Genomic DNA, 72,089 nt, shown 5'->3' on the forward strand with positions numbered 1-72,089 from the left:
ACGTCAGGTTCTGGCGCATCACATTCGCTTGTAGTCCCATGGAAAAAAGACTGTACTACTTTCCCTTCGTAAGGAAGAGTGTGTGTCGCCGGGCGTAAAGTGTTGCGATTGTATCATGGCTATTAAACGCATTTCTCCGACGCAGGGAGGGGACAAATCGAGCAAGGCACCTCATATTCGTCGGCTATCCAACCAAGGTGTCCAACGGAAATCCTTGACTGACGTGGATTACAGTAGGCTAAATCCTTTGTCTAGCTTCGACCTCGGCAGAAGGAAGTCTACCACCGACATCGACTTCCGCAATAGGAAATCCATTTCCGAGATCGACTTCAGTTTAAGGAAGTCCCTGACTGAAAATGATACATCCAGACCAATCCTCAGAAGTGTGAGTAAAATTTAATCATTTCTCAGTTGTCCTTCTAAAATATACATACCGTGTAGGTCGATGCTGCTTTAACGGGCGCAGACAAATGAATAATGACACGTTATTGTAAGATATTCATTTGCAGGCTATAATGCATTTGGGTTTTATGGCTGCATGCTCTTGCTCATAGCTAGGGTGCTTGCGTGCTCTTCCATTCACGGTGAGGAGGAGAGCAATCAGGCTCCCTAGGCGGCGCCTACATTTGCATAGCATGTGACACGTACTCCTCCAGTCGCCGACAACCTTGGCACTGGCGGAATACCGAAGACGCACTGCGAAGCGGCAAATCTTGTTACGTGAAGCCCCAGCGACATGGGCCAATCACTGACGACAAAAAACATACACTTTGCAATTACAGACTCTGTTGCGAGCGCTATGATCCCGTTTACGCAGAAGTTCAAGCGGTGGTTAAACGGAGCAAGGCACGTCGACCTCCGTGGTACCAAGGCAAAGACAAATTTAGAAGCAAGATTCTTTAGCAAAAAATCGCCAGATTTCCCTGGCCTTACGGAACTCCCTGCAAAGAACCACTCCCCGATGCTGACGGAGCATCGGGGACTTCCTGGCGGAGTTCCTACGGCACGGCTCCTTAAGAACTTTATACTATTTTGTTTGAAAACGGTTCTTTCTGAATATTACCTAACGTCTTTCTAGAAAGCCTGTACCCCACCGTACAAATATCGAAATGGTATGGCTTTCCGTTCAATTACGTCAGTGCAACGCTCTTATCGGCAGCCATTTATAGACTACCCAATGCTGACACCACAATCATATAATCCTCACAAGATGTTTTACACGACCGCAGCAAACAATGTACCCATATAATTATGTGTGGTAACTCTTGCACAAGATAAATTGTAATCTTCTATGCAGCGCGCAATCCTGTACGCAAGCCGAATAACATCTAGATATTACTTTCGCTTTTAATCTTACACAGATTGTACAGGGGCCAGCACGCATCCAGCCATGCTGAAGTGCACTTCTCGACCTTGTTTCTGTATCGTCCACTTGTCAGTGAGTCTGGCTGACGAATACGAACCTTATAATGCCAAAAGCGAGCGAATCGAATCGACTCAAATATGGAATACCTTTCGAATATTTTTCGAATAATGAGCAACTGGTTTCACCATTATAAGAAAACAATGTTCACATTCTAGTGTATTTGCAGCGTTAGCAAGCTTCTATCACTACATTTCAAAGTACATAGCATCGTTTATTAAAATCACGAATTGAGCATTACGAACAAACAATCGTTTATTTGCTTACTGGGAACACATTGTTGCACGCGCGTGATGGTGGTTTATCCGGTAAGGTCTTGCTCCCTGAGCAAGGTAGTGAACTCGCCTTGTCGTGCTCTATGTCGGCTATGGTCACTGAGAATAAATTTATCGCACATTTGCTCCAATTTTACGCTTGATAGCGCAGAGTTGGCGATTTCAAATACTAGAAAACGATTAACAAATACGGACTATTCCATTCTAAAACCGAATGAAATCGGGCAATATTCGATTCGTTATCTGAAAGTTTCGAATATTCGAACACTTCCAGTAATAAACACCTGATGCCAAACGTGTCATGCTATATCCTACGTGGTTTTGATACCTCAAAATTCTGATTTAGGCACGGTAAACTAAACTCACAGCCTGTAGTAGCGTTTTATTGCGGCAGCAATTATATGGACACTCCAAGCGCATTACTGCTGTCGCCGTCGCCGTGATGTTCCGTATGAAGTCCAAATACAATAACATCGTCGCCGCGCGCCGTACGCTGTATGTGCGAGTGAAAGCTTGCGAGGGCCACCGGACGATCGCGGCTGAATCTCACGCGCGCGAGGGAGGAATGCGGGGCGGAAGCGCGTCGTCTTCTCTTGCTCGCGAAGCACGGAGGGGTGAGGCGAGGGACAGGGGGGTTCTACTCTGGCGGCTGCTGATTAAGGCATGGCCGCGCGGGCACCGTATCTTGAAAGCGATCTGCGACGTGGACAAAGTGCGCGACCATGCAGGCCTCATCTTCAAAGCGATTTGCGATGTGGAAAAACTGCGCCGTGTGCCGGTGGCTCCGTATGTACTGTGCTTTCGGCGTTTAGTTCATGACGAAGCGAGGGACAGCACGAAGGTCAATTCGTTCGCTGCTGCCGCCGCGCTTCCTCACTCCAGCGTTTTAACAGCAAGCTTCCGCGGTCATCGAGTGAGATTGTGTTCACCTTTACATGTGTGCTCGTGACACTGTGCTTGTTTAGTTAGTAAGCGAATATTGACAAGTTTATACGGCCGATAAAACTACTATTCTTACTTCGTATGGATGTCTACTACTTTGCTATTGCAATCGACGCTGCGCCTTTCGGTCGAAACTGCGACTCAGGAGATCAAGCGACGGGCCGACGAGATACGCGCCACCGTGGAGCGTGAGCAATAGAAGAAGCAACCGGTCCAACGGGAGAAGCAACAGGAGAAGCAACTCGAATCTGCACCGCTTGGTCTCGGTGGCCTGTTCAGCGGACGTTCGCTTGGCGTGCCGCTGTTCTTCGGCCGTGCGTAGATTCTCTTGTTGCTCGCACTCCGAGGCCGTGCGTATTTCGTCGACCGGTCGCTTCGCCTCCTGCTTCGCCACTTCGGTACGCATCGCATACCTCTGTAGTATCTGCGTAGCATTTGCAGTATACCGCTCCTCTTCCACTTGCTACTTATGAGGGATCATTGTTGTATGTTCCAGTGGAGACCTGCGCGCAACACAGCGCAGCTAGCGCTTCAGAACGACGCCTATTTGTGGCGCGCACGCCCGTACCGGCGAGCTGATCGAGGAGAGGAGGCGTCATGCCAGTAGCTGTGTGCGAGTTTGTTCGTGGGAGAGCGTTCGCTCACTGTCCAAAAAGAGATTGAATGTAGTTTTCCAGCGTTGTTACGAAACGCCTAGTGTTGTCAGCAGTCTTAAGTTAAACTATTTCATCACTTTATATAAGCACAGAAAACGGAATAATAAGAAAGTGGGTGACCAAGCACCATGGTTTATTCGAAGAACTTCAAGCGCATAGCGAGTACGAGAAGCTGCAGATATGAAAGTACAATTGCTGAGGCAGTTGAGCAGGACCGCTGTCGTCAGCCTTGGTCTTGTCGTGCCCTCTAAGCTGTTTGTAGAAATATCGACCTCGTGGGGTATTTTTACCCAGACTTTGCCTGTTGTTGTGTCCTTATAGCAATCTATAGCTTTTAAATTTGCGGTCTTCGCCTCGCAGCGGTACAGCCAGGCAGTAACAAGACTGTTGGATTGTGGATAGTGAATAACGTTAGAAACGTCGTCTGCCATTGCAGTCCCTGGGGCAAGACGGTGCCAGCTCAAGGAAAGCGCCACCCATGCTCCAGCCAACGGACAACGAAAGGCCGACGCGGAAGAGAGACCAGCTCATCATGGCAGCCGCCGTGTTCGTGTCCGTGCTGCTGGCATGCGTCCTCGCTTTCCTGTTCTTCTTCACTGAACACGTGAAGACGGTCGGATACTGCGTCTCGGACGCATGTATCGATCACGCTAATAGACTTTCAGCCACGATAAACACCAGCCGCGATCCATGCGACGACTTCTACGCGTTCGTCTGCAGCGGCTGGCAAAAAGGGTTTCCCGCGCTTTCAGTTCAAGACAAACTCAACGAAGACGCCAGGAAGGACGAAATCAAAGAGCTTGACGCTGACATTTGGCGCGTTGGGAGAGCAACCAGGCTATACAACAAGTGTCTAGATCCACAACAAAGCGATATCTATTCCAACGTTTTATGGATCAACCACTTTATGAACATCGTCAACCTGGCTTGGCCCTCTAGAGAACCCAACCTTACTGAAGCACGTCCGTTAGAAGTCATGCTCAACATGTCCGCAAATTACGACTTGAACTTTCTGTTCAGGTTAGAGATCGCTACCAATAGATCCACGGGTAACGTGTTGGTCTTCTGCAGGCACTACAATGGCATAGTCTGGAATGATCGCCTTGAAAGACCCCTGAGCTTGGTGGACTACGCGAAGGTTACCGAACAACAACTCCTGGCACTGGAACGAGAAGTATACGTTTCCTACGAGCCATCTCTGCTGCAGCGGATAGAGAAGTCATTCATTGAATCAAACCAGTATGAAAGTCAGGGCGAGCAGTCGTGGTTTGCCATTAGTGAACTCGATACCAAAACAGTTAACATAGCGCCTAATAGGTGGTTAAAGGGCCTTAACAGTGCATACAGCAGCCTGAAGCTCTCTTGGGCTTTCGATAACATTGTAGTACTTGAACACGCCGACATCCTGAACAGGATCGACGCACTATTTCGCGACTACAATGAAGTTGAGCTATTGATCGGCATTGCCTGGATATTCATCCAGTCCCACCTTTGGGTGGCTGTCGGAAACCCAGGATTCATGTTACATGACAACAGTGAAGAAAAAAGGCAGCGTATTTGCTTGGAGTACGTGGATTCTCGATTCGGGATTCTCTCCTCCAGTGAGCATATAACGCGGCTCTACCCAACGCACGAGGCACGCCTTGGCGTCGCAAGCTTCCTAGAAAGCCTCAAAACCGAGTTCAATCAGGCTATGAAAAGGACCCCTTGGGTCGACCGCGAAATTCGGGAGACGGCGGTGCGCAAGGTCAACAAGATGGACCTGAACGTCCTGCCTGATGAACATTTTTTTGCGCCACTGCATCGCGCAACACTTTACGGGCACTTTCCTGCCATCAACGATACGGCATTTATAGAGAGCTGGTTGACCTCTTCGGAAGTGTATCAATCCCTACAACTTCACCAGAGCTTCAATGATGTTTTCAAGAAGAGGCGCACCTTTCGTCATCAAGCATATACGTACTCGTACCTACTGAATGCCGTCGACGCTGCCTTAGGGGCATTGGAACCACCGCTTTTCTACCCTAAGGGTACGTTCGCAATGAACTACGCCTCCGCGGGGACCCTGCTTGCGAGAGAGCTCGTCAAAAGCATTGACCCGGCAGGCACGACGGTTAACGACCGTGGCGAGAGCATCCATTGGTGGGGAAAGACCGAATCAGCCGAGTACAATCGCCGCCTCAACTGTGATCTCAGGCAGGAGGCAGGACAAAAAGCGATCACCGTTATCCCTGCGATACCGGCGCTTGAACTGTCTCACGCGGCCTTCAAAACGGCCGTCGAGCACGAGACTAGAACGCTCGGCGGCGTAGAGGACCTAAGACTTCGAGGCCTGGACAACTTTGTCGACGACCAGATATTCTTTATGAGTTACTGCTACGTGCTATGTGGTAAGACAGGTGACATGAGTGCACAACGAGAGTGCAACGTGCCTCTCAAGCACTCGTTTCACTTCACTGAAGCCTTCCGCTGCCCTGAAGGGTCGCCCATGAATGTGGCATCAAAGTGCTCATTCTTCGAGCATTGAGACGTTTTGCGATGTTTGGGCGTGAGTGCAGTGCTTTAAAAATTTAACCCCAAGGCTCATGTATATTTCGCATATGCTATGCCAAAAATGGTCGTCTTCACTTTTCTTTCTCTTTTTTTTTTCTAGTTGAATATTTATATACCAAGTGCCATTTTTCTGCCTTTGTGATGTCACATTTGCTAGCGTTACATACGTATGTCACAGTACGTGGACCTGTCGCTTATAGCGTTTATGCTGTCCTACGCTTGTGACATTGTGCGAAATTACAATATGACTGCAACGCTACATGTGCATGATCTCGTCCTTAAATCAGCCACAGCAAGCCCGACGCCTTCCGAGTCTGGGCTACTTTTGGGAAATCGTGACGCTACAAACCGGCCATATGCATTTTCCAGTAAATGAAGAATGTCCGACAACAAACCCAACTTCTTGGAAATCTCATAAATCGGGTGTAAATGCAAACAGCGAGGCCGTCTCTACAGATAAAAACAACTATGTTGTTAGCAACCACAGTTCATTTAAGCGGTTTCCCGGGCTTTCTTATTTTGCTGTGCGTATGTATTCAACTGTGCTCTGCAAACCTCTATTGAAATTGTTGACGTAAACATAAATGGTTAATCCCTACTGTCTCTCGCTAATAGAAAAACATTACTCTGCAGCCTTCTCTAGGAGGTTACTTACAAGATAGTTTGCTTCAGCTGCGCCAAAGGCTTTGAGTTGTGACTCAATTTTGATGCATGTTAGCTGGGACACCTGTATATTTTCCCAAGAGGAACAGGCAAGCGGAGAGTTCCGAGCGCACGGCTGTTTACTGTTTTAGCTTCTTCGTCCTCATCCTTCAGCTTTACTAACACGTGACATTATCCCTGCCTCCAAAAAAAAAAAAAGACATCGTCTCAATGCCACTACACAAAAAAGCGATGAACAATGGGCGTGAGGACAGTAGCCACACCACAAAGTTTGTGAATTGGAGTCAGCGCGAGTGGTAGGGCTTCATCCTGGAGACGTGAACAATGTCGGAGGAACGTGGCACACGAGATTGGTGCGATGTTTCTGCTAGGACAACTTCGTAGTTGACTTAGGCGATGCAAAACTATGTAGGGTCCAAAGTAACGGCGCAATAATGTTTCGGAGCGACCTCGTAGACGTATAGTGGTCCAAACCCAGACGAGATTTCCCGGGTTGTATGTTACGTCGTGGTGACGTAAGTTTTATTGACGAGCATCTTGATTTTGCCGAGACAGAATTCGTTGCAGTGCAAGCGGCCGTGCTTATTCGGCACGCTGCACGAATGCGTCTGTATCTGGGTGATGGTGGGTAAACGTGGAGGAAAAAACAACTACATCGTCGAAGTAGACTTTGCCGGTCCCGTTCGTCAACTTCCATATGCCAGTACCCGCTACCTAGATCCATTGAAAAAAGTAACGGGTAAACCGCAAGCGATCCAAAGAGCTGTCAATCCGAAGAAGAGGATAAACGTCTTTTTTTGTGTGATCATGTTCAGTTTGCTATAATTGACACAGAATCGTAGTGAACCGTCTTTCTTGTTAACTAGTACAACAGGTGATGCCCAAGGACTTGTCGATGGCTAAATGACATCATAATCCAGCATTTGTTTAACTTGACGACGAATAGCATCCTGTTCTCTCTGCTACAGGCGGTAAGCGTGTTGGCGAACAGGTTGGTTCAGTGATTATGTGCTTGGTTAGAGGAGTCTGCTTGACTTTGGATGTGGTGGCAAAACAGTCGCTCAATAATGATTGTAGACTGAGAAGCCTCTCTTGTTCGGTTTGTTTAAGCTGTGGATTAAAGTTTATGTGACTAGTCAAGTCCACATCGCTGTTTTCCTGCATCGAGATTGTCATTACCGAAGCACATGCGTTGGACACGACCAGTGTTTCAAGGTAGGCCATGGAGGTATCGCAAAGTGCTCGTATTTTCCACTGAAGTCAGTAACTAGGATCGTGGTTTGCCTATCTTGGAGCTCTACGAGATCTCGTGCGACGCCGACTTCTCGATCCAGCAAACTGGTGAGGCTATCTTTGGTGATGCCTATATCTAGGTGGTCTTGCGGACACTCAATGAGGACGAAGTTGCTACTTCGAGGCGGTATCGTTACGCAATCATCGACCACGCGTAAAGCCGCGCGATGATGTTCATCCTCCACATCCGAAGAAACATAGTTAGAAAAAGTCACGAACAATTCGTGCAAATGAATGATCGCCCCATATTCCAGAAGAAAATCTATGCCCAATATAACCAGCCGAGAACACTTGGGCAGAGCACAAGGAAAGACGCTGCGAAGGTCGACGTACAAATTGGAAGTCTGACCGTACATAGTCCAATGGGTGACACGAGGTGTCCCCATGCCAGATGTTGGCCGCCCCACGCTGCCTTGCGTAACCGAGTGGCAAGGGAGGCATTCGTAATCGAGTAATGAGCTCCCACATCGACAAGTGCAGTTACCGGATAACAGTCGACGGAAACATTAACAGCAGCAGAAGATCCTTTGGCGGTTTCGAAGGAAGGCGTAGGTGGTTCGTCGCGAGGGGGTGGCGTCGGCGGAGGATATTTGACGGTTCGCGTGACAGCGGCCTCACCCCCGGGGCTCTCAGTTTTCAGTTTCCCCGGCGCGGACTTCCGCCGATGACTGCAGTGGAATCAAAGGCGGGTCGAGGTGCGTGCTGATGAGGTGATGGCGACCGCGACTGTCTTGGCTCAGGGGCAGAAGTAAGACGGTTGCTTTCCAAGTATTCCTGGATTTCGTTCGGGCGTTCGCCATAGCGCGGGCAACGGGCTTCCGGGCAGCATCCCCGCAGACCAATCCGTCGGTACTGGCATGTCGCCATACAAGTGCCTAGCCTCCCCACAGTGGTAGTACAACGGAATGCTGTCCGGAGCGCGTCATATCGTTGTCTTCCGCGGAGCAGGACGAAAGCCTGCTTACAGAGTCGTAAGGTGGATTGGGCTTGGGAAGCATCGAGGAAGTCCTGCAGGTGGCTGCGAGAAACGGGCCGTCGACGGAGCAGAAACCCGAAGAGCATCCGCGTACGAGAGCGTTGGAGGTGTGGTTCGCGTTGGTGGCGATTGATTACTCACCTGCCTGATTTCCTCCTGAATGACGTCCTTAAGATCCACGGCACTCGAAAATGCCGATGCATAACACTTCTGGCGTTCTTCTCGAACAAGCTGCCGTATTAGTTCGGTAAGGTTGCTCGAGAAGTTGTCCTGTCATCATTTGCAGATAGAAGCGAGCATGCAACAGTCATGGTGGTCTGGCGTTCATACTGCGATAGCTGCTGCCGAAGCATGGGTTCCATGACTGTTGCCTCACGGACGAACTGAGGCACTGCTGTAGGAGGCTTGTGCACGAGGCCTGCGAAAAGCTGTTCTTTTACGCTTCGCATTAATAGACGCACCTTCTTGTCTTCTGGCATTAGTGAGTCGGCCCGACGGAATAATCGTGTCATGTCTTCCACGAACATGGTGACGGTTTCGTTCGGCATTTTGAACCTCGAAGATAGTGCCTGTTCTGCTCTTTCTTTCCTTTTGGGGGTGCTGAAGGCGTCCTGAAGCAGTCGGTAAAACTCCTGCCAGCTGGTAAATGAAGCTTCGTGGTTCTCGTACCACACACTTGCCGCGTCTAAAAGACAAAAGTAGATGTTCTTCAACTTGCGGCGACCGTCCCAATCAGTAAAGGTGGCGACCTGGTCAAGATGGTCTAACCAGTCTTCTACGTCCTCAAAGGCGTCACCGTGGAACGGGTTAGGCGTGCGAGGCGCGCCTAACCCCAATGCGTGGTACAGCAGCACTTATGATCTCCTCAGTTTGGCTTGCGGTTGTTCACATTTTCGTTGCAGAGCTTGCCAGGGGGCTTTACTGCGGTGCAAGACCTTGGAAGCGAGGGCTGCTTCGATGAATTTGTGCAGTCCCTGAGGTACTGGCGTCGGTAGCTTCTGGTTCAGGACCAGTAGGCATATAGGGCGTATGTGTACCCAGCGCCTCCACCAGATTGTCGCGAGAGGAAAAGGCAAGCAGTGAGTTCCGAGCGCACGGCTGTTTACTGTTTTAGCCGCAGCAGCCTCCAAAACAACTTATTTGTCCTAGCCCTTTGGCGTTACTAATGCGTGTAGGCAACAGTGACTCGCAGGCTAAAGTTGATTGTATACACATCTTTTTTCAAAGGTGGCCTCGGAAGGGGGGGGGGGGGGGGGGATTCTTTCGGCTGCACTTATGTCCTACACAATATATAACTCGCACGAAAGCCTGCCAATAACGCGCCTTTCTTGGAAATTGAGCACTACAAGTTCGAACACACGAAGCAAATTGGCAGTTTTTATAAGAACTGTTTATGGCCTTGACGCCTTCGTTACTAATACGCTTGCTAAAAATTCTTTGAAAGTGAAGAAATAAACTTTCATGGCTTGTGGCCTAATAGGAGAGCGAGGTTACTGGGGTGAAACGTTTGAAAGGTTTATCGAGGCCGCTTGTGAACTCGCTTGACTACGCACGCCATAGTCGCCAGCGAGAGTAGCATCCTACGGCTGACCGATTCGCGTTATCGGTCAAATCGCTCTCGCCCTTTTTCGGTTGGTAGAGCGACTGTCGCAGAAAGGCACCGGTAGCGGGTTTGATAATACAATGAGGTTTTTTTTTTCTTCGCCTGCGATGCTTTCAATTTAAAGCATTATTTGCGTTATAACAAGCACTTTGTGGTAGATAGGTAGATTCCTGTCTCGCATCGTTTAGGGCACCTCCAAATAAAAATCACCGTGTCCGATGGCAGGATAAAACCTCCGTCCCCCAGCGCAATAGCCCGATGTTATTATCATTACGGCGCAATGCCACTTTAGCAGAGCATAATGTTGAGCAAGTTGGGGTATATAGCTTTAACAAAAGGTTTGTGGCGCAAGCCAAGTGACAGCAAACACAACCATATCCTGTGTCTCTTGTTACCTGTCACTTCGCGCCAAAAACTTTTTTAAAGCAATCATACTTTCCTTATACATGAAAAACGAATCATTCAATCAGTCTGTGGGCTGTGGCCCAGTGAATAGAGCAGCAGGCTCAGCTGCGAGAAGCGTGTGGTTCAATCCCCCACCCGATGGCCACCGGTACACACTGACGGTTACAAGCAGCCCGCGGTCACATATACTGAAGTCTAGAGCGCACAGCGCCTTAGCAACCGCGGATTGAACGCGATTGGCTGAAATGGCACCGGCAACTCTCGACGCCCTTTGCAATCACTGTCGGCGTTTTGCCCGCGTTCGCACCGAACGCGCTCGGCGTTGGTGACTGTGGCCGGTGCCTCTGCGGCGCCTACCGTCGCGCCCCTAACCTAAGTTGCTTCGTATTATCGCGCGCGGAGCCGCAGGTGTTGACATTCGTTGCGCAACCCAGAGAGGAGAGGAGGAATGCCGAGAGGAGAGGAGATGAGACAAGGAGAGGAGGGGAGGAGGGAGGAGAGGAGATGAGACATGGAGAGGAGAGGAGGAGGAGGGTTCGCAAGCGCAGTAGGGGTGTGGACGCCGCACGGCGGATGGATGGATGGAGGGAGGGAGGGAGGGAGTGACATAGCCCCGACCATAAGATGCTTCGCATCTAATAGACACGGCGACATGCCGCAAGCGTCGACGGGAGTGCGACGATGGCGTTGACGACACGGCGCCCTGCAAGCAGCTTCCTCCACCTGCCGCTGAGGCCATGACCATCCAGACAGCTGTTGTCGCCGAGCCGCTGCAATGATGTGCCGAGGTCGCTCCATCAAGTTAGAAAGTAGTCGCTCGTGTCCCAGGTGATGGCGTTTCGCTAGGAACGTCAGCAGCGGCACGCCAACAGCGTCCCAGCTCTGCTGCAGCGTCTGCCTGCCTTGCTGACCATGGCGCCTGCCGATGTCTTCGCTGCTGTCCTGCGCGACGCTGTGACTGCTGCCCTGAAGTCCCACGACGCGGCTATGGTGAGCAAGCACGACTCTTCCGGCCCTGCATCGCTCCAGGAAGGCGGTTTCACCATGGTCACTCTACGTTCGCACCGTCGTCAACCGCGAGGCCCAACACGAGAAACCACCATTCCTCCCGTTACTGCCATGCTCCCAGAGGCGTCCAACAAGCGCCCACCACGAGTATTGTTGGCAATGCTCTCTTCTGTCCTGCCACAGCGGGCGCGTCCTTCTGCCGCACTTCCCGTCTCAAGATTGCCGCAGTGCTCTCTGCACTTCCCGGTGTGGTTGAGGTGCAAGTGAACAAGCGCCTGAACATCGTATCCGTGTATGCAGATTCCTACGGGCGCCTCCAAAACCTGCTGGCCACGACGAAGTTTGCAGGAATTGCAGTTGTGGCTTACCCCGCCCCCCCTTCGACCGATCCCAGTGCACGGGCTTCGTGCACGGGGTCGACAGGGACATTTCTGACCACGACCTACTGGCGGCAGTCTCCTCTTCCGTGGCTGTGGTGTCCGTCAAGCGTAGCGGGGACACAGTGACATTTAGTTTCGCCGCGACAAGCCCTCCTGAATACATTCACCTGTACCGGATGACATTTCCTGTGAAGTCGTTTTGACACCGTCCGGTTCAGTGCGTGCAGTGTGGGCGCTACGGTCACACTACTACGGCCTGCGTTCTTCCAAAGGTGCCTGCGGTGTGGCGGACAACAGTGCACGAGCTCCTGTGTAGCGAGAGCCACGTACGCACGAGGTTGGTTGGTCGCAAATCGAGAAGATGACAATCACTCAAATTTGAGAGAGAGACAGGAGAAAAGTTTAGTGGAAATTGAAGGCGTCTGTCCTGCTATATGCCGTGCTTGTACGTTAGATGAGGTATTTCATATGAGCTTAAGAGGTAAGGAACGCAGGAGGTGGAGCAGTCTAAAGCATGAAAAGGAAAATAAAGACAGTAGTAATTTCGGTTGGCTTATGCTCAGCAAGTTGGACGGGCCACCTAAATCCCCTGTAGTGGATACGCGCTCTGAGATTGCACAAGCTTCTGCTAGTGCTCGAACTGATTTTGATAATCATGATTATGATGATGATAACCATCATCATCATCATTGGCATTATTATCTGCGTTTACAGCTTGTACCATTTAAGAGGATAGGCCGATAATCGTGTGGCACGAGGAAGAAAAAGAAACAAAACGAAAGAACGAAATCAGTACGTGAATATTACGCGAGTACGCAGTAAGACTAACCAGCAACATCACTAAGGAGGTATTCATGAAGAAGGGAATAAAAAGCACCATTAAAATAAAGTTTGTTTATTAATTTCAGCAAAAACATTAGTGATAAGAGAAAATTGTAGATAAAAAAATGCGCGGTAACCGTTTTGTTTTACTTAAAACATCAAACAGCCCAACACACATCACTGCATCTGTAGCGTGGTGTAAAGGTCCCAAATTATATGTTTAGCTAAATATTTAAACTTAATTGAACCTTGCAAAGTGCAAAGTGGAGTAACCACTTTCTCTGACTAAAATATTGTCGGCAGGATAAAAAAGTCAGAGCCCTTCCACCCCAGAAAAAGGGGTGGGGAAATAGGGGAAATAGGGGACATAGGGCTCTGGTGGGATTTGCTATGTTGGGATTAAGCTACATTGGGGATTTGCTATGTTGAATTTGGCTGCAAAATGGTAAACCGACCACTTCACAACGCACTCGGGAAATAGACTTCGGCGCCGGCTCCGAGTAGCACAATGGGGAATTTTTAGGGGCGAAGCACCTTAGGGCTGAGCCTTGTCCCTCCCTCGTAGTCCGTAGCTCTGATTTGCATGGAGTCCGCTAGGGGCGCTGCGGTGCACAAGGGCTATATAAGCGCTCGTTCCCGACGTGTGCTCTCTTTCTCTCTTCAGCCATGGATGATAACGGTCGCTTCTGATAACGGCACGCCCGCTATGGATGAAAAGGCGAGAGTGGCGGCTCAACTGCAAGCGGAGTCGAGGGCTCGCAAAGCTGCTATAGCAATTATATGGACACTCCAAAGCGGATTTCTGCAGTCGCCGTGATGTTCCGTATGGCGTCAACGGCGACGAAATCGTCGCCGCGCTCCGGACGCTGTATGTGCGAGTGAAAGGGCGCGAGGGACGCGCGCTTTCACGGGGAGCGAATTAACGCACGTCAGAGAGCTAACGCGCGTTCTGCGCCATGCTCCCTGAAGGGCTGCAGAATTAAGCGTCTCTTTCCTCCTTTCCATATATAGAGAGCAAACGCGACATTTTCCGTCGCGCGAAACTACTATCCTTACTCCGAGCTCTCTACTAATTTGCTATCGCAATTGATGCTTCGCCTTTCGGGTGCAACTGCGACAATTTTTTTCGTACACCGCCAATGGTTGGCGCGCCTCACGCTCTCCCCCTCCAACGCGAATATTGGACGGCACGGCTTACGTCAACCCCCCCTCCCTGTTTTCCTTTTTCTCTGCACCCTCTCACAACATAAAATGCTCGAGCCAATGAAAGTTTTTTAAAAGCGAAGCATTTCTTGCCGGCGGCTCTGCCTGTTGTCCCGCGTGTCACACCCCCACAGCGTATGCGCGTCACCTCCCCTCTCTCTCTCCTCTCTTACGCTCCCCCTTTCTCTCATCTAGGAATCCGGAGCGGCGCGCTCGACAGGTGGTGCGACAGCTGCATACTCCGCTGGGGGCGCCACGGTAGTTCCGCGGTATGCAAATGACGGAGCGCGCGCGCCTCATTCTCTCTCCTGTGCAGCGCCCCGATGAGCGCTCGGGCCGCTGCCGCGAAACCATCTCCCGCTCAAGCTAACCATCTCCCTGCTGCTTCGCATCTACACATGGTTCCCTTTAGCGGGAGATGGCGTAATTTCTTTTTCTACACGCGGACAGACAATCCGAGACTGAGCCCTTGACAACTTCGCTGTAAAAAAAGGTGGCTTATTGATAAAATTACACGCATGGAATCAGACTAGCTCCATGTAAGCAAAAGTTCTAGATATTTGAAACTTCCAACTGCCGACGACACCACCGTTTATTCTAGAAAATACGGAGCAAGCGAAGACCACACCATCGTCGTTGTCTTCGGTGTTGTTACATGGCTCTTACCCACTATGGAGTGACTTGTTCAGGTCCGTCACAGTGGGAGCAGGAGCAGGACGAGCTGGAGAAGGGTTTCCATCCCCTCCGCCCCAAAAAATGTTTTCGACATCATTTTGCAGACATACTCAAGTTATCGCCTTGTGGCTAATCGTCGTGTGTATACGTGCCATTCTCCGGGGGCATTGCATCGACCGTGAAATATGCACTGTATTCGTTGTTAAAAAGCAATGGTACTATGCGAGTTTGACAATGGCCATCATCGTCATTTCGAAAGTGGGCGCGAGCCACAGAAGAAGAATTCTGGCACGGCACGGGACCGTCTCGTTCTACGCTCGTGCTCTGAGAGCCAGAGGACCGGACACCTTCTGTAAAGAACCCTCCCGTCTCCGAACACAGCCTTTCAGACAGGCGTTGATTTTAACTCCCTTGTTAACCAAGACGACGAAGGACCGACCGAGTGGCTCCAGGAACGCCTACTCACTGGCGTCGCTCAAGCTGCACCTTCAACGCACCCATCTGTAGCGCTGCCTGCAAGATTTATCTAGCTATAACGTTGCACCACGATATCTCTCCGAAAAGCGAGTACCGACAGCATGCGCAAGTCCAGCAACGAGTTTGCCAGGGGAGCCAAGCAAGTCTTGCAGCGTCCACCCACTGTCACCTTAACGGTGAGTTCAGCGATAGCTATCAACGCGCCGCACGCCCAATTGAACTCTGTCGCTAAGCGTGCGAGCAAACGGTCAGCGGATGCTAGCTGTCTTGCAGCAATTAAGGGCTCCTTCGTACAAACTTTAGGTGAGCCTATTCCGGTAGCTCGTTCATTAGAATCTCGACTGGCTTTTCCTTTCCCGCAAAAAAAGCTTATTTATTCATGGCAATGATAAACTCAGTTTTGGTTTTATTGCGCTAGCAATTATATGGACACTCCCTAGCGGATTTCTGCCGTCGGCGTCGGCGTCGCCGTTGCCGTCGCCGTGAGGTTCCGTATGACGTGAACGGCAATGAAATCGTCACCACGCTCCGGACGCTGCAAGTGCGAGTGAAAGGGCGCGAAGGACGCGCGCTTTCACGGGGAGCGAACGCACGTCGGAGAGCAAACGCGCGTTCGGCGCCGTGCTCCCTGAAGGGCTGCAGAATTAAGCGTCTCTTTCCTCCTTTACAATCACCATATATAGAGAGCAAACGCGACTTCTATCGCGCGAAAGGCCGTGGGGGGACGGGAGGAAGGGAGGGAGGGAGGGGAGGCAACATTTAGCTGCGGCACCAAATGCGTATTTATATAAAGGCGTTTTGCCCGCGTTAGCTCAAAATGCGTGCGGCGTTGGTGACTGTTGCTGGAGCCTCTGATATAAATAGCCACTTGGTGCCGCAGCTAAACGTCGGCTCCCTTCCCTCCCCCTCCCCCACGGACTCTCGCGCGTCTGAAGAAGGCGCGTTTGCTCTACATATATGGTCATTGTAAAGGAGAAAAGAGACGCCTACTTCTGCAGCCCTTAAGCGAGCACGGCGCAGAACGCGCGTTTGTTCTCCGCCGTGCGTTCACTCCCTGTGAAAGCGCGCGTCCCTCGCGCCCTTTCACTCGCACATACAGCGTTCGGCGGCGCGCGGCGACGATTTCATCTCCAAATGACGTCATACGGAACCTCACGGCGACGGCGACGGCGACGGCGACGCCGACGGCAGAAATCTGCTTTTGAGTGTCCATATAATTGCTATCGCAATAAAACGTTGCGGGGCGAGAAGGTGGTAAAGACTTCCAACGCTGCTCGACGAGTGTCCCGTTCAGATCTCGCCGAAAACCTCCGAGCCGCACCCAGAGGCACCGGCAACAGTCACCAACGCCGCGCGCGTTCGGTGCGAACGCGGGCGAAACACCGACGGCGTCGACAACAGTTCTGCGCGTTGCTGGTGCTTCTGCATGTCCAATTTTGCACAGCTGATAAAACCACTATCGTTACTCCGTATAGCTCTCTACTAATTTGCTATCGCAATTGATGCTTCGCCTTTCGGGCGAAACGGCGACATTTTTTTTAATTGTGCACCGGAACACAGAGGGTACTATACCAGACTGGTGTCAAGGCTTTCACGGTATTATCACAGTTCTGTGCACAGAGTCCTCCAATCTCTTTAGGCTGAATTTTTAGTTGCTTTTAAATACAATGCAATTTTCTCTATAAAATATTTACTACGTAGCACTGAGTAGATGCTCTAAAGATAAGTGATGTCACATAACATCGCGCTAGAAATCCCAAGGTGGCATCATTCATCCCCATCCGTTGATTGTGGATCATTTGTCTATGGCGTCTTGCTGCTTAACATGAAGTGCACTATTCTGACAAGGGCTTCATGCAAAAATGTCCATGTCCTGATTTGGTGCACTGTAAGAGCCCTGGGTGGTCAGTATTAATGCGCAGTATTTCTCTGTGGCGTCCGTCATAGCTCTTCTATTGTCCAGGAGTGCGAAGTTGGGTAGTCGGTTGAAAACAGCGCAGAAACAGGACCACTGAAAGAAGGAACACAGGCTCTGAAATTCGACCGAGGACGTGCGAAGCCAGAAATGCAGAAGGCCCATAAATTTGCTGATTCTTGTTCTGTATGCGTTCGGAAAGGTCAGTGCACCGTAAACATCTTGCACCTTTAATGCTTCGTCTTTCAATTTTCTATGCCGTCGTTTTCCTCGGCATGGGTCGCGACAACGCCCCGTAGAGTATCGCGCTCGAAGGTTTGTTTGACGACACTGAGCAAGAGAAGCACATAAGCGAGTAACTTACTTAGAGCTCCCGGTTATTCCTCGTATGCACATGAATTTGTAGGCAGTAGACAGTTTGCGCCGTAGGCGCTTTGACATTCACTTGAGCCGTCTTACTCGGCCTATGTGGGCGAAATTGAATACAATCTTCATAGCAATACACCACACTATTGCTGCACTGTTGGTCTCTGAATGTTGTGTTGATTCTAGACGCTAAAACACCGTTAACATAGCGTCGCCAAAGATTTTTGTTTTTGTTTCTGCGCGTTGTCGGTTAAGAAAGCTCGTAATTACCAAGGCAAATAAAGCTAGCGCAAGACAGGGGTAATTGGAGATCGCTTGGAGAGGCTTTTCTCCTGCAGTGGACATAAAAATAGGCTGATGATCATTCTGAAGATAATGCTGACCATGAAGTGAGTAATGATATTAGCTTTATCAGCTGTATAAATTTGGACATGCAGCAGCATCGGCAACACGCAGAACTGTTGTCGACGCCACCGGCGTTTTGCCCGCGTTCGCTCAAAATGCGTGCGGCGTTGGTGACTGTTGCCGGAGCCTTTGATATAAATAGGCACTTCGTGCCGCAGCTAAACGTCGCCTCCCCCACGGCCTCTCGCGCGTCGGAAGAAGGCGCGTTTGCTCTACATATATGGTGATTGTAAAGGAGAAAAGAGACGCCTACTTCTGCAGCCCTTAAGCGAGCACGGCGCAGAACGCGCGTTTGTTCTCCGCCGTGCGTTCACTCCCCGTGAAAGACGCGCCCCTCGCGCCCTTTCACTCGCACATACAGCGTTCGGCGCGCGGCGACGATTTCTTCTCCAAATGACGTCATACGGAACCTCACGGCGACGGCGACGGCGACGGCGACGCCGACGGCAGAAATCTGCTTTTGAGTGTCCATATAATTGCTATCGCAATAATAAGTTCACTGAACATAAGCAGGGGTGTCTTGATGTCGGTGTCCCCATAGAGAACCAGGACAGTTGAATTGAATCCAGATTTCTCCACTACGGCGCCCCCCAAAACCCACTGGGCAGTATTGGGACGTCAAACCCCACGGCTTTATTTAGCATCATTCTTGGTCAGTCCTTGGGAGGTAGACGGCCTGGTAACGCCAAGTTCTGGCGGTTGCCCCCTCTCAAAGTGAAACTTTTTAGGGGCCAAGCTTCGAGCCTTGTCCGCCGTCGCGTCGTCGTCGCGCCGTTGTAGCCACGCTAGTACTCGCCGCTCCCGCTAGAGGCGCAGCTGTGCTCTCTTTCTCATTCTCTCGCGTTCCCAACGCGCGCTCTCTCTCTCTCTCGTCCGTAGCTAGAGGCGCTGCGGTGCACAAGGGCGTTCGTTCCCGACGCGCACTCTCTCTCATGCGTAACTAGGGGCGCTGCGGTGCTTACGGGCATTCATTCCCGACGCGCGCTCTCTTTCCCTCTCGTTCCCGACGCACGCTCTACGCTGCCGTGCACAAGGGCGTTCGTTCCCGACGCGCGCTCTCTCTCTCTCATCCGTAGCTAGGGGCGCTGCGGTACTTAAGGGCATTCATTCCCGACGCGCGCTCTTTCTCTCTCGTTCGTAGCTCTGGTTTACCCGAATGATCCCCCGGTGCTTCGCCCACTCATCATCATTCACGTCGTGGATATGCATGTGTTTTTTTTTTTCTGCGCGTTCGGCATCGTTGTCGCGCAGTGTAAACTGAGCCGATCCCGGAAACGCTATAATCCAAGGTGGTGACTGTAACGCAGACCAATTCCAGTGAAATCAAAGGCATGGTTGGCTCGATTGTCATAATATACGAAATCACATTATATTCGTTTAGGCGTAGTGTGTGGACCTAGCTCCTTTGCCCCTTACTCTTGGCTTTCGGTTGCTGTCTCACTGAGCGAACGCAGTGGCGTCTCTCTGACACATCTGTCGTCAACGTTGAGTTGTCGCGGTACGGAAAGACGGACAGGTAACACTAGCGTTAAAGCGTGAACAGTGGCATGGAGAGGAAAAAAAACCCTCCGCCATGGCGCGTTTGCACGGTGAGCAGTTGTAACGTTAGCATGGAGGGGTTTGGAGAGGTAGCGCTCGCGTAGGGCGCTGGCTTACGCGCCACCTATGGTGTTTGCGTAGTTCAGTGCAACCCCACAGTGCAACCCACACGTCATTTGCCAACGTCTCGACTGGGAGGTGCAAACGATCATGTCCTTGCAAGGGGTGTAGACGCGCTAAACGTCACAGCGTTACGTTTCGTACTTCTCAGTACAACATGATATCTACATGGCATAGTTTCTAAACTAACATGTCTTCACGTAACGGTAACACATTTAACGAGAATCTTCGGGTATAGCGATTCCCCCAGTGCGTGCGACGTACATTTCTGTTTTCCTTGGAGCTGACAAGTGTCGGGCTCGAGTGAGGCAGAACTTTGCGATGCAAACGGATAGAATTGTCCCCCTCCCTCAATCCTACATTGAGCAGATGGTGCGGATAGAACTGCTGGCGATCCGCTTGCGTGTTACTACTAACAGATGCAACCTCGGCACCGTGCGTACTAAGAGTAAAAAATTTTGTAGCGTTAGCTACACTGGCCTAGCCAAGCCCGTTTCGCGCGGCACATCAAGAGCCGTGCTGCGCATGCGCAAGGATCAGTGATGTCACACGGCTTGCGCACCGGAGCCACCGGAGCCGGCACCTCTCGCGCACTCCGCCGCCGCCGCGCGCGACTCACCGCCGCCGGTCTGCGCATTCCAGAGGAGTGACGTCGTAGCCGTGGTAGACGCACTGGCGCCGGCGCGCGCTCGCTGTGCACTCGCCGTCTGACACTGCGCTGGAGCCGCTGCGCTTCTGACTGGCGTTTGCCAGTGTGGTAAAGCCATGGAGAAGGAGACCGCAAATGCTGCTCAACAGCGCAGCCGTCTTTGTGGCTATAGAGAAGCAACGTGACGTTGAGCAAAAATATTATATACATGTGCCACATAATACGCATACCGCGTGTGTGTCATTGGAGCAGCAGTAAGCATGACAATCAAGCTAATCCTTGACAATCTAGACAACCAGGAAAGCTAAGAATAATCAGCTGAACCTTTGCTAACGCTACGTATATCCTGGCATAGCCGAGCTAAGCCACTGCAACTTTTTGCAGAATTCATCGAACATGATCGGCAAATTAAGTGAATGGCTTATCCTGGTTGCAGTAATCAAATATTCGCAATGCCAGTGCCAATAATTTGGTAGACGGAATCATAGCGTTACGGTACGACGGTATGACTTATGACGGTATGACGTCAACGAAGTAGCGTTATCAGACAGCTTTAGAATTGCATTTGTCGGCTTACGTACGTTAAACATAAGCACGTTTGCGGGACGTTACGGTCCGCGTTCTTTCAAGACTTTTAGTTTACCGTACGGGAACGTAAACGTAAGGAAGAGGTTATAAATCGGGGCGCCGTCTGGTGCCTCGTGCCAAACGTATCCAAGCCAAGACAATCCATTAGCATCCATCCTGGTGTTGCTATGCGGCAACGTATGAGGACGCGTCGCGGTTAGGCCTACGGTCGCCTGAATCTCAGAAATTGGGCGCGCTATGCGCTCAAAGCTAACGTTTCAGGTGAGTTTAGAGAAAGCGAAAGCTCATTTCTATAGTTGCTAGTTATCTACGTCAGTGAGAGCGCAACCATCACGAGAATTCATGCTGAAGCGGGAGCCAGTGGTGCCGCCATGTTTGACAACGTTATTTCTTAGCGTCGGTAAACATTACGAACGTTAAACTCGCCAAATAACCTACGTTATCATAGCGCACGTGAACCGCAGAAACCGAATAACGTTCAGAGCCTGCGCAGTGATGACAACGTTATTTTCTTACGTACGTAATGCGTTTACGTTTGCTTGCAAACGCTAAACTAAAACTGTCTATTGTGACGGAGACGGCGGCGTGACAACGGTATGGCGAGAGCGTGGATACAATGACGTGACAACGGCTGCGTACCTGCACTTTCTTCTCCCTCTCGCTTGTTCACCGAGGCCATGACACTCCTCTGACCATTTCTTTTATTAATATCGCACGGAACCCACGCACTGCCGGAGTCGAAGCAACACCACCTAGAGCAAGTTGGTCGGAGCAAAGCTGTGGGATAGAGAAAATTATATTAAGGCAGAAGCCTTATATTTCTCACGGTGAGGTCGCCGTTTCAAGACTGTTTCAAAACCGCGTCGTCGACACAAAATGGTCCTCCTAGGATAAGAGGCGATAATGCGCACAAAATTGGAGGACCCTTAAGCTTCGCCTTTAAGAGTAGAACGCGATAGCGTTATCGGGACCCGTTTGCATCACAACGCACGGCTGTAGGTTTGGTAGAAATGCTGGAAAAGGGGTTTGTGTTTCAGTTTCCTCGTAGCAGAATTAGGTTTTCTCGTACATTCAAATTACTATCCGACGCCGATTGGTAAACAGTCCGACGGCGAATCCGACGCGGAATGGTAAAGTCGTACTTGACCATTCACTGTGAGAAATTCAATTTTTGTTCACCAAAACCTTGCACCACGTGGAGGGCCTGCGTGGTCGGCGTGGTTGGGGATATTCTCCGGCACCCGCATCGCACTCCGGTTGCCGACGCCGGATTTTCTGCGGCACGGGAAAACCGTGATTAAGGGTGAAAGAATGATTAAGCAAGTAAACTGAAGTGATAATGGGTATGCAGAGAGGTGAATGAGGTGAATTAAGAGGGAATTGATGGTGAATAAAAGGGGTTAAGTTGGGTGATAGGAGTTAAACGAAATGTAATAATGAGGAGTGAGCTAAGATAATGAAGAGTAAATGAGAGTGAATTAGGAGTGAATGAAGCTGAATCAAGTGGTGATAGAGTAAATCAAGAGCGAATAAAAGTGGAAATTTGGAGTAATAGAGCAAACAAAGTGTTATGGAAGTAAAACCGAGATGATAGAGTAAATGAAGGTGAACCAAGCAGTGATAGGGTGAATTAAGATTGAATCATGTATGAATTAAGAGTGAATCAAGAGGTTATGGAGTGGACCTGCAAAAATATGTGACATTTGAGGGTCCAAGTGAGAGTGACTCAGCAAAAAAAAAGTGCTGAGTCAAGGTTCTAAGTTCGTGAATCATACGAGGGGTGACTTGCAAAAAAAACATGATCACTTGCAAAAAGGACTGTAAATAGGGGTTTCAGAGTGATGATGACTCGGCAAAAGAAGTGCTGATTCATGGTCCGAGTTTGGTCAAATAAAAGGATGACTTGAAAAAAATGACTGCAAAATATCGGTTCGCAGTGAACATGGCTCGGCCAAAAAAGTGCTGAGTCATGGTCAGAGCTTGGGGAAATAAGGATGGCTTAGAAAAATGACTTTTCAAAATGTAGATTCGCAGTGATGATGCCTAGTGTAAAAAACGCCGCGCAATTCGGCCGCGCAAGGCTTCAAACAGCGAAGCTGGGCGATCGTAGGCCAGCATTTTCCGGAAGTGCGCGCGAACTTTCCATCTTATTACTCATGATGATGATAATTTCTTTTCGCGCGTCTCGGACTTTACGGCCGTCACTGCGCGTTGCACAGCGCCGCTTGCAACACCGACACCGCTTTCCAGGAGAGCCACTCCGTGAATTCGTCTCTCTCTCGCTCTCATAGCGCGCAAAACCTCTTCACCTCGCAGAGCACGGGCGTACCAACGCGCCAGCTGTGGACGAACACGACGACGCTCGAACGCAATCATATGGTTCGCTTAAATGCATGCTCCTCTGCAGGCGTGGCTTTATAGCCTATTGGTTACGACGCTCGCTTTGGGACAGGGGGCACGCGGGCTCGAATCCCGCCTCGGCAAGAAAGTCTCTTTTCGTTCTTGGTAGTTTTTTGCTACGCACCACGAATTACGGCCGGCTTAAACAGCTTCGCTGTTAAATAAATGTGAATGATGTGAAAATAAAGGAAATGTTATAAGACATTTTACAAAGCTTGAAAAGTGGTCGTGTCATTGAGTTATCGGCGTTTGTGCTTTCGTCTTCAAGTCATCTTAGTTACAGCGTGAAAGACCCCTAGTACTTTTCAGTGGCTCGGCGGGAATTGCTATGTGAAGCTGGGGTGAGCCGGCAAGGTGAAACGGCGTGTCTCGACGACAAGAGATGCGCAGTAGATTGCGATGGCGAATGCAACCAGCAGACGTCAGCCCAGGCGGCGGAGAAATGCGATGCAGTGCCACCACCGACTCTAGCCGCTAGACCTTCCGACGCCACAAAACTCTTGCGCGATAGCACGTGCGTCTCCGTAGTTGGCTACGAACCGCGGGAAGACTTTTTCTGCCTATGTAATGGCGGACGCGGCCCGCAACTCGGTTGCGCGAGTGCGCATGTCGTTACATGTCGTCTTCCTGCCTATCATCACCAAAAACGGGCGAACGATCCAAAGAAAGCTGTTTGTTTTAAGCATGCTGCAAACCTCTTTATCCTCTCCCCGCGGCCTTCGTTTTTCCCAGTTTTGCCCAGTGGCGGCAAGGAAGAAACATTTCACATTGAGCTGCGGGTAAATAAACCCGTTGCACATTTCAATTCGACTTCATTTAGCCACAAAACGCTGAGTATCACTGCATACGATCGTGTCTGGTGTGACTGGATCTCCATCGCCCAAATCTTCGTTAGTAACGACGAAAAGATTGTTCTTCCAGTTTCGTTGATGCTTTCAAGCAACGACTGCCTTGTCCGGCCGTGTGCTTTGCGCCAGTCATAAAATTACGCTTATGAATAGAGGCCACATAAATCGCTTCAATACATCAATATTTTATAACTTTGAAGTTATAGGCTCCAATATAAATTGCATACATATCCCTTGGCATTATTTCACGGGAGTGTGCAGCGCCTTGATGTAAGAACACGCCAATTAATTTTTTCATTACACCTAAAAGACCCAAGAGATGAGATATGAGTGGTCACCTCCAGATATTGTGTGTTACGCGATTAATTCGACACGGTTATTGACAGTTCATCGCAATTATAGACTGAAGGAAGTTGACTTTTATCCCACATGGTTCTTTTTGTGGTGCAGGGATCACAAAAATCGGGAGCGCGGAGCAATTCCGTCCGTCAACACCGGCATTCCGCTGTGAAACGGAAATCACTCTCTGATATGGCGACGCAAATGCGTCGATCAGCTAGTGAACTCGAACTCAGCAAAAGGAAATCCACTTCTTCAATCGAGGTCAGTAAGCGGGCACAACTGACTGACATCGACATAAGCAAATCAACTGTGCCAAGCGTGAGTAAAAAAACATTTTTGTATCCTGTTTTTTTTTTTTTCCGCTTCTTTCAGCAACTACTTTCTGTCATGAAATCCATAACCTTAATTCAATAAAACTTTGCTAGCTAAAAAGAAAATAGATGCTACAGAGCTCAGTTTCGTCAGCCTTTATTATTTTTTTTCATTACTGAGTCAGCTATACTAGAGCACTGCAAGGGCTCGGGGTTACCCGAAAGCCCGGGCCGGGTAGAGCAGTTTTTTCACGGGATCGGGCCGGGCTCGGGCCGGGCTCGGGCACGGCATGTGCTTTTCAACCCGGGCCCGGGCCGGGCTCGGACTTTCTGGTGGTGTGGATGTAAGTGCAGCGAGTTTCTCCGCGCGTCCAGACTCTGAAAAACATGTTTTTTTTTGGTCTCGGGCCGGGTTCGGGCCGGTTTCGGGCCGGTTTCGGGCCGGTTTCGATCCGGGCTCCGGCCGGGCTCGGGCCGGTTTCGATCCGGGGGGGCGGGCCGAGCCGGGTCGTTAACGTAGATTTCCGGGCCCGGGCCAGGCTGGGGTCTCGCCATAAACTTTTTGGTCGGGCTCGGGCGGGCAGCCCAACGTAAAAGCGGGCCCGGTCCGGGCCCGGGCTGAAAAAAATCGGCCCGTGCTGTGCTCTAAGCTATACTGTTCAAATATATTTTCCGAGGTTTTCTACCACACATGCTCTAGCATTAGGAAGATACAGCAGTGAATTTATTTTTAGAATTATCTTCTAGACCATGTCGTGTAGGTTGCTAATGAACCCTTTTGCAGGTGTCTAGGATTCTAATTTAGAGCCGACGTCTGCGGACTCTATCGCGCTACCGTGTACTGCTCATAGGGAAAAACGCGTAATTATGCGATGCCTTACAATATTTTATTACGTTAGCCAATATATGGACACTCCAGGCGCATTTTCGCCCTCAGCGTCGCCGTGATGTTCCGTATAAAGTCCAAGGGCGATAACACCGTCGCCGTGCTCCACATGCTCTATGTGCGAGTGAAAGCATGCGAGGGGAGCAGACGGTCGCGGCTCAATCTCGAGCGCTCAAGGCAGGTAAGCAAGGAGGAAGGGCGGCGTATTCCGTCGCGCGCAAGGAACCGAGGGGGGGGGGGGGGGGGGGGGGGGGGAGGGACGGGGGCGGCGTTGTAATCCGGCAGCAACTGCGTATTGCGCAGCCGCGGACTATATCTGGAAAGCGATCTGCGTTGGGGGCAGAGTCTAGGTGCGCTGACGGCTCATGACTTAGTGCGCGCTGTGTTCTCGCCACTCAGTTTGCTTTGAAGCGATGGACAGCACGAAGGTCACTCCGTTCGCAGCTGTGGCCGTGCTTCCTCAGGCCAGAGTTTTGACAGCGAGTGTCCTCGGTCATCGAGTGTGATGTGTTCATTTTTGCCTGGGCGCGCTGACACCATGCTTCTGCATTTAGTTAGTAAGCGAATGTTTACAAGTTTATATGGACGATAGAACTACTATACTTACTTCGTATAGCTGTCTACTAATTTGCTATCGCAACTAGTGCTTCGCCTTTCGGACGAAACTGACTTTTTAAAGCGAAGCTCTCTGTTCGAGGCTTATGGAAAGGAGTTATGGTTGCTGAACTTACGTATGGAAATTCAGAGTTGTATTTAAAATAAGAAGCGCAAAATACACTATAGAGTAATTAAGGGCAGTTGCAAGGCAAGGTTTAGGTGCGCACGAAAAAGAATTAACTACGAACGTGAGCGTACGGGAAGACGTGTGCTTGACGTACTTTAAAGCACGGGAGTCTCAGGGAAAATTCGGCTACGAAAAATTACTGAGTAATATGAAGTAAAATGGATAGCTGATCTATTTTACCCATCTTTATCGGAAAAGCGTTGTTCACAGCGCCAAGGGACGAACCAGGAAACAAACCAGTATATATTTATTGAACGGCGTAACAAGAACTTGGGAAGGAACGTTCAATGTATGCAGAGACTACTATATACTGAATTGGCATGACGCGAAGCCAGCGTTTGAACTACATAGAACACAAAAAGAATGAAATTGAAAAACAGATTCTGCAGTTATTCAAAGGACCGTGCTTTACTGAATTTAAAACCAGATCAGGGTTTTTGAGAACGCCGTATTATAGAAAAATTGGCCTATTGCATCTATACGTCGTCTTTACTTATGTGCCTTGTGGAAATAGCAAAGAACTCATAGTGGATATTTCATTGACATATTAAAGCATTCATACAAACGCGATGACGATGTAGTTACCATCCCCGAGGCATTGGGCGTTGAGGATAATAGAAGAAAGGGCAACCAATCTGAGGTAGAGAACAGTATGAAGCGGCTTGGAGAACTATAGTGACGTAAAGACAGGGTCAGTGACGGAATGGAAGGACAGAACTTTGGAAGACAATATATGTATTTCTTTCAGGGTCGATGCTATGTTAAGATGAACCATGGATAGTAAAGGCCGATTACAAGCACTGAATTAAGGTAAAAATAACGAACTTGTTAGCATCAACTGTCACACAGCTTTAACGGGGATGCCCACAATATCGATCCACGTCATGTATCCATCCATGCATGTATTTATTCACTCTCGGTGGAATGCACAGTGCAGAAACCTTCAAAAATACTGGGGTTAGACTTGTATATGCTGTACAACGTGTGTCCGGCACAGCCATAGATAGATTTGCAGGACTGACCTAATCGCTGATCCTGACCACGGACAGACCGTGGTGTAGCTCAGGCTCAGTGACAGAGAATCATGTCCAGAGGAGCTTGTCTGCGGCATACATAAAATCCCGCTGGCGTCAAAAACGCACCCGCAAGGTGGCCGCGCGTGCCATACCCAATGGCAAGCGTCTTCGCTGCGCCGCAGTACACCACCGCGATCTCAGGCGCTCTCTCCCCATGCGGTAAACGTTTAGGCAATGCGCCTTGGCTATTCTAGCCTTATAGTTTCTTACTGAGGGAACTACTGTGACTCTAGCCACCCTCTCTTGGCGTTCTTGAGCGATACCGCTCCTAGTCCCGTTCATCTCACGCGTCACTTACGATCGATCGTACTTCTTGCACCTGACGCAAAAAAAAAATTATCGAACCCATCCGCGAGGCATCCAAGTGTTTCTGCCGTCTTTATTGCCTTATAAATTATACGGACACTGGAGGGGCGCTCGCACCGTCGCCATTGGGGCCGCTGCGATCATGTTGTTCAGGTATCTACGGCGCATGCGCGACCCACGTGCAGTGTTTCAGTTTTAGTGATTTTGTCGCTATATTTGACTACTTTTGGCCTCCTTAGCGACAAATGTTTCTATTTAGTGATCGGCGACTTGACAGAGACAGAATGATTAGCGACATTTTAGCGGTGTTGGAGTTGAGAAAGTCGCTTCAGAAATAACTTTGTAGAACGCACTGTATTATTAAAAGCTGTACAAAGGCAGCCCAAATTGTCTCTGAACGTGATGAAGCAACGGTGGTGTGCACTCACGAAGGTCATACAATGCGGGTCATTGTCCCCAGGCCAATGCGCCGGCGAAATAAAATGTGTGTGGACGCATTATTGCTGTTGTAAACATTTAACAACTGCTCGAAAACACTATACGCGGCCAAGGTTTCAAACGGACAAGTCATATAAGGGAAACATATTCAACTATGTGATATAATTGCAGGCAACTGAAGTTCATATTACCACTGCTCAAAAAGTAACAGCTTCGTTGGAAGCTTGGTTGTGAACTCACACAAGGTTGAAGAATCTTTTGCATTATATATATATATATATATATATATATATATATATATATATATCTTCTCCTGCAGGCCATGTGGCTCGTGCGTTCTTGTCGTTATTCGACCGTACCTTTACACAGAATGTGATTCTTGCCCTTGACTTACATCACGCTTAGTGCGTGGATTCGATAGTCCATTTCATATGCAACATAAGTCCAGCTAAGGAGTCTTATGGTACATTCAGCTGGTCGCTTTCAAGCGCTCCAGCGTGCTCTGGCTTCGCGCGTTACGTTCGCTTGGTTCAACTTGAATGCTCGGAACACATTCAGATGGTTATTTCACAGAGCCGTGCTCCTGCTCACGGCGCTTAGAGGTGTTGTGATTAGAGGATTGTGGGGGGCAGAGGCGTCAATGCCCGTCTTTTGGTCAGCCACTGTCTTCCATTTGTGAATTCTGTCAGGGGTAGTAGCTGTGTTGGCAAATATTTTATTTATAAATATTTTCTGGGATCTGCTGAGGGCGAGGTCATTAAACATGTGAGGAGGAGTGAGATGTTTGAGTCTCTCCCTGTTAGCGTACTTGAGGAAGCGACGTATTCGTGCTATTTCGAAATGAGAGTTCGGCGGCAAATCCGCGTAGGGGTGGTCACCAAGATCGGGAGACCCGCGTAGGAGAGGTTGGAGACGAAAATGTAAAACTCCAGATTGTGAGGTGGCAAGACCATGCGCCACCTCGTTACCTCCCCCCTGGGCCCCCACGTGTCCCGGCGTCCAGGCGACCCTAACGTCAATGCCATTCTTCGGCTTGTGCTGTATAATATGGCGGATGCGTAGAGCAGTGATATCTTCCACACTGGGGTCCTCAATGTCGTTTAATGCTTCGAATGAGTCGGTGTAGATGGTGGATGGCGCTGCATTGTCTTGTAAGGCGGTCCAGATGGCCAAACGTTCTGCCTTTGCAGGTGTCGCGTAGTTCAGTGTACAAATATAGCGCCTGGCCTCACCGGTCGAGGGTTTGTACCAGGCCAGAGCCATGCGGTCGCCATCGAGTGCGGCGTCAGTAAATATTGCGTTAGCGTCGCACTGATTGTGTCTGTGAGAGAGGCGCTGTCTGGCCGTAGTGGCCCCTGTTGCGAGTGGCGTAGACATCTTGGAGGGGTAAATGGTAGGAAAAGCAAGGGTGGTTTCTTCGCCTGCAGTGTTCCGCGGTTCTACGTGGACGCGTCGGGTGTCCCACAGCAGTGTGTCTTGGCCCTGTGTCGTGAGATGCAGTCGATTATTCAGTGATGTCTGAGCATGTTTGATGATGTCGTCGATGGATGGCAGGGGTGTTAAGTCTTGCAGTTTGCGTATATTCGTAACTTCGGGAGACCTGTAATTGTCCGAAGGATTTGTCGGTAGAGTACTTGAATGTTTTTTCGGCTGTTTTTGATGGTGTTACGACTATGCTTCCATAGGTGATTTTACCAATTGCGATGGATCTGATGAGGGTGGTGCAGGCTGCCTGCCGTGCCCCGCCGAACTTGTTGGAGACGCGCTTTATAGTGTGCTCAGTCGTCCAAAATTGTCGCGTATTGCAACTGTGGATGGGAATCCCAAGAATTTTAACGTGACCGTGGGTGGCCCTGAATTCATGCTGACCCAATGTCAATACTATTGCCTGTTGTGGCAGGAGGATGCTTCGTCTGCCATTGACACATAGAAGTTGCGTTTTCTCAGGTGCTAAAGTGAGTCCCAGTTTAGGAAGGGTGTCTTCGAGTGCAATAAGAGCAGCTTGAAGTTCGGTGGTCGTGTGCTCAATGTTCCCGCCATAGTCTTGTGCTTCTGTACAAATGGTTGTCATCCGCATATATGGTAAAGCGGGCGCTAGTGCTTGTCTCTAGTTCGCGGGCCACAGTAAGCATGGCCACATTAAAAAGCAGTGGTCCCAAAATCGAACCCTGAGGGACTCCTCGATCAAGATAGTAAGTGACTGGAACGGCAGTGCTGTTGCTGCGAAGTCGAATGGGTCTGGCTTCAAGAAATCTTGCGATCCAGTCTATTGTTCGTTGGCTGGGATATATTCTTGCTAGATTTGAGAGAATTTGATCTTGCTTGACATTGTCAAATGCTTTCCGCATGTCGACAGCTAGGATGTAGTCCGGTGGCCCACTGCGTGAATTTCTATTTAGGACCCTCCGAAGCAGCCAGAGGTTATTGTGGGTTCCCATGTTGGGTCTAAATCGGGCTTGGGACGGATGTAAGCCTGGTTTGCGATATTCGATGTAGTGGGTTATCCTGGTATGTATCATCCTCTCAGTGAGCTTACATATGGTTGGTGTAAGCGATATTGGGCGGAGATTGGCGATTTTTGTAGAGTCTTTCCCCGGTTTCGGTATCGGATTGATTATTGACAGGCGCATGTGATCCGGAACAATTCCTTGGGACCACTGCTTGTTTATGACTTCTAGGAGAGTCATTTCCGTTTCTTCTGACAAGTTTCGCAACATTTTCCAGGTAATACCATCATGACCTGGTGCAGAATCGCTTCTACCCTGTTTAATGGCGGCATGAAGTTCTCCCAGCGTAAACGGGGTATCTAGGTCAGGGTTCGTAGAGTCTAGCTTTGGCGTTTCGAGGGGCGTGGGCGGCGTAGTGCTTGCGTGAGGGAAGAATGTTTTTATGATTTCTTCTTCGTGCTTGTTGGTGCCGTGTCGAAGTGTAAGGGTTTCTAGTGGGGATTGTCCTCTGCCTTTGCGAAGGATTTTGCGAAGGATCCCCCAGAGCTGTTTCATGCCGTTTATCTTGCCTAGTCACTCGCAGGTAGAGACCCATTGCGCTCGACTGAGGTCTTCGCCATGCTGCCTGATAAGCTCGAAGATGCATCTGATGCGACGGAAAGTCTGATACCTTCTACCATTGGTCTTGTACTTCTGTGTGAGCTTGTTAGCTTTCTTCCAGAGAGCAATCATCCTGGCGTCGATTACTCCCTCGTCTTCTTCCCCAAGTGTTTCTTCGGTGGCAGAACTGAGGTTGTCGCGCATAAGCTGAGCGAATTCTTCAATGGATTCGAATTTATCTCCGACACCCTCTCGGAAGTGGGACCAGTTGATAGTGCGAATAAGTTCGCGTTGTCTGCGAATCTTCTTATTGATGGTGAAAATAATGGGGTAGTGATCACTGCCCCATGTGGTAGGATAAGTTTCCCAGCGTTTTACTACTTTCGGGGTGGCAATGGTTAAATCAGGAGTGGTATCAGCTTGCTTCGCATGGAGCCCTGCTCGGGTATGCACCCCTATGGTGTTGAAAATATGAAGCGGTAATGACTCTAATTCATCAGCCAGGATGCGTCCTCTTGAATCGGCGGTGGCATATCCCCAGATACCATGTTTGGCATTGAAGTCGCCTCCTCTGATGATCTGAGTGCCGTTGGCCTCGTGCAACAGCTTCGCAATCCATGCGTATTCGTTCGGCGATGTGGTGCAACTACGTGGTCGGTAGTAGACCGAGGCCACCACCAACGAGTGCTGTTTGCCTTTGCCGGGTAAAGCAAGCTTGACTGCCACGATCTCCCTGTAATGATTGCTAGCCTGCGTTGTATCCATGAGTATGGCAGTACATGACTTGTGAACTAATACTGCTGCCTGCCCTTTCTGCAACGGCACAAGGTCTGTGGCCCTTCCGGAAACGTGAGTGATTGTTGGGTGCGTGAAGGTCTGATAAGTATGTATTGAAACTGGGCCCCTAGTTTCCTGAAGCAGAATGATGAGGGGTTTGTATTGATCATCTTGATACCTTAACGCTTGGACATTCTGAGAGATGCTCCTGTAGTTCCACTGGATACATATATTGTTGGGAGTTTTCATGATTAATCCCTGCTGCGGTTGCGGGCTCGCCACCAATTCCTGTTGTATTCGTCTAAAGTAGCCTTATGCTGGGCAAGCTCCCGCTCGTTGACCTCTTTGTGCTGCATGATAACCTGTTCTTGTTGTTCGATGGCTCGCTCAATTGCCTCCATACGGGAGTTCAATTTCTCGAGAAGTTGCATGATGGTGTCCATTGCCCGGTCCACTGGAACGGGAGGTTTTCTTTCGAGAGAAGCAGGAGAGTTCTGAGACGCACACTGCGTTTCGGTGTTTGGCAGTGACGTAGCTTTAGATTGCAAGGTGTGCTCTGGTGTAATTAGAGACGCTTTCTTAGGGGGTGCTGGAGCAAGTGGCTTTATAGCTTTTCCGAGTTGTGATGGGTTGATCGCTGCTTGTGCGTGTTGTCCTTGGGAGGCTTGTATCCAAGATGTGATCTGCTTTTGCATAGCATCTAAATTCTGCTGTATTAAGTTTTCCATTTGTTGTTTGAACTTCCTCCAGGCGCCTGCCGAGACTGCTTGGACTTGCTCGAAGCGTTCGGTCTTATCCTCACCCTTGCCGTTACTTTTCCCTCTGTTCGAAGTCATTACCTGCGACCATGTCTTGAGAGGAGTGCCTGTACTATTAACTTGCGGTGGTTCCTGCTCTCCACGTTCTGTTTCAGTAGCAGGAGATGTCTTGGGAGGTGGCGAGCTTGCGGCTTTACACGTTCTAGTGGGGCAGTTGGGGGCCAAAGAAATATGCCCCGCTGCCTGGCAGGCAACGCAGAATGGTGTCTCTTCACATTGGCTATCTTCCTTATGCGTTCGACCGCAGTGACGACATACCGCCGGCGAGGGGCAGAACTTGGCCATGTGGCCCAGCCCGTGGCACCGGAAGCATGCCAAGGGCCCTAGGTCGGTACTCGTACACTGGGACAATTTCGTAGTCCAAGGAGAGCATTCTAGGAGGATGTGGCGTATCAAACGTGACCAGAAGCATCTGTGTCTTTCCCATGATTCAAAATCCCAGAATGTTAGCGGATTCGCAGCGAATGTGATTGGCGATGTATTCCTCGGTGTGCTCCGGTCGAATTTTCACGACCCCCTTGCTAGTGACTTCAGCAGGTTGGATTGCATCCACTATTTCAACAGGAATCTTACGCGCCTCACCTGAAGTTCCCTGAGTTAGCGTGAGCTCGCGCTGTGTCAGCAAATTGTTCAAGTTCTGTTGATCCCAAATGGAAAGTCTAACTGCATTAGCTTTAGGTATGTACCTAAATGCCGAGTGTTCGGCTGCAACGCTAGTAGGAGCAGTTTGTCCAATGAGGCGGGTAATGGTTGACTTTGGGACCTCTTCTATAGACATTTGATTACGCGGCCTGACGAGCACAAAAAAGTGAGGCCTACTCACCCCCTCCGATCGCAGTTCGCCCTTGAGTCTTCGCGTCGTGTATCTGCGGTAGTTTACCGGGCTCCAGTCCGATGTGTCATCATCTTCGTGCTCCATGTTGTCCTCCAGGCTTGTCGTCATGAGCGGCGTCGCCGTCAGGGACACCGAGCCGGCCGCATCCACCTTCGCGTCTACCTCAGATACCGGACGCGTTCCCGGCCGCGTTGAGTTGGCGTTCCGATGTTCCACGGTGATTTCATTCGTATGAGAGGTCATGGTTGAATCCGTGAGACGTTCTAATTGCTGAATTGACCCTGCGATGGGTAGAGGGGCGTTCATCGAGTCCATGATGCAGTTGGCCTACCCGTGACGGCCAGCTGGCACGGCCGCACTCGAGCTAAGCCTAGACGCGGCTATAGGCGTAACCCGTCGATTCGGAGCACAAGTCGTCCATTGAAGAACACGTCCAAAAATGATCAAAAAAGGGACACTGTCCACTCACTCCGGAGGGGTTCACGGTCCTATGCACCACGATTCGTAAGTACACTGTGAGAATATTCGCCGAAATGCTGAAAAAACGCAGAGCCCATACGAAGCACGTCTGATCCGGCTGCGCGTTCGAAGCGCCCTCCTTAGCTGGTGGAAAGCAGCCACCGGTGAAAGATAAACATGCATACGTGTCAATATCTTCAACCCATGCAGGCGTGGTCTGAAAGCTCGTCTTGTCAACGAGGGAGTACAAAGTGCACGTAGGTCATTCTCGTCGCTGCCGACCCCCGACACTTTACATACAGGCAACAATCGCACTGCGATTTCACGGCCTTGTATGACCACTTCGCGTCGCCTTACCGCCTCGCTCTCCTGTGACATGCCTTGTACACCTCGAAAAGAACCCACCGAGGGGGAACATAATTGCCCCCTTGCTTTTGTCAAGCCTCGCGCCGAACGGCCCTTTCGTTTTTCCTTCCTCAGCCGGAGGATCGGGGGCGCTCTAAAAGCTCATTCACACTAGGCCAACACGACACCGATTTTGGTCTGCCGACTGTTGCCGACAGCAGTTTACAGGACCGAAAACGCTGTGGGCAACGGTTTAAAGGAAGTAAAACGCTGTCGCCAAAAGTCGGCAGACGAAAATCGGTGTCGCTTTGGCCTACTGTGAATGAGCCTTAACTGGAAACATTCTAAGCGACAAACGCGCCTTTCCAACTCTCTAACTGCGCTCCCCACAGGGTTTAGCGCCTTCGGCTTTATTCGGCTTCATTGCCTTCTCTGTCGCATTCCTTAATCTGCGACACCGCTTCTTTATCCTAGCACGTTTTCCGGTGCTAATTTTCGAGCCTCCCGCTCGCATCTCGTGATGACGGAAACTCATTTCGTTGGTCACAGCTTCCGTCTCAAGCGCACAGTCTGAATGATTAGCGGGTGAATAATTCCTTCCATTGCTACCTCGACTGGCGGAGAGCTTCAAGCACTTCGGGACAATGCAGCGATTTTCTTTTGCGAAGCGTAGTTCACATACCTGGGAGCTGTCCGCAACTGCACTGCCCAGCCTACATTGTGCTTTAACGCGCTTTTCTGACCGATTGGACTCTACACTGCGGCTCTTGTCTAACGAATATGTGTCACTTCGGACTTCTGCGAGAGCTACCTTCCCGACGTGCTCCTTTGATAACTGTACTAAATCGTCCACAGCTGGCCTGAGCATTCCATTGGCACAGTATCTCGTCGCGCTCAATACAGGTCCCCATCAAAGGGCTAATCAACAACTACGCCACGGTCTACGCGTCTGGCATCACCTATGAAGGTACAATTAGGCTCATGGGGATTAGCCTCCCTTCTTAACATAGGTAGAACCGTGCAGGCGACTTCTTCGCACCTTCCGTGCGCTACTTTTACGGGTGCCTGACATTTCTGCTGCTCGGCTTCAAAACCCTGCTGCATTCTTTCAATCTCTTGTCTTAGAGCCTCGAGCTTTTCGTCTTGTTGCCTAATGCATTTCTGTCTTTTGAAGTCGTTCGCGTGCTCAAATGCTTCCTGTTCCTGTTCTTTTAGAAATTCATTGACGAAATATTCACGGTATTCCTGATCAGTGTTCCTTTCTAAAATCACTCTAATTTCGGTTTCTAATCTTTCTTCCTCCACCTCCTCTTCGTCGAGCTCTTCACACAACGGCAACAAGCTAGCTCACGTCCACGGTGACTACTTTAACTTTGGCTCAGCTATTCTACAATACTTGCTGCGAAACCCGCACAAATTGCAATCCCACGCCCTGTGGGAATCGATGTTATGCGAAGCAGTTTGCGGGGAGCCTACCAAGCTAACGAAACGACCATGAGACCACCAAGATGTAGGCGGCTCTTTCATGACCTACATGACACGCATGCCATCACATTCATGTCATCAGCCCTCAGTAGTTCCTTTAGCTACACCTAAGAGACCTTACGGCGAAAGGCTTAGTCATGCTCATGACTATGACTTCAACTATCAACCTTTAGCCTTTTTCTTCACTTAGTACCACATCCGCGAAAGTCTTAGTCATGCTCATGACTATGATTTCAACTATCAACCTTTAGCCTTTTTCTTCACTTAGTACCACATCCGAACCCATTCCATTGGTGTTTGAGTGTAAACCTTCTTTTCGCTGAGTCATTCTCATGTTTACTGAGTGATGCTCATGACTATGATTTCTACCATCATTTAGTGTTTCCTTCACTTAGTACCACATCCGAACCCATTCCACTGGTTTTTGAGTGTTAATCTTTTTTCTCTGAGTCATTCTCATGTTTGCTGAGTCATGGTCATGACTATGGCTTCTACCATCATCCTTTAGTGATTCCTTCACTTAGTAGCCAGGTCAGAACCCATTTCAGTGGCATTTGAGTGTTAATCTTTTTTCGCTGAGTCATGATCATATTTGCTCAGACATGGTCATGACTATATGACTTTTACCACCATCCTTTAGTGTTTCCTTCACTTAGTACCCATGTCAGAACCCATTTCAGTGGCTTTTGTGTGCTAATTTCCGAGCCTCCCGCTCGCATCTTGTGATGACGGAAACTCATTTCGTCGGTCACAGCTTCAGTCTAAAGCGCGGAGTCATTGTTATTTTAGCTGAGTCATGTGACTACGACTTTTACCACCATCCTTTAGTGTTTCCTTCACTTAGTACGCACGTCCGAACCTATTTCAGTAGTTTTTGAGTATTCATCTTTTTTCGCTATGTCACTCATTTCTACGGAGTCATGCTCATGACTATGACTTCTACCAGCGTCCTTTAGTGTTTCCTTCACTTAGTATGCACGTCCGAACCCATTTCAGTGGTTTTTAAACGTTAATCTTTTTAGCGGGGTATTGTCATGACCAACATGACACGCATGTCGTGACATTTATATCATGACATGCGTGTCATATCATAAGTGATAGGTCATGATATTTATGTCACGACCTATCAATTGTGTTCGTCATACACTCCTGCCATACTATGCCAATTTGGGTACCTACCAGGTTAAAGATACGATCATGAGAGCACCAAGACGTAGGCGGCTGTTTCATGACCTACATGACAAACATGTCATGACTTTCATGTGATGGCACATGATTTATATTCGTCATATACTTTTGTCATAATATGCCAATTTGGTACATACCAAGTTAACGAAACGACCATGAGAGCAAAAAGACGTAGGCGGCTAGATAGATAGATAGATAGATAGATAGATAGATAGATAGATAGATAGATAGATAGATAGATAGATAGATAGATAGATAGATAGATAGATAGATAGATAGATAGATAGATAGATAGATAGATAGATAGATATTGTCAAAGTAGCAAATGTTCGCCAAGAAATGATGGACGGACGGACGGACGGACGGACGGACGGACGGACGGACGGACGGACGGACGGATGGATGGATGGATGGATGGATGGATGGATGGATGGATGGATGGATGGATGGATGGATGGAGGATGGACGGATGGACGGATGGATGGATGGATGGACGGACGGACGGACGGACGGACGGACGGACGGACGGACGGACGGACGGACGGACGGACGGACGGACGGACGGACGGACGGACGGACGGACGGACGGACGGACGGACGGACGGACGGACGGACGGATGGACGGATGGATGGATGGATGGACGGACGGACGGACGGACGGACGGACGGAATGTTCGCAAATGTTGTAGCAAATGTTCGCCAAGAAATGCTTCGCATTTAAAAACCTGTCAAGGTAGGCAATGCTATTCGCTTTGAAATCAAACGAAAGTGACCTCCTATAAACAAGCAGCGCGTTTGAATGGGCTGTTCAAACAAAGGATCTGGTCACAGCCTGATGCTTGCGTCGGCGATTGCGTAAATTTGACATAAAATCTTAGATTGGAGTTAGATTCGAAGATTGTACTAAAATCAGAATGGAATAGTTTCACGTTATACGGCCCCTGGTCACGAAAAGTGACCTGCGCGCGACCGATACGGTGTGAATGCAAGCGGGGTCTTCTTAATGTACTAGACGAAACAAAACCACGTGCATCTTGGAATAGCACTGGCTTATAAATTCCTGTGGTCTTGCTGATTGGTTTCGTGTCGGTTGTGACGTTTGACACCATCAATCATATACTCAATCAATACATCAATCAATCATATCGGTCTCGTGTGCTGCGCTCGTTGCGTTCACGCGGACTGTCCTTCGTCAGGTAATCCAGGGACAGAATTTTCTGTCGTTAGAGCGAAACGACGTATGGTAAACATTAACACACTCAGGCAGGTGATATTCTAGCAGATCAAAAGGAAAGAAATTGGCTGTGGTTTAGCTCTAGTTAAACCTAGTCGAGTAGCGATCTACACACCCCCAGCTGCGCTTAGGCTCCTGGTTATCACAGCTGCGGAGCGCGGGGTGGGACGTCATACAGATAGCGCGGCGAGCGCGCCAGCTGTGATAGTTGCCAGGCAACGGCGGACGCGCGCCTGTAGGAGCGGTGACCGCGCGGCGACCGGGACGCGTATTTCTATTTGCGCCCACGTACAGCGCTCTAGAAATACGCTGGACCCAGCGTGTTCCCCGTCAACGCCTCCTCCGTTCCAACGGCGGCGGCTAGAAACATGGAACGCGCGAGCGGCGCAGCGTGGCGCCAGCGGTCGAGCGCTGTACGTGGGCGCAAATAGAAATACGTGACCGGGGGTGAGCCGAGTAGCCGGAGAATCGAGGTCCGTGGTGTGACGTCACACAGAGGGCGCGGCCAGCGCCCAAGAGCGGTGGCCGCGCGGCGACCGCGACGAGCCGAGGTTGCTGGAGAGTCGAGGGCCGTGGTGTGACGTCAAAGTGCAGCCACGGCTCAAAGTGCGGCGACGGCGAAGAGGCGAAAACCTGGCGTAATGTAGCTATGGCTACACAAGGGGACTTGAGCAGGTCATGTGTTGCCCGCAACAATAAAATGTCACTGTTTCGGCCGAAAGCAAAAGTATCAATTGCGATAGCAAATTAGTAGAGAGATATTCCGAGTATGGATAGTAGTTTAAACGGCTGCGTAAACTTGGACACATTCACTGACTAACTGAATTAACAAGCGTGGTGTCAGCGTGTGCAAGCAGACATGAATAGATCACACTAGATGACCGCAGACAACCACTGTCAAAACGCTGGCAGCAAGCGCAGCCGCTGCAGTGAGGGAAGGTTCGCTTCAACAGTAACTGAGCGGCGAATGCACAGCGCATACAAAGGTCAGAGCCGTGTGGAGATACGCTTTCAAGATACGGTGGCCGCGACAACCACACCGGCGCAAAATACAAGGGCAGTTGTTGGCAGAGTCAAAGCTGCCCCCCCCCCCTCCCTTCCTGCCTTCCCTCGTTTCTCCTTTCAAGTGGGAGATTGAGTGGCCACTTCCCCTTGCGCCCGGTTGCAAGATACGCATTTGGTGCCGCATCACAGCGTCGCCCCCCCCCTCCCTCCCTTCCTCCCTACCATATACCCCCACGGCCTTTAGGGCGACGGTTGCTCCCCACCATGCGTTCGCACTCCATGATATCGCGCGTCCCCCGCGCGCTTTCACTCACACATACGGCGCGCGGCGACGATTTTATTGCCCTTAAACATTATACGGAACCTCACGGCGACGGCGACGGCAGAAATCCGCTTGAAGTGTCCATATAATTGCTGTCGCAATAAGAGGGGGCAAGATAATAGAAATGCATTCGAAGGCATGAGATATTTGGCGCAGTAATGAGGACTAAAAAATCAAGGTGCATAACGTAGAGTCCACTGACACGGACTAGAATAGCTCGGAACTACTGGGAGCTAGCGATGACGACGACTCGTGGTGACGCCGCACACTTTTTCAGTCTCTGGCGCAGGACAGCGGATACTCAAGGATGGCGCCAGCAACCGGGCTCGAGCCGAGTCAAGTAGACTCGAAGAGGAGGCTATTGATACTGGTTGTCGCAGCCACCTTGGTTTTAGTCGTGGTATTCACTTGCATCATCGCTTACACATTTTCCATCTCGACCGGAAAGACTGTGGGGATCTGCGTCTCCGACTCGTGCAAGGAACACGCCAAGCGGCTATTGAACTCGATAAACAACAGCGTCGATCCTTGCAAGAACTTTTACGCGTTTGTCTGCGACGGCTGGAAGCGAGAGTTTCCCACACTTTCTGTCCTTGAGAAAATGAACCAGGACGCCAAGAAAGATGAGATCAAGGAGCTGAACGCCGACCTGTGGCACATCGGGAAACCAACCCAGCTGTACCAAAAGTGTATCGACCCTCGTAATTCGCACTTAGAGTTGAATGTTGAGACGCTCAACCGTTTTATGGATATACTTGAGGTCCTCTGGCCCTTTAAAGATTTAGACGATGTCTTATACCACCCGCTACAAGTAATGCTCGACATGGCGGCACGCTATGATGCCGGCTTTCAGTTCCACCTAGAGGTTGCAAACAGCAAAGTCATTGGCCACATTTTGATATTCCGCAGGCGATACAATAGCGTGGTATGGAAACATCGCCTTGAGAATCCCATGACCTCAGAGGAATACGCAATCGTCGTCCATGATCATTTAGTCACCCTGGGCGTAAAGAACATGCAGTACGATGCGGCACTCCTGCGCAAGCTTGAGATATTCTTCACTGAAGCCACCCAATATGATAAGAACAAAGGCGAGCAGTGGTGGTTGGCCATCAGTGACCTCGATGCCAAGACACCGAACATAAGGACAGCACAGTGGTACCCACTCCTCAACAGCCAATACCTCAATACACTCGCACGTCGATGGAATCCTAAGGACTGGGTCGTAATTGAAGACTCCCTCATCCTGACAAAGCTCGACGAACTCTTCCACACGTTCAATGACTCGGAGATTTTCATGGGCACTGCCTGGATGTTTATCCAGTCTCACCTTTGGGTGGCGGCTGGGAAACCAGAGCTCATGCTCCGGAACAACGTCGAAGAGATAAAGCAGCTTGCCTGCCTGGAGTACGTGAACTCTATTTTCGGGCTTCTCACCTCCACCGAATACTTAACGCGAGTCTACCCGACGAACGAGATACGCCGCGGTGTCTACAGCTTCATGCAAAGTGTCAAAAACGAATTCATATCGACAGTGAATAGAACCGCTTGGATCGACCGCGAAATTGCTGAAAAGGCGGTACGCAAGATAAAAAACACCGATTTGAACATCTTGCCATCCGAGCAGTTCTTCGTTTCGCTTCAACGCACCACTCTTTACGGGCGATTTCCTGATATCAGTACATTTTCATTCGTGGGCGCCTGGCTGTCCAGCGCTGAGTGGTACAAGAGACTACAAAACGATGCCCGCTTCTACGATACATACCAAAAGAGACGCACTTTTCAACGACGGCCGTATACGTACGCGTACCTTCGCAATTCAGTTGACGCTGCCATGTTGGCGCTTGAAACGCCGCTTTTCTACATAAATGGAACTTTCGCGATGAACTACGCTGGCTCGGGGATCCTGCTGGCCAGAGAGATTGCCAAAGCCATCGACCCGCTAGGTGTGACGGTGAACGGCTATGGCGAAAACATCGCTTGGTGGGGCAAGACACATTCGGCCGAGTACTACCGCCGCGTGCAGTGTCAATTAGACCAGGAGCCCGGACTGCCAGCGGTGGGCGTCTTCCCTGCGATACCAGCGCTTGAGGTGTCTTTCTCGGCCTTCAAAACGACCGTCCAGCGGCATTCAACCCGTGCCGACGCCGTGAATGACTTGCGACTTCAAGACCTTGAGGAATACGTTGACGACCAGGTGTTCTTTTTAACCTACTGCTACGCACTGTGCTCCAAAGAAGGCGACACTAGCAGCCAACAAGAGTGCAACGTGCCGCTCCGCCACTTTTCTCACTTTGCAAAGGCCTTCAGTTGCCCTGTAGAGTCGCCCATGAATTCGAAAACAAAATGCACATTTTTTAATTGACAGTCTGTTGCTCGGATTGTTCTTGCATTTATCACTGAGAGCGCAGGAACGGGACAGAGCGAGGAAGTGGCTGAGACAAAGCGCCATGTTGTACGTTTCAGCGCAATGTGCTCTCTGCTTTCCATCCTGTTTCTGCGCTCTTCTAATTAGTGTTCTATGTTGTTGTAAAAGAGCTGCTCTGAAGCCAACGTTATCTAACATATGTCAAAGTGGCCTGTCAATGAAGAGACCCGTGTATTCTTTTACTTTTTTTTTCTTCGGACATATCTCATTCTTTTCTTAGAAATCTCAGTGTCACTTTTCGTGCCATTGTAAAAATTGCTCGGCAAGGCATGCTGTTGCATGGAGCCAACTTTCCGAATAAATTATATAGCGTCACGAGCACTTGCTATGAAGAGTGCGAGAACATGTATATTAGAAAGAAAAATTGTCATCCACCCGAATGTGGAACGAAGCTACGAGGAAACCCATACGGGTTTCTGAGAATGAAAGCTGAGGAAAAATTCGTCCTGATCCGGGATTCGAACCCGGGGTCAACGCCTTTCCGGGGTGGTCGCTCTGCCATCTGAGCTAACCAAGAGGTTAGCAGATGTGCAGCGCGAGGGCCAATTAATCGAAAACTAGAAGCACAAGGACAAATAATATGGCAAATCAGTGCGGCGAATTTTTCCTCAGCTTTGAAGCTTCCTTTCTGAGAAACCCGTAGCTTCGTGCTGCATTCGGGGGGGGCGGGGGACAATCTTCTCTTTCATAATACCTCCTACGCCTTGCGGGATGCCGCAGAACTGATTTGCCACATACAATAGACGGCACTTTCGTCTCACTTCTTCGAGATTCGCCTTATAGAAACCACAAGATCCCTGCAAGGTCTCTTGCGACAGATCATGGTCGCTGACATGCGCTGTCAAAAGTTGTCCCATGAAGAACGTCTGAAGGTAACCATTTGCCCGTAGATTGTACTTCCCGATTGGTTGGTTTAGCAGTGGTACCTATCGTACTGTTAGGGGTGCCGCGCAACTAAGGATCGAATTTTTGTCAATTTGTGCAAGCCTCAGTCGTGAGCTCCAAGTTGCGCACCCATTTTATTTGAATGCAGCAAAAATGGCGTTGTAGACATGTACTTATACATTGATAGGAAGACACAAAGATTAATGTACCCACGAGTGAACACAAACACATGCACATACAGCTAAGGCGGCAGCTGTTTGTTGGAAGTACAGAAATACCCCATATGTAGGAGTACGCAGTAAGTACTTGTTTGTCTGGTCACCTCGTATACCGGTACACGTGAACTTGCGCAGAATTTTGTTTGCTCATGGAAACTGCAGTGTGCGAAGCTGTAATCACTGCATTGTAAACGCCAGAGGGTTGGTCGACTTGATCACAAAGTGTCGTCGCATGCATACTGTCCTGTAAGAACTTTGGTGTATTCAACAATTTACATGCAATTAAAGCTATCGCGCTCTCCTCTCGAATGGGGCAAAGCTTTCAAAAAGCTCGAGAAGTCGCCAGCGAGAATCGTACCTATGCGACAAGGGAATGTGTAAAACGTTTCTTTAGGCTAAATATGTCGTATCACAGTATAGAATGCCGTGATACACAGCAATAACGAAAATAAAGGTCCTCTGTGCCCGATAGCAAAGGCGATGTGACAAAAAACAATCACCCTATTGCCAAAAGGTTCTTGATTGTGTGGCTTTTTATTAAGTTACTTACGGGCTTATGAATTTCAGGGTTTGACGGAATCTCGTCGGATCGGGGAAGTTCACAGTAAACAAAAAACACAGCGCCGACCAACGTAACATCCGTGCTTGGATCCGTTTCACTGAAGCCACCATCCGGGCTTCAGTGAAGTGTTCGCGTGGGTTCTGCACACCTACTACACATAGGTGTGACACGTTCCGCCACGGAAGCTCGGGAGCAGCCTTGCGAACGTCAGACAAGTTGGCCTAAGAACCTTTCGTGGCTTGTGTGCGAAATACCGTACGCAGACTGAGCACGTATGTCTAGGAAAGACTGCGATTGTTAAAAGAAGGCTACTGGGGGAAATATTCAATGACGTAAGGCCGAAAAAAATGCGGTGCTTAATTCCCTCGCAGAACATGTTGTGTCTGCAAGGATGACTGGGGATATCAACTGGGATTACCCTTGCGCTATCTACACTGAATGAAAACTGATTCCTCGTTCGGACTTACAATCCAAGGTCGATCAAATAGCTCGCGAAGCTTCAGACGCAAAGCAGTCTAGAACCAATTGTCACCCAGATCAACAAAGGTAGTTTTGGGAGCTGCGATTGAAGCGCGACTGGGTAAGGAGCGAACGAGCATGGCTAAAGGAAAGTCGTTTTAATTAAACACAAGAAAAAAACTTTAATACGTTCAAACCAAATAAAATTTTATCAATTTTATTTTGCTGTGGAGAGCAAGGAAAAGAGCTCTTCTTCACTTTATTATTAACAATACACGTATATAGGGTGTTTCACTTAACTTCGGCCAAACTTTAAAAATATGCATATGCTACGAAGCTGGACCGAACCAAGGTAACGTTGGTTGTGGAAGTTTGAATGTTGAAGTTTGAATAAGAAAATTGTAGAGCAACATTAAAGGCTGCCTATACAGCTTTCTGTTGCTCAATACGAGCTACATAAGTGCTTTCCCGAGCGGTAAAAAAGCCCGCGAGGCACTTTGCGTGTATTCGCAGGCATCTTTCACGCTCGGAAAAAACACTTTTACATACGTGTTTATGTAACACGTATTCAGCAACAGAAAGCTGTATCGGGAGTTTCCCATGTTGCTCTAGAATCTTCTCATTCACACTGTGTTGAACACTGTGACCAAATAAAAGGAATACTAGTTTTTGCACACCTATGTAATGGAAAGCAATAAAACAACCATAAATTTCTGTATTGCGCTGTTATTTGTGCATTTGCTGTTCCCCATCGTTAGTCGGCATGCGTTTGGAGGAGAAAACACATTCTAATGAGTTCTAACACCATGTTTGCGAACAATAAAACGAGCAAAAACAAAAGCAAATTTTACTTTTTCTGGATGTCTTAAAACAACGAGCAAGGAGATCATCTGGTAAAATGAGTTGGCCACAATCACCTAGAAAAAAAAAACTAGTACAAATATTCACGTTCGCAAAGAACCATGACACCAAGGTTACAGAGGGAAGCCCGAAGAATACAATAGGACCGGTTGCGGAAGCATATGAGATTTTCCCAGTGTGACAGCTCAATGCGGGATGGGGAGGGGGGCATCACGCGATAATTTTGAAGCTCATTTTGAAATAAGTACCGTGACGTTTCATTCGTGAACGTGCGTTAAGCGCAATCGCATGGACGCCGCGAACATGCACATCGAGCACCGCGGCGTCGAAGCAGAAACGGAAAGGGCGCGCACGCGCGATTCTCTTCTCTCCCTCCAGGCGCCTTCCTCCACCGGCGCTCGCTTCCCTCGCAGCGACACACAATTTCGGCGAATTCACAGATGGGGGGCATCTACACTTGTGCGTCCTCACGGATTCCCAGGCGGCGTATCGCAATTTCGCAAGAGGTCAAGTCGGCCACCTCGCACACTCAATACTGCAACAGGCTGCGGCCAATCGTCAAGAGGGTCAGTGGAAACAGCTGCTGTGGGCACCAGGGCACGCCGCAGTTCCGAGGCAATGAGATTGCTCATGCCTCCGCCCGAGAACTTCTACACCGGGGCTCCGCGATTCCTCCACAGCACAACTTCTCGCTGACCAGGACGATCCTCAGCCCCTTCTTTCATATTCTGAGATCTTACAACACGCACGACTGAGTAGACGCACTTTACCCCGCCTGATCCCAAATTAGATAAGGCAACGCAGGTAGCATGAAGACGCTTACAAACATTGTCATTTCCAAATCCTTATGTATTATCAAAGATAGATTCTATGACGTACAATCCGCAATGAAAATTCTGTCCCCAGACGGCCACGTTATACCACATGGTCTGGGCGTGCCAACAAAATCCGCAAATATCGGCCAAGCATAATCCGACGATAGTGGGGTGGGAGGCGACCCTGTCCAGCTCGGACCCAGAACAGCAACAAGCCCTGGTCAACCGAGCCCGGACGGCGGCAAAAGCCAATGGTCTTCCGGACTAGGAGGTCCGACCACAAAACGGCTATTAATTTTCACTAATAAATGTTTTATTCTCTCTCTTGTGCGTAAGAAAGTGAAACAAGCCTCACGGCACAAAGGTGTCCACCCGGTGACAGGCAAGCGGTAGCGCCTAGCCGCCTCACCTGTAGAGGAAAGAGGTGGACACTAGAGAGCAAATAATGTGGCGCACCTAACCACTCTCTAACACCGCGTGTGTCAATAAAGGCCGATACGCACCAAGCAGTTCCTGCGAAGGTGCAGGTCGTAGAGTTTCCTACAATAATTACTAGAGGGACATCTGGCGCTGCAACCTTTCAGCCACCATGGAAATGGTGGGAAGTGCATGTATTTGTCTGATCTTCGTGCTTGTGAATTCAAACGTTTTTGGGGCTTTGTTTATTACGCCTTAATTCATTGTAAATTTCCGAGCAATGTATACTTTTCGAAGTGCGGAATCCACAGAGCGTGCGGATCCCACACTCTGTGCGATATATATTGTCACGTGCCTTGTGAGAGAACGGGCGACGCGACGTTTATTGAGGGTAGCGGCTCCTGAAAAGCACAGCACTGGGAACTGGCTATCAAGCGGGCGGAGAAGCACGCGCACTTCTTTCTTCTTGTCCGTGCCTGCCTCTTAGCACTGTACCCACTACTGCTGGTGGCCTTTCCCCCCTTCCTCGGAAAGAGGATCGGCTCGATGCTCAAGAAGCGGTTTTAGAAAAGGAGGGGGGAAGAAAGCATTGTCAAGGCAGATGCTCGTGCAAAGGACACAATGACAGCTACAGGAAAAACAAGAGCACAGCAGTGGGGAAGCGCGACGGGCACAGTCTCAAGAAGCAGATAGGTTGCAAAAAGTAGCGTAAGTATAAAGATAAATAAAAAAATAATAATCACGAACGCGCAACGTATGGTTTCATGCGCACAACGTGAACTATGTCAGGGCGAGGTTGTTGTCTACGCCGTGTTTGCGCCGCACTGTCTGGAACGACTTCGTAGTTCACGTCACTAATGCGGTGCAGCACTTTGTATGGGCCAAAATACCGGCTAATCAACTTTTCACAAAGGCCACGATGGCGAACAGGGGTCCCCATCCACACTTGGTCTCCGGGACTGTAGCGCACTTGCCGGTGACGGATGTTACAGCGTCGTGCATCTGCGTGTTGCTGCTGACCGATGTGCAGCCGCGCGAGCTGGCGGGCTTCCTCAGCGCGCTCAGCAAATTCTTCGGCGTCAGTCGTTAGGTGCTCGGTGTCGTGGCACGGAAGCATAGCGTCCAGCATCGTCTGTACTTCGCGGCCGTGAACGAGGCGAAATGGTGTGAACCGCGTCGTCTCTTGTACGGCGGTATTATACGCGAAGGTCACGTAACGCAAGATGCGATCCCATGTTTTGTGCTGGACGTCGATGTACATAGAGACCATGTCTGTGATGGTCTTGTTTAATCGCTCCGTAAGTCCATTGGACTGCGGATGGTAAGCAGTCGTCTTTCGATGCCTGGTGTTGCTCAAGTGAAAAATTTCCTCCATCAGTTGTGCTGTGAACGACGTCCTTCTGTCTGTGATGACAGTGGATGGGGTACATGACATGACGCAATACAATGTGACACATAAAGAACTGCACTACCTCAGAAGCCGTGGCTCGTGGATGCGCCTTTGTCTCGGCATAGTGGGTTAAATAGTCAGTTGCAGAAATCACCCACTTGTTCGTTGGTTGACAGAGGAAAAGGCTCAAGAATGTCCAAGCCGACTTTGTCGAATGGCCGATGAGGGGATTCAATGGGTTGCAATAACCCGGCGGGCTTCATAGGCGGTGACTTTCGTCGTTGGCATTCACGGCATCCTTTAACGTACTGAGTGACACTTGCCGAAACCCCGGCCAGTAATACATCTCGCGCACTCGGGCAAGCGTTCGTGAGGAGCCTAAGTGGCCAGATGTGGGCTCGTCATCGCAGGCGAAAAAAAAAGAATATCGTCCCGCAAGTCTTGAGGAACTACCAATAGGTAGGCTCGGTCGGTCGAACGGGTATTTTTCTTGTAAAGCACGTTATCTCGTAGACAGAAGGACGTCAATACGCGACGTATATGGCGTGGTATGGTTGGGCGGCCCTCCAAGTGATCGATGATAGGTCGAATTTCAGCGTCGTCACGCTGCCATTTGACCAAGTCCGACGTAGTAAGGGCGCCCAGGAAGCCGTCGTCGTGCTCTGACTGTCGACTGACACATTCGGCGGGAGCACGCGACAACGTGTCGGCGTCTTCGTGCTTGCGGCCAGACTTATAAACTATAGTTACGTCAACTTCCTGTAGTCGCATGCTCCACCGTGCCAGTCGGCCTGAAGGATCGCGTATGTTCGCCAACCAACATAGAGCATGGTAGTCTGTCATCACTTTGAAGGGACGGCCGTATAGATAAGGGCGAAACTTCGTGATCGCCCAGACGACCGCGAGATACTCTTTTTCTGTAGTGTAGTAGTTCGCCTCGGCATGGGACAGCGAGCGGCTAGCATAAGCTATTACTCTTTCAAGGCCGCCTTGACGTTGGACGAGTACTGCGCCAAGGCCGATGTTACTGGCGTCAGTATGCACCTCGGTGTCAGCCTCTTCGTCAAAATGAGCCAGGACGGGTGCTGACTGCATGCGTTGTCGCAGTTCAGCGAAGGCCGCCTGTTGCTCATGCGTCCAGGCAAATGGCGTGTCATCCCTGGTAAGGCGAGTCAGGGGTTCCGCAATCTTCGAGAAGTTGTCGATGAAGCAGCGATAATACGCACACAAGCCCAGGAAGCGTCGGACGGCCTTCTTGGCAGCAGGAGGAGGAAAAGCTGCTACAGCGGCAAGTTTTTCGGGATCGGGTCGAACTCCTTTGGCGCTGACGACGTGTCCGAGAAACTTGAGCTCTTCATAACCGAAGTGACACTTTTCTGGTTTAAGCTTGAGATCAGCCGATCGGAGCGCTTCTAGCACATGCCGCAGGTGATGAAGATGTTGCTCAAATGTTTCAGAAAAGACAACTACGTCGCCAAGATACACAAGGCAAGTCTGCCACTTCAATCCAGCGAGGACACTATCCATCATTCACTGGAAAGTTGCTGGGGCTGAACACAAACAGATAAGGGAGCACTCGAAATTGGGAAAGGCCGTCGGGAGCCACAAAGGCAGTTTTCTCGCGGTCTCGTTCGTCGACCTCGATCTGCCAGTATCCACTTTTCAAATCGAGTGAGGAAAAGTACTGGGCACGCCGCAGTCTATCTAATGAGTCGTCGATACGTGGCAGTGGGTACACGTCCTTATTTTGGTTACGTTGTTGCGCTTCCGGTAGTCGACGCAAAAGCGTAGCGTTCCGTCTTTTTTTTTTTTTTTTTGTGTGTTTGTGATAAGAACCACCGGGGACGACCATGAGCTTTTGGAAGGTTCGATCACGCCGTCTTCAAGCATCTCTTCTACTTGCGTACGAAACACTTCGCGTTCCTTTGCGACACGCGGTAGGGCTGCTGGCGTATCGGGCGTGCGTCGTCGCATGTGATGATCCTGTGCCTTGTAACTGAAGTCTGGCGTACTTTAGACGAGCTTGCGAAGCATGCCCTGAATTCAAGCAAGAGCTCGTGCAGTGCTGCCTGTTTGTCGTTAGATAACTCGGAATTAATGTCGACGTTGCCCAGGGACTTGTCAGCCATCCTCACTGGTTAAGGGGCGAAACATTCAGTAACGTGTTCTATTTCTTCGGCAAACGCTATCGAGGTACCGCGGAAGAGGTGTCGGTGCTCGTTACTAAAGTTGGTGACTAACAACTTAGGTCGGCCATCACTAAGCTGTAGCACACTTCTAGCAGCACAAACACCTTGCATCAGTAGATGCGATAAGTTACTTTCAGCGACCACTTCATCTTCGCGCATTCCACCGCACATCACCTCGACTCGGACAGTGGTTCGCGGAGGAAGCGTAACACTTTCGGTGGAGACACGAAGGGCATCATCTCGACGCTTGTGGTCGTACCCGTCGAATGCTCGGTCTGCTGAGAAGGTGACTACACCTCCCCGTAGGTCAATACCAGCGCCGTTTTCTTGCAGAAAATCAACCCCGAGAATGACGTCACGGGAGCATGCGCGTAGGACATAACAGCTCGCCACGAATGTCGATCTTCGGATCCGAACTCTTGTCGTGCAGGTTCCCAGTGGAGTAACGACGTGACCGCCAGCCGTACGAATCTGCGAGCCATGTCAAGGGGTAATTACTTTCTTCAGAAGCGTCGCCAGCTTCCCGCTTAAGATAGAATAGTCCGCAACTGTATCTACTAAAGCGCTAACCGCGTAACCGTCGATCACCACCGGTATGTCGAGCGAAAGCCGGTCATTCGTTCATCTGCAGTTGACGTAGGATTTATGTCCTCGCTCGCTCGCGTCGATCGGAGGTCTTCAGCGTGTCGACTGCCAGCGGCCTCGCCCCCAAAGGTCGCTGTGGTTAGTTTTCCCGGCGGGGACTTGGCGATCGTGTGCTGGAATATTGCTGGGGCGGTGGTAAAAATCGCCGTGGCGACGGCGAGCGTGACTGTCGCCCGGTAGACGGTGGCATGCGCTGTTGAGGTAGATAATCATCTATCTCCCGAGGTCGTTGGCCAAGTCGGGGTGGCGGTGAGTAGGTGGAAAAGCCCCGCAACCCGAGACGTCGGTATGGGCACTGGCAGTACAAATGATCTGCCTCACCACAGTGGAAGCACAGAGGCCGGCGGTCCGGTGTGCGCCAAACATCCGACTTCCGAGGGGTCATGCGTCGATCGTCGGCGTAATATACCGGTTGCTCCTGCGGAAACACAGCGGGAGGAGCGGCGGAGGGAAACGCTGGAGGCGCGCGTCGTTCTGCGATGTATTGTACCGGTTGGGCAGATGAAAGCGTAACCGGATGAGCCGCGTGAACAGCGGGGGTGGTGCAAGGGAGTCTCAGGGCTTCCGCGTAGGTCGCACGGCGGTGTTCAGTCGGTGCAGGCGCGGTGTAAGCAAGAGGACAGGTGGACCGGAGCGCTTGGTGAACTTCATCTTTTACGACACTCTCAATAGAGCTCACCGCCGCTTGTGACGTGCTGAAAGCCTTCTGTATTTCTTCGCGCACGAAGCGGATTAGTTCGCGGAGGTGGTCATCGTTGCTTCTGGTGGCAGTGAAAATATCGCTGATGGATGTCACGTTCACTTGGCGCTCATAAAAATTCGATTGTTGCTGAAGCATCTTCTCCATACTTACAGCCTCAGATAAAAATTCTGCGGCCGTCTTCGGAGGGCTCCACACAAGACCAGCGAAGAGCTGCTTGCTTGCTTGCTTGATCCTCATCCGTGGCGCTTACCCACTACGGGGGATTGGCCAAGAATTTTTCAATTCAATTCAATTCAATTTATTTTGCGAGATATGCATACAAAAACGGGTGACGAAAGCATCTGGGCCCTTAGCAATTTGCTAGTTCGGGCCCATGCAATAAGTACACAAAATCAAAGCACCCAGGCGCCAGTAATAAAACATGAATATAATGTTTGAACTTTTACATGCATAAAAGATGGGTTACGTGAAAATAATAAAATAAAACGAAAGATAGATTACATGAAAATAACAGTCAACAGAAATAATCATAATCATATAAGTGACCAATAAATAAAAAAAAATCAAACCGAATCGGTGTTTTCCCTTTTTTTTCAACATCCGCAAAAGTACATACAATAGCAGGAGTAGAAAAATGCTAGTACACTGTATTTCAAGAACAAGCTAGCACACTATTTTCATAGCACTAGAATTCGGCAAGAAATTGAAAATTGTTTTTAGCAATACTGTCCTTCAGTGAGCGAGAAAAATTCGGGCTTCTTTTTATCTCTACTGGGAGAGCATTCCATATCTTTGTGCCTGTATAAGCTAAAAGCCGGCGGTTAAAGGTTAAACGAAAGGGGGAGATGGAGAAAAAAGAAACTAGACGGAAAACTAAATCAGTATAGTGTTCCTTCCCTCCTCGCATCAGGTGACGCAACTTCTTTCTTGTCCTCGGTCATTCCCGAGTCTGCTCGTCTAAAGAGGCGCGTCATATATATATTGGAAGGGGGTTTATTAACGTTGGACGGCAGGCGGAAGCATTGCACGACAGACACAAAGACAGTCTCAGCCGGCGTAAGCAGCTCGCGTTTGACGCCCGCATCTCCAGCCAAGACAGAGTCCCACTGCTGGGTCTGTTGCCTCATCCTCACTACAATATATATATATATATATATATATATATATATATATATACTTCAGAAAAGAGGAGCAAACCTACGAAAGAGTCACAGGCCTGCGCGGCACATGCAGCACAGTCACGGCGTGAGCTGGTGGAGCGGCTCCAAAGTAGCTCTAATATGACCACCACGCACAACAGGGTCTTCGCGGCAGTCTGTTCGCCTCGTTTTGACGAGAATGATCTGAACTGTCCGCCCGGCCCCAACGGCGAGCTGCGGCTTGTAATGCTCTCTGCACAGCAGTCTGCTGAGCCCGATCAAGCCTTACAACTGCAACTTCATGTCGGGCGCGCCGCGTTTGCAGGCACCTTAACTAGATGGCGCCACCATACTGGCGGAGGCTCGGCAGCTCGGGAGCGCGTTCATTGCGCGCCTCGTCTGAATCGCATATCGTCGTCGGCGCCTGCGGCGCTGCGTTTGCAGGCATCTTACCTATAATGGCGCCACCATACTGGTGGAGGCTCCAGTCGTCTCCCCGAGCGTTTGCCTTATAGGGTATTTTCCACGACCCGATAGCAAGCGCTTGCGTGGCTCAGTGGCAGAGTATCCGGCTCCCACGCAGGGGGCGCGGGTTCGATCCCGGCGGGAATCGGGTACTTTTTTTTCGCGTTTCCGGCGATAGCGGTTACGCGGCGGACGCCACCGGCGGCGGCATCATCGCGACGCGAAACGGCTATTGGAATGAGCCCACAACAGCTTACGCTGTAAAAAGCCTACTTACTTGCTTTCATTTCGGCCATATCATGGCCTTCGTTAATGTGACTCTGGCGAAGGCCATTTCGCTGCCGAAACGTAAGCAAGTAAATAAGTTAGCATAGTGTCCTGGTATAAAATTAAACCCAGGAAATCTAGCGTTACATGGTTCTGAGGCGATGCCAAAAACGGCAACTTGTTTTTCTACTCGTGATATTAACCACTGACTGCAAACTGTTGAGGTTTCTGCTGCATAAGTTTGATTTCGGCGTTTCCGAAAGCTAATGCTTGTGCACTCTACCTATAGCCCCCCTTATTTTTTCCCTATCACGCAGCGAGCGTTGATCACACACCAATTTAGCACTTTTACAACGGTGATAATAAGCGAGACCGGCAGGAGTACTAACAGGCGCACAAAGCACGCTTCAGTGCAAGCGTCGTCTGCTACGCTGCTCCCTTTAGAACGACGCACGTGCATATTATAGTGTGCTCGAGCGATGTAGCTAAAATTGCTAGAGGCTTTACATTCTTTACTCTAACCTTTTACCTATACCATATCACACGCCTACCTACAGTTACTTCTAATCGTCTGTTTTGTCAGAAAATTGAGCCCTAAGCCCCGCTGGCAATGACTGCCATCAAAATGAGCTACCCCACGTAAGTTATCCATCATGTTAGCGCCGAACCCCGCCTGCAGATTTAACTATTTTAGTATATGAAGCAGCATCAAAGTATAGGTTTGTACGGACAAAAGTATGCTTTTAAACGTATACGGAAGCACGATGTCTCATACGACGCCCGCATATACGCACTAACAATTTCCCAGTTTTAATTAGTGATCTGCACAGCGGTATGATTATACACCGTCTGCTGAAGAAACTTCAAGGACGGTTGGTTGTAAGCGACAAAGCAATCGATACAACAAGGGCGTCTCGCCCCTGTTCGCGAACGAAAACGGAAGGCAAGTTGCAGAGCGGTCAGCGTAGCTTACGGTTCGATGAAGAGTTGCTCTTCGCTGATTGAGGTAAGAGTTAACGTTTCGGCTAATTTGTTAATCGCAGCTTCGACTTCGACATGCTCGTAATTGCAACATATGCGTACAACAGCTGCAGCATGGACGCATTTCCACCAATCAGTCAAGTGGATCGGTATCAGAGCGAAATTGTATCAATAGCTCCATTTCCGAGAAGCACACTTTGTCAGAATAGCGTGTTGATAGACATCGAATATAATGCGTTTCTCTTTCTCTGAAAGTGCGCATCAATGCTATAGAAGCAGATGTGGCAGTTGTTGCAGCCGTGATAAGCACGCCGATCTGCGCTCTTCAGGCGCACTCCACCGCAAAACACGCAGCAGGAAAGTTTACGTGCGAGATTCACCTATTAGCTGTTCTGCGTACTTATTTCCGACGTATCTGAACCTGAAACATTCCGGAACCAACGAGGTACGCCTGACGCCCTTAAACAAAAACTACCGGATCCGTCTAATGTGCATATTATAAATTGATGGGATACCCCCGACATAGCTTTAGCTATAGCCTTTAGAAAAAGCTATCACACGAAAAAACAGGGGCTCGGTATAAGGTAGCAATCAGGACAATTGCTACATTTATTGTTTACTTTGTGACGTTATTTACGTTTTTCCCCATATCCCATTTCCCCAGTGCAGGGTAGCAAACCAGACATGCCTCTCATTAACATCCCTGCCTTTCCTATTTGTTGTTTCTCTTGTTGTCTCTCTCTCTCTCTGTGTGTGTTTGTGACGATATTAGTCGAGTGAATATTCGTTTTCTATTTTATTTCGTGTGAGTTCCGAACGAGCAGGGCTATAATCGCCATATGTCCTGCTGGACGTGATCAAAACGGTCAGATGGGACGCTTGTTTCGCGAACAAAATAAAAACATTTATTATAATGAATTCTCTAAAATTGATCAGCTTGGAATAATCAAGGAATTTATCACTGCAAGTGTTCTTTGTTTTTTTTTTTTTTTTTTACTGTGTTATTGTAAGCATCGTTGAAGTAACAGTGTCTTCCTTCATATGTGGTGATAGTCATCGGGCTGTACGTATGTTGTCGTGAGGTACCGTCCGGTCAACTGGCGTTGGTTCCAAAGGCAACGTGTGGGGTGTACACGCTATGGTTCCTGGGTAAAAACAACACAAAAAAAGATTTTTTACGGACTATTCACAATAATCATTCGAAGGAATATTCTACCCCCTGTTTTCCAGAAATATACAAGCGTTAATAACCATCGACACGAATTCCAACAACACCACCTCCAAGGTCGATACAAATGGTCGCGAAGCTTCGGGAGAAAAGCGGTTCAGAACGAATTGTCCACGACATCAGCAAGGGTGGTTATGGGAGCAGCGATTGAACGGCGACTATGTTTGCGGGGAACAAACATAGGGAAAGAAAAAAGCGTTTTTTTAATTAACGCGATACACAGTTAGATTCATTTAACAAAAATAAAATTCCTAATCAATTTTACATACGCATGGCGAGAAAAGAACAACTCTATTGTACTTGAACATTATCAATATATGCCTTTTTTTCAGCGCCCACCGTAAGAGCACCCATCGGTAGCGGCGGGCGTTGACGCCATGATCACTTGCGATGCAATGCAGCTCTTGAAGTGGGCAGAAAGGGGCACTCGTAAAGTTCACCTGTTACAATACGCCCCCCTCACAGTCAAAAGTGGTGAGTTGCGACCGCCAGATAATTGTTCAATTTAGCTGTTTTCGTGGGACAGTGCTCGCCGACGGGCTTAGCGTCCGACGAAAGGACGAGCACTCTACGCCCAAAGCGTTCGTCGGCCTCCAACAAAGTATGTTCTCCGCAAGGGTGCGGTTTCGACACCAGTATGACTGAACTTTCCGGCTTCGGTTTCCGCGCTGAAAGCTCGAAACGCCCATTACGTCGAATGGAGGGGCATTTGAATATACAACTCTAATGGGCAGGCCCCCGAAAACAAATTTCGTGCCTTTGAGAGCAAAATGACGTCACTTCTGTTAACGGATATGGCGTCACATTACTTTTTCTTCCGCCGGAAGTGTTCCCTCCTCACACAGATTGCGCTAATCCCCATGAACTATCGATGAACCGCCATGTTTTGAACGTATGGGCTTCTATGGAAGCTTCGCTACCAGGTGTGCTATGCAGGATGCGCCGAGTTTGGCGAAACTCGGGATCTTCACGAGCTCTGGCGACGCCCCAAGATGAAACAACTAATGGTAACAAGGCAAAGTTTGTCCGTCGGCACGCCTCCAGTTTCATTGGTTTATCTATATTCCCTCTGGGTGGCTATCATCCCTTGGGCGTTGCCATATGGGCGGTCGACAAACTGGGGCTCACGTGATGATACGGTCGGTGCATGGTCGTGCCTTCTTTCACTTGTTTGTCGTTCCACGGAGTGCATTACAGGCACAAGCAAGTTATGAAATAAATGCATTCAGTACAATATTATTAGTCACATTAACTGTGGGTTATAAGCATTTTAAAGATTACAAGGTGTACACTGAATGTGTATTAGACTAATTCGTAGTTTAATACGTTTCGTGTTATACCACGAGTGGACGCTCGCCCTCTTTTTTTCCCTCTGGATTGGATTGGCGCGGCTCGCTACGTGCTTGCGCTAGCATTGGGCTCGCTACGTGCGCCTGGTTTTTACACTAGGCTTTAAACAGATCGCTCGTTGCTCGCGCCAAAGTAAGGCTGCAAGACGAAGTGAGCGTCGGCTAGCGCAGAATTGGTTTGCCGCGCGCTTACCGTGTAAGCACTCAGGAATGCCGGAAAGCACTCATACAAGGGTCAGAAAAATACGCTTTATTTTCTTTTACTATATGATGCACCTTCATACTGGATAGCGCCGAGCGATGGCTTCTAACAACCGCAGAAAACAAATAATTTCTATACTGGGTAGCCCGAGCGATCCGTGGCTTCTAACAAACGCAAGAGAGGGTCTTTGCAGCGCACGTGGCCGTTGAGTGCCCCCACATCCATCTCAGGTGGGACTCCAGCATCGGTGCAGTTGCCGTGTACCTACCGCTGACGAGGTGGCGCTTCACTTTTTTTTACAATAACTTTCTATTCTTTGCGTGTGAACGCCCGTGATGGGGTCCACAAAGTTCACGCTGTGGTTGACTGTCTCCTAATGCAGATTGATGCATAGCCCCATTAGCATCCACTAAATTTGAGATACACTTGTATGCGGCCAATTCGTCAATATTAATGGTCCCCGGTTGAACATTGGCTGCAATAATGGCGCCTAATGTCGCCGCCTTTCGTCGTTCGACCTTGAAAAGTCCCAGCACCCCTTTGGTCGCGCAGAACATGCCGAAGACCCATGGGCCACTATCTTTAACACCGCCGTAATTTTGGCGGCTCGGCGGAACGTTGTCGCCCGTCATTAGGTGGCCTCAATTGTACTTTTGCTCGCCGCGAAGAAGGCATTCGTCAATTTGCTCTATCTTCCCGGGGCCACTGAGTGGAGGTCGCGCCAGTAGCTCGTCCCTCGCGACCTCACAGGTGTAGTTCCTCCAGTCGGCGATGGCGTGTTCCGATAGAGGAAACAAGTCGCCGGTCATCTCCTTCAACAGCCATATGTCTATGCTTTTGCTCAGGTAGTACGTGAGCCAAATAATTTGTCACCTGGAGAGGTGGTCGGTCGGACGGCCGAAGCGGTCCGTGTTGGCGAAGCAACTTCCTTCACCTCTCTGCCCGTGCCATGCAGCGGTACCGTGTAACTGCGAAAACTGCTTTCGGCACCTGTTTCACCGGAAGGCAACCCGGCGTCCATTCTGAGTCTTCCTATATAATGTGACCACTTCGCCTTCGCAGGTTGGTTGGTCCGGGTTGAACCCCAGGTGCTCGCAGGTGTCCCAGTACTCCGATGACGCCTCCGGACCTGGCTTGGGGCTGGGGCGCGGTGGACGAACCTTGAAGCCGGAGAGACTCGGTGGACGAACCTCGAAGCCGGAGAGAGCCGAAGCGATCGCACGAACTTTTCCTCCACAGCCTAGACACACCAGTCTGTGCTCGGAAAGCATAGGCGAATACGAGGGCCTTCGCCTAACTCGTCACACAGCCAGCGCACTGACGTTTTGGAAAGGCAAAAATGGCGCTGAAAATCTACGTCGGTCATGTAGGTGAACGGGTCCAGACGGTCATATTGACGCTTGCTGCCGCTGAATGCGATGACACAGGCTGCTGCTGCCACCGCCATGTTCCCGAGTTCAACTCGAGGGGACTTTCGCGATGTACGAGTTTCGCACGAGTTCGCCTGTCAATCAAAACCATAGATCACGCCCCACGCGAGGTATGTAACTTGTGCGCGCGCCCACCACGTTTGGGCCACGCCCAACTTATTTTTCGCCAACAGCGACGTGGTGCGGAACGGAGAGGCATCAACAATCTTGACCGCCGAAATAACACACGCAAAACGCACTGTTATCGGTGATGTACTGAGCACCACTATCAAAAAAAAAAAAAAAAAGCGTCGACTTTCGCTGGCTTATGCATATATCTTCTTGCGCTGTCATGGCCCCACAACACTGTTTCATTGCTTGCATTGTGGCTATGTAGCGCAAAGGAAATAATTATTGGCACGCCACTGTAGCTGCTTGCAAGGCGTTGATGCGCCGAGGCGGACGACGATGCTGAGCAGTGCGTAGTGTTTTCCAACGACAACGTATCTCAGCTGTCGTTTGAGATGGCTGCTCTGTCATCGGTGATGCATTAGAGCCGCAGTGTCGCAAACACGGTCAGCGTCGAGAAACGCTCGCTTTTCTGCACCCTGTGCGATGGCATTTCTTCATCACAAGCACGGCACACTAAACAGTTGCAACACCTTCCTGCGTTCGAAGTCTAATTTCCTAACTCCACACAAGAGCCATCACCCGCCAAAATACGACTGCTGCGCTGTCGTTGCGATATCCATCTGCGGTCGCTGTTAGCTCAGCAGCAGAGGCAATCGGCAAGCACATTGGAGTGAACAAAACACTAAAATTCTGCGTACATGCGCACGGAGGCACCTTCACTGGGCAAGCGATAACAAGCAATGTAATGTGTCGCTGGGCAGCACTCTCTTCATCGCAATGCATCGCGGAGGCTTCGCGCACGCAGATAAACTGGCGCATTTTCACTGTGCTGCATCACTACGGACCCTAAAATACCGCACAGCCATTTTGAAGCGACAGGCTACAGCCGTTGCTCCCGTCTCTATGGCTAGAGTGTCGTTTCAGTTGGCAAAGCGGCGGCCTTAATAGCCGCCTCAGTGAAGCACTTGCGGTGAACAGTCATGCCGCAGCGCTGCGTTGCATTCCCCTAATAGACAGGGAATGGACAGATCATTGTCATGACTGACTTAATCGAACATAGCGCTGCAGCGCCCCTGGCGACTGCTCACCGTATGAACTCCCTCGTGCGTGCGACCCTTTAGAATGTATCCGCTTGTAAGCTTTCACCTCACTGTCGCCACTCGAGGCAAAAAAGTGCAAAATTTAATAATTCGCTCGATCTCCGTTTGTCATCACAAATGTATAGCATTCAAAGCGAAAAACTGATACTTTAAGAAATAAAATGTTCGTTATTTTATTTGTTGTATTTTAAAGTATTCGATTGAAGGAAAGTGTAGGTGCAAGAGTGCACCGCATGTGCCCCGTTCGCATTCGAAGGAGGATAGACAGATAATGCCCGAAAGAGGAGGCACGCCCTTGACGCACCCGAGAAAGGCGTGGCAAACGGCTCACGGCAAGTGTGCAGATAGACAGCGGGACAGTTACAGTATTGCTAAATTGCGATAATACGTTGATAACAACACGCGGCGCTGGCGCGTTTTGTTGCGCAGTCTTCTGTGCTTGAAGCGCGGAAGCTCTGTGCCGCGCAGGGTGCGCTCATGATGTCATACGCGGCTTTAACTCGACATTTCTTTTTGCCTGCTGTTTTGGCACGTTCCTTGCTATCTCCTTTCACTGACTGCCATCGAGCAAACTCGAGTAAAACTTGTGCGAACGAGAAACTCGGCGCATCCTGCATAGCACCCCAGGTGTATTCACCGTGCCCCCTCGATATAACCGAAGGCCTGCTTGATTTCTGTGTGACGTCACGAGCGTTATTTTTCCTAGTCTGCCGGCAGTAGGTGACGTGTCGCCGGCTTGGGAACATGTCTTTTTGCGATCTTGGAATGTCGTGCTGCACTGTGCTACCTGGGCGTATGATGTTCGTGCTCTATTTTGCGGTCACTGTGTTATGCTATATAGTATACTGCTTTGTGAAACGTGAGAGGGCCCACAGGTCATGCCATTCAAGTGTTGTGTCCAGAAGTGCTGCGCAAGCTACCCCAACGACCCGCAGCTACCCGTGTTCTCCTTTTTCAAGGAAGAAAGCCACCGTCTTAAGTTGCTACGGGCAATACCACGGAGAGACTACAAAGTGATGAGCTCTAGACAGGTAGGTGTTGTTTTTAACTCTTCGCTAAGTAAGGCGGAAATAACGTTAAAAAAAAAAAAGCCGTCATGGTGCGGTCCGCGAACCACGCTCTCGTCATTTTTTCGAGAGTGTTTTTCTCTGCAGTTTCTCCTTAAAAAATGATTAATATAGCTGCGTTTGTCGTTGCTTCGTGTTTCTGGCCACTGGCGGCATGCATCCTTCCAAAAGAATATACCGAGAACTATTGAACGCGCGCATAGACCTGGGAAGTACAAAAAAGATAGATATATACCCAGCATCGTAAAATTTTCCAACTTTAAAGAAGAAGCGCGAATCCCTTATTCAAGTAAGAAATTCAAGGGTACTGGTTGGTGGTGTCAGTGACAATTTTTTCCCACCACTCATGTAGCGCGAAGGCCGCTCGGCCAGTACGGAAGGGCGCAACACATGCAATTTAAACTGTGTTTTGATAATCTGATAGCCGGCTACAGAACCTTTACATATCACCACGCTGGAAAGAAAGTTGTGCAATACAGAGCTATTGATACGGCCGCAAAAAAAAAAAAAAAAACTAAATCCAGTAGACTCGGTTTATCAATTCTATGTACTAACATTCGCAGCATTATTCCTAAGCGGAAGGCTTTATGTAGTGTCATATCATCGTGTTCAACTGATGTAGTTCTATTAAAAGAGACATGTCGCGATTCATCGATAAAAGAATGCGAAATTTTATCGTATCTTTACGACTTCTGTCTTCCATATTGATAGGCCTGGTGAAACACGTGGCGGTGGCGTTCTTATCGCCACCAAGCGGGAGCTCCGTGGCACAATTGTAAATGTACATTCACCCATGTAAATCACGTGGTTGAACTGCAAAGCATCATATCCGCGCATGCTCATCAGCGTCTGCTAGGTCTCCTTAAAGCGATAACTCCTCTCGTCGATTGTTCCGCGACAACTTGACGATACTAAAAACCATGTATCCCAAAACTTCGATCATACGTTCTGGCGGTTTCGACCTTCCATCGATCGCATAGTGAAACCTTGGTACCCCACTAACAAGAGATAACACTGACAGCGATTTTGTTGATGCATGCCTTACGTTCGGTCGGATACAGCTTCTCACGGAACCAACGCGTATTGCGAACCATTCGCCTAACATACTCGACCTTGTTTTACCAACGCATGGTGCGATAATTTCCCCCCTTACTTACCTGCCTTACCTAAGTGATCAGGTTGTAATACATTGCACTGTCACATGCGAAGTTTTAAAAAGCGCGAAGAATAAGACGACACTTACCCTTTATGACAGAGGAGACTATGCTGGTACAATAGCTGGGCTTACTACTTTTTCTGAGTAATTTACTTCGATGGATGGATAAACTTAAATGAAAAAAAAAATAATCATAGGGGTCGAGAGAGTGGGGTCGACTGGGCAGGCGAGCATTGTCGCACGTCGCTTTATGACACGTATCTTGATTCACAGTAATTCGGGGGACACGTTCCCGATGTGCCCCCACCCCACCTGGATACGTCAGTGATTCCTTGCAATTCACACAATGATATGTCGCTTTGCACTTGCCAATCGACTTTTTACATATTTACGCTCTATGTTATTTTAGAGAGGAAACATTATTGATGTTAAACTAAACTTGCTTTGGCAGGGGGCCTTCATTTCGCTGTGACAGGAGCTGTGGGTAACTCATTCAATTGTTGCTTCCTAATAGGTCGCTGGATAATATAAGGCACAAAGTTATTCAAGCTTACAACAATTCCATTCATAAAGTTCCTGAGCCCATTAGCATACTACGTCAATAGCCTACTGCCTATTTTCCGGCATGGCAACCCAGTTGAAAAACACGACAGAAAACTTGGGTTTCTCGTATTTTGGGACGTTCTGTAGTCTGACGTCCTGTTGTCTGACGTCTGTAGTGTGACGTCTTGTAGTCCTTGACTATTATTTAATCAAAAATATGGCAAAAAGCTCTTTAGGGCAATATAAATCTGGTAGTGTAAAAAGTAAAAAATATAATATAGAAGATAAAGAGTTTTAACTTGGGGATTCGAACTTACAACCTAACGGTTCCAGTATTTTACCACTTCGGCACACCGAACGTGGTTGAATTTTCCGGAGCTGACCATGCTAAGTGTAAGAATCTGTCTACGCTGTTGCTTACATTTGTACTTTGATAGTGAAAAGCGGGCTTTCACGCCGCAACTCGAGCGGGCGCCTTCCTAGACGACCAAAAGTATTGTTATTATCGCAAAGAGCTCCGTGAAGTGCTGGAACATTTATTTTGCTTGACGTTAGCGGTTTGAGTTAAGAAGAAATAGACAACGGGGACGCTATAAGGGTTGTTAGTGCTAATTTCGACAGCTGTCCCTAGCTCCGTGCACTTTTGAGCACGCGTATCATTTTTGTGTTCAATGCAAAATAGCTACATGAGCATTCATGGATAAGTGCTCATTTAGACAGTGTACCGATTTCTCGCTGCAACGCCGATGCAAAAATACTGACGCGGCTTTGTAGAATAACTAAAGCTTATCCTCCGCTATAGTCAAAAGTATATGCAATACTTATGGCAGATTAAAGAATGTGTGAGCGTAACAATCCGGGCAAGCCCACTTGTCTTTATGTCACATGCTACAAAACAAAACGGATACGCAGCCGTGGCCGCAGATGCGATGATTTCACCTAGCGGCCACTTTTGAGAAGTCAGGTTAGGACGATTGTTTGTGTCCATTTGTCACGGGCACCATCATGAAAATTAGTCATTCGCCACGTCGAGGCCAATACTGGTATCAGTGATATCAGCATAGCAAGATTGGAGACAGCACCTTTCAATACTACGCTCTACAAGAGAAACGTACAGTGTACACCACCGATGTAAAACTGACGTAAATTTTAAATGGGAGACGAGCGTCGCGATGGAAAGCGCTTCTGTGGAAATGTTAGAACTCATTTCCTTGCTAGAAAAAGTAAGGCGTCTGTCGCGAGGTTGTCGTCGTGGCAGAGAGTTCCTCTTGCGACGTCAGAATCCTTGTCATGGCAGAAAGTTTTTGTTGCGACGTCAGGGCTTCTGTCGTAACGTCAGAAATGTATTTCGCAACTACAGAAAGGGACGTCGTACGTCAGAAAGTTATGTCGTATGACCGAAATTTCTGTAGTCTAGGCAGAAATGTCTGTTGTCTCTTTCAAATGCCGAAAGCGAAGCATGGATTGCGATAGCAAATTAGTAGACAGCTATACGAAGTAAGGATAGTAGCTTTATTGGCCGTATAAACTTGTAAACCTTCGCTTACTCACTAAATTATCAAGCATGCTGACACACAAACACATCTCACTTGATGACCGCGGAAACTCGCTGTCAAAGCGCTGGAACGAGGAAGTGCGGCAGCAGCAGCGAGCGAGTTGAACTTCGTGCTGCCTCTCGCTTCAACGCCAACGAATCGGACGAGAACACGACGCACGGGAAGCTACGCGCCTTCCGCACACCCACACTCTGTACTCTTCGCAGATCGCTTTCAAGAGAGAGCCCGCGCGGCCGCGCCATACACAGCCGCCGCCGGAGTGGAACGCCCCCTCCCCTCCCCCCGGGGCCTGGCGCGCGATGGAAGACAGCGCGCTTTCTCCCCGCTTTCCTCCCTTGAGCGCGACAGATCGAGCCGCCATCGTCGGCTCACCCTCACATGGTCGCACTCGCACATACAGCATACGGCAATCGGCGATGATGTTATCGCTTTTGGACTTTATACGGAAAATCATGACGAAGGCGACGCCGGCAGCGACGGCATAAACGCGCCTAGAGTGTCCATATCATTGAATAAACAATCAGACCGTGACCGCACTGAGGAAAGTTACTGAGTTACTGACATGACAAGCCACTGCTTCGAAGTGATTGACAAATAAAGAACGAAGAGCAAAATGCTTTGATCCTGATTCAATTCAGAAGCGGAAAGTTGGAATAGATTTCTAGCACCCTCATACAAGCCACATATACGCTGCTCGCACCCCTTGCACAAGGAGTAATGGACTCCAAAAAGTGCTTATATGTCCTCTGAAGCAGTGCCGTCCGTCCACTCACCGTGTATTGTTACCACTGCAACAGTAGTTTGCTGAGCCACACCGTAGTTAAGCGCATCTATTGTAAACACAGAGGTAACGGAGGCAGCTAATGCAAACAATTACGGATGCGGTACCACTGATCAAGCACGGTGGCACCCACGGGATAACTTAAATTGTCTTTAAACGAGATCTTCGCAATCACCAATGAAAGCTCCGTTTAAACCGGTTACTGTAGCACCTGTTATCTGCAATTACTTTTTTTACTTCAACGAGGGACCATTGTTGCAACGTTTTATTGTTTAATCGCTTAATACTATACACCTTTTTTTCCGATACCCGCTTATGTGTTCACTCTTGCATGCACCTGTGAATTGCTTCTAATATAAAATAAATGAAAACAGAAAAATGCAGGTGGGCCTAATTTGAAAGTAAAACAAATGAAATGTGCTCACTAATTAGACTAATTGCATTAAACACCTTCTTAGAGAAGGATATTCAATATTATAAGCTTAATGACTACTAAGAAGAACTTGGTGTTCCACTTGTTCTTCTCCTGTTACTGTGTCTGCCGTATATATACTTTCGCGTCAGTTCTCTCGCGCTATCAACGACAGGGTAATCGTGGTGCCCACAACGACACCTTTACAACGGCCGCTGGATAAAAAAAAAAAAAAAGTGCGGCTTGCTGCGTCGCGTCGCCGTCAATGGGCGAGCGCGTCTCGGCAAAGTTGACAGTTGCGGCCGCTGTTTTTGGTGAGAGCGCCACTACTACGGTACACAAGGCAGACGCCGGTTCGTGAATGTGGTTGCCGCAGGATTTATCCGTGTTGGTGTGCTTTTTCGTGGGCATTCTCGTCTGCTTTTTTATTGCGATAGCAATTATATGGACACTCAAAAGCAGATTTCTGCCGTCGGCGTCGCCGTCGCCGTCGCCGTGAGGTTCCGTATGACGTCATTTGGAGAAGAAATCGTCGCCGCGCGCCGAACGCTGTATGTGCGAGTGAAAGGGCGCGAGGGGCGCGTCTTTCACGGGGAGTGAACGCACGGCGGAGAACAAACGCGCGTTCTGCGCCGTGCTCGCTTAAGGGCTGCAGAAGTAGGCGTCTCTGTTCTCCTTCACAATCACCATGTATGTAGAGCAAACGCGCCTTCTTCCGACGAGCGAGAGGCCGTGGGGGAGGGGGAGGGAAGGGAGGCGACGTTTAGCTGCGGCACGCAGTGCCTATTTATATCAGAGGCTCCGGCAACAGTCACCAACGCCGCACGCATTTTGAGCGAACGCGGGCAAAACGCCTATGGCGTCGACAACAGTTCTGCGTGTTGCCGATGCTGCTGCATGTCCAAGTTTATACAGCTGATAAAGCTAATATCATTACTCCGTATAGCTCTCTACAAGTTTGCTATCGCAATTGATGCTTCGCCTTTCTGGTGAAACTGCGACAACTTTTTTAACACGAAAGTGTTTTATTCCGGGGTCCACCAAGACTTCACTGACGTATTTCCGTCACGGAAATACGTCATAGAACATAATACAAAGAAAGAAACCAGAAGAAAAAGTTCCACAAACATGCAAAATTTGGGAATCGAACCCACGACCTCTCGGTCCGCGACGATAGATCGCCGACGTTTAACCCATTGCGCCACAAACGCATTCGCAGAGAGCTACACAGACGCGCCTTATATATCTAACACTCCTCCGTGTACCCGCGCTCTTGCTCGGGGCGGTGCCGCCGCCTATGAGCAGAAAAGAGAAGTACTGCATTATGACACTAAAGCCCGGGATACATGGAGCGAACTTTCTCGACGAACTTCACGCGTCAAGTAACGAGGCGGCGACACGACGCAGGATGTTCGCTGTGTTGCAATACATGCGGCGAACGCCGCCGCGCGTTGGCCGCCGTGTTGGCGGCGGTCCCGGCCGCCCGCTTCGAACTGAATTTGGCGTTGTCCTTGTAGAATTCACTTAGTTGGAAGCAAATGACTGCGTAAACGGCTTTCGCTTAGTCTCAGGCCGCTTCGACGACAGAGTATTATGGATAACCTTGAGTAGTTTTCGAGATCGCTTCTCGTTTCGAACGCGTCTAAGCCTAGCGAAAGAAATATCCGATGCCAACGCCATCTATCGGGGAAGTCGGGAGATAGGCATGACGACAGCATGTGGCCTCTGAGATCAGAAGATTTCTGTTGAAGGTTGTTGTAGAGAGCTTGCACTGCTTGTCTGTTTCCTCGCAGATCAGCGGATATGGGATGTACAAATACAACGCGATTCCTGAGAGATCATACTAGGAACTACTCAATCGGTGCAGAGACATGCAGACACGGCAACACCAACGCGATTGCAGACGACGCGAAAAGGCGCGCGCGCGCGAAACACCAGCATGCATTGCGACCGGAACTAGTGCCTCCTGATTGGCTGTCGTCCACCGCTGCGCGCTAGACGCTTCCGGCGGCGGCGTTCGCCCGACGAAAATGTTTGGACAGGCAGATCGGCTGCGGACGGCAAATTTCTTGACGCCGGCCGTCGGACGTTCGCCGCCCGACGAAGTTCTTCGCTCGGACGCCGGTTATTCGCTCCATGTATTCCGGCCTTAACGCGCACCGACAGTGAACGCTTCGGTGGTCTCAGTACTACGACGCCTCGATGCCAGCATTCGAAGGGACGCTGGCATCAAGAAGCACTACCAACGCCACCTAGGTGGCGTTCACCGTACTCAGCACAGCGGAGCGTGGCCTCCGCAATTAGCTCTGAAAATGTTTCTGAAGTTGATCGCGGAGGCTGCAATTACGACGCGCTGTACGCGCTGATTTGACTCGGTGACGATTCAGTTACGTGCTTTGTCTTGCGCGTTGTATTAGTGTGTCAGTTACGTGCTTCGTCTTTCGCGTTGTGCTAGCGTGTGCAGCGTAGTGCAGCTTCCATATGCACGACGGTTGCTCATGGTCATCGACGTTGGTAGTCGTGATGGAGGAGACGTGCCACCAGGCGTCAGCGTGGGTGCATCAACGCCTAAGGGCGCTTTAGCCACAAAACACCAATAGACATTATATATCAATGTGCAATAAACATTACACTACTTCTGTGAAGACACGTTTCACTTTCGTGTTCTATACCGATTCCTATATAAGAGGGATCAACCACATTTTTTTTGTGTGATCGTGTGTGTGAGCAGCTTGCCTTAGGTTTTCTGTGCTTGACTACGGTTCTTTGGTGTGCGCATATGTGGCAGACGGTTTTTCCTAGCGGTGTGATGCCGCGAAGCTGTTGTGTGCCGCTGTACAACTCGAACGCGAGAAGAGACGCTACTGTGAAGTACCACGAATTCCCCTGCAATCTAGAGCGTCGGAAAGCGTGGCTGAAGAATATTTGTCGCCAAGGGCCGTCAGGGAAAGGAAGCAAGTGGGAGCCAAGCGACAGGTCGCTGGTGTGTTCATTACATTTTACTGAGGATAACTATAAAAGAACACGAAGATTAGGCTCTTGCTTCCGACTGAGGTCCCCACTGTGTTTCCCGGTTATCCGCCGTACATGCAAAAAAAAGAACGCGCCGCCCAGGAAACTTTTTTTTTTTCGAGCCCAGGAAAAACAGCCCCGGCCGCAACTGTCAACTCAGCCGAGACGCGCTCGCCCACTGGTGGCGCCGCGACGCAGCAGGCCGCACCTTTTTTATGTAAAAAGTGCCACGAATGGATTGACCAACTCCGGGCTGTCCAGAAGGCCCACGATGCGGCGGTGAGTTTTGGCCTTCCCGTCCCAACGCGGTAGCGGCCTGCAGTCTTGGCCCTATGAAAACGGGGTGAAGATTCTTCCGGACCTTAATAAATTTTACTACCTACCTACCTAGCGGCTGTGCCACTGCCAGCGCAGAGAGAATATTGAAACGTGCGAGGGGAGTTCGGTTGAAGAGAGACCGAAGCTGGGCTCGGATCGGGTGCGGCACCGTGGACTGTTTTCGCTGAGCGATACCTTCGCATTCAACATCTTGTAAATAAACACGATAAATCGTATTGAAGTCGTCTTTGAGAAACACGTAAATCCACAGCCGATTATTCGCAATAGAGCACTTCTTTTCATTTTAGGTGAGTCGAGCGGGCAGCCTTCATGGAGAGCATTGAGGCTCACTCTACAAAAGATTGGCACTCTATAGAGCAGACTTTTTCACATATGTGGGCTAATCGGCACTTCTAACAACTACTTCAATATTCAACCTGTAATGTACAACTATAGAACGCGTTGTTTACGGCCTGATTAGAGTCACTGTCGCGCGTACAAACGCGGCTGTGGGAATGCTTCTCCGTGAACGGCTGTACCCGAGCAGTGGCGCCAGAGCGGGAACGAGGAGAACTAGGCCCGAGACGCCGTTTCGGCGCCGCGCAATGGGCCGCACCTTTTTTTTTTTTTTTTTTTTTTTTTTTTTTTTTAATCCAGCAGCTGTGCCTTTACTCACAAATCGGCAGTAATGTTAGAGGCCGTAAATAGGTGTATTGTACCACTTAAATCAGTTTGTTAAGGAGTTTGATATTTTGTTGACAGAGCTCATGATTAGTGCTTTGGAGGCAAAGTTTGTCCTTCCATCTACTGCTGTTAAATGAACACTCGTGAAGCTGCCCATGTATTTCAGTTCCGGAAAGTCATGCGTTGACTTTTACCCCAGTCAGGCGGTCAAATTTAGTGACACTTCGAGCGAGTGCACTTTGCGGTTGATGGCACTCGTAGGCTGTCATACGGAAAGGTTTAGTGACACTTGCTGTGGGGATGCACATGCCCGCGAGTGTGTTCAATTAACTACGTCACTGCGCAGTAGTTTGTAGCCTCGATAGCAGTGCTTCACGAATAAATAAGTGATTGCTCAAAGTAAGGTCAGCACTAGTCCTATGACCTTTTTTTTTTCTTGTGCGTGTGCGTGCGTGTGCGTGCATGTTTGTGCATGTGTGTGTGTGCATGTTTGTGCATGTGTGTGTGTGTGTGTGTGTGTGATTTCACATATAATGACCGTCTTTGTGTGATCAGTGAAGCCAAAATTAGCTTGAAACGCTCAGTTTCGGTGGGTTCTGCCATTCGGACTCCGTGGTTTTTATATATGTACCTTGCTTGGGGGTATTGACTCAAACAAATAGATGGGTTAATTGGATTACAGTATTTTTATAAGCGTAACTGCTTCGTAATGTAACCGTTTCTAAAACTCTATGCCGAAAACCATGTCAGCCCCTATGGCGTCGTAAATCATCAGTGTCATCAATCTCGAATGACGCTACATTTTGCCCTCTAGCACCACACCGCCAAAGTGACACTCTGCGAGGCGTAGTGCAGTCGCTTGAAACAGGCACTAAATTTGCTCGTCTGACTGGGGCATTACACACCGTTATATGCCGATCAGTGAATGTCATGAGCAACTTCATCATTACTTGCATGAGGTGGCCCTGTACCATTTCAATGACTACCTCTCGTTGGCCAGCCATTCAATTTAAGAAAAGCAAGAAAAGCCCCACATGCCGCATTTTTATGTGCATGTTCGTACAAATCAGCTGAAGCACCTTTTATAATTCAGGACACATATGGTAAGCACTTTATTGCAGCGTTTGTCTTGCTGTGACACAGAATGGCCTTCATTTGATGCCGGCGCATAGATTATAAGTCGAACCACAATGACCGTCCATTGGGCTCTTTGCGTCGTACAAAGCGTTCCACTGCACGATCTTCGTAACGATACTGATTCAAGATGGAAATGAAGGCGCATAAGACGGAAATGTCGTTTGGCATTTAGCACTCAAGAACGACGTGAAAACAACAGCGGATGTGCTCTATATGGCAAGCAGGCTGGTATTTCTACGGCCATGCAGCTGTAGTGGACGCCATGCACCTGTATTCTCTGAGGTCGCCTATGCACGGGAAAGCAGAAGGTTCTTCCAGGGGAAAGGCTATCACAACGCTTTCGACAAAGCTAAGCAGCTGACTGGTTTCTTCCTTCTTTTAGCTGTGTAAAACTGTATCCGAACATTTTCGTGTACAGCTGAGTATTTCACGTATTTCTTCCAACATTGATAACAATTACCACGGCCGCGGCCGTGCAATTACTAAGCAATTAGGCATAATTTCTGCAGGAATATGTTGAGCAGGTATTTGAAGTTCACACTACGCTATCTTGGGTAGATGTATCAGAGTGGTTCCAGAAAGCACTTTGCAACAGAAAGAAGCACGTGCACACCCGCATGTGAACACGTGTTCCCGTTTGGCACATATGCACAAGCACACGGTTACGCTAGCATGCCTGAGAAATGCCAACATACTGCAGTAGTATATAGTAGTCATTAAAGAACAAGCTGGGCGGTGCATCCATTCCGTAGTGAACGGTGACTTTAATTAGTGAAATTGGTGACTTTAATTCTATTAGCAATTTATCGTGTGGTTTGTGGGTAATTGTCCACAATACGATTTATATATTTATTGTTAAATGCGGCACATACCTAGTGACGCATACCCAAGGTAGTCTGACATTTTTTGTCATGATTATTATAATATGGTGCTTAGGAGATGTCGCCTTTAAATGGCGCCGGTTGGTCTCGAACCCGTTTCCTCCAGTACAGCGGACCGGTGCTGTACCCATTTGACCATGAACTACCAAGTGATTCTGGTTGGCGTGAACAGAGGTTAGGCGCGGACATAGAAACACAGTGCAAACTGGGTGAAGTTTCGAAATAGTGCAAGTAGCATTAACTTAAATTTTCATAAAATTCTGAGATTTTGCATGCCACAACCACGATAAGACTCAGGCATGCCGTAGTGAAGGACTCTGGATTAATTTTGACCATCTGGGGTTCCTTAATGTGCGCCCCATGCACGGTACAGGGGCGTTTTTGCATTTCGTCTCCATCGATATGCCGCCGCTGCAGCCGGGATTCGATCCCACGCCCTCGGACTTGCCAGCGACATGCCAAAGCCACTATTGCGGGTAGCATAAATATATCAGTGTACAAACAGTGTGCGATTTGCCTTGCGTATATGCTTCTACAGTTATGATCAAACTGTTTCATCAAACTGTTATGATCAAACCTGTTTATGCTTGAAATATTCTGTCAAGTCACGATAACTTCAAAGCGAATAGCTTTTTAGAAGAATTCGCCTATTCGCTCTTCTGCTTAACCGTTCTGGTTACCGCTTCTCAGCACTTTGAGTGAGGCTTACCATAAGATATATTGATCACATGGCCATGGGCCGCTTTACTATGCTCCGTGTCGCTCATGCTGTCTCGTCCTATATATGCTTGCGTCTACACCAGCGAATTCTTTTTCCCGATTCAATAAATAGCATTTTGAATTGCAGACGATGGTT

The 72,089-nt window shown here is 49.4% G+C and overlaps 2 protein-coding genes across 2 annotated transcripts; both read left to right on the forward strand.

Moving 5' to 3' along the window:
• The first annotated feature begins 3,774 nt into the window (after positions 1 to 3,774).
• On the forward strand, positions 3,775 to 5,823 carry LOC119456417 (neprilysin-2). The gene has a single exon (XM_037718151.2). It carries the CDS (start codon positions 3,775 to 3,777, stop codon positions 5,821 to 5,823), a length of 2,049 nt encoding a protein of 682 aa, XP_037574079.1.
• Positions 5,824 to 24,666: 18,843 nt separating this feature from the next.
• LOC119457055 (endothelin-converting enzyme 1) lies at positions 24,667 to 42,805 on the forward strand. The gene is made up of 2 exons (XM_037718881.2): positions 24,667 to 24,844; positions 40,120 to 42,805. The coding sequence occupies exons 1-2, from the start codon at positions 24,716 to 24,718 to the stop codon at positions 42,205 to 42,207; spliced, it is 2,217 nt and encodes a 738-aa protein (XP_037574809.2). The 5' UTR covers positions 24,667 to 24,715; the 3' UTR covers positions 42,208 to 42,805.
• The last annotated feature ends 29,284 nt before the right edge of the window (positions 42,806 to 72,089 follow it).

Source organism: Dermacentor silvarum, chromosome 6, assembly GCF_013339745.2.
Source record: "Dermacentor silvarum isolate Dsil-2018 chromosome 6, BIME_Dsil_1.4, whole genome shotgun sequence".
In the NCBI taxonomy this organism is placed as follows: domain Eukaryota; kingdom Metazoa; phylum Arthropoda; class Arachnida; order Ixodida; family Ixodidae; genus Dermacentor; species Dermacentor silvarum.

Excerpts from the sequence above, each read along its gene's own strand:
- LOC119457055 (XM_037718881.2), top strand. The coding sequence starts at position 24,716 with ATGGCGACGCAAATGCGTCGATCAGCTAGTGAACTCGAACTCAGCAAA. Across the intron at positions 24,845-40,119 it reads GCAAATCAACTGTGCCAAGC|TCTCTGGCGCAGGACAGCGG; the intron begins GTGAGTAAAAAA and ends ACACTTTTTCAG.
- LOC119456417 (XM_037718151.2), top strand. The coding sequence starts at position 3,775 with ATGCTCCAGCCAACGGACAACGAAAGGCCGACGCGGAAGAGAGACCAG.